This window comes from Phalacrocorax aristotelis, chromosome 1, assembly GCF_949628215.1.
Source record: "Phalacrocorax aristotelis chromosome 1, bGulAri2.1, whole genome shotgun sequence".
Taxonomy (NCBI): domain Eukaryota; kingdom Metazoa; phylum Chordata; class Aves; order Suliformes; family Phalacrocoracidae; genus Phalacrocorax; species Phalacrocorax aristotelis.
Window position 1 is genome coordinate 198406278 of NC_134276.1, and position 72089 is coordinate 198478366.

A 72089-nucleotide genomic window follows, 5' to 3' on the forward strand; every position below is an offset into this window, starting at 1 on the left:
TGGTCCAATCCTCCTGCTGAAGCAGAATGACTTAGATTCATAGATTCAGGACCATGCCCAGACAGCTTCTGAATATCTCCAAGGATGGAGACTCCACAACCTCCCTGGGAAGTCTGTGCCAGTGCTCAGTCACCCTCACAGTGAAAAAGTGTTTCCTGATGTTCAGAAGGTACCTCATGTGTTTCAGTTTGTGCCCACTGCCTCTGGTCCTGTCACCAGGCACCACTGACAAGAGCCTGCCTCTGCCTTCTTTGCACTCTCCCTTCAGTTATTTATATCCATTGATAAGATCCTCTCTGAACCTTCTCTTCTCTATGTGAAACAGAGAAAAGATGCTCCAGTCCCTTCACCATTTTGTGGTCCTTCATTGGACTCTCTCCAATATGTCCATGTCTCTCTCATACTGGGGAGCCCAGAACTGGACGCGCTACTCCAGGTGTGGCCTTGCCAGCACTGAACAAAGGGGCAGGATCACCTCTCTCAGCCTACTGGCAACACTCCTCCTCATGCAGCTCAGGATACTGTTCGCCTTCCTTGCAGCAAGGGCACATTGCTGGCACATGTTTAACCAGGTGTCCACCAGGACACCGGGGTCTTTCTCTGCCAGGATGCTTTCCAGTTTGCTGGCCCCCAACATATATTGGTGCATGGGGTCGTACCTCCCCAAGCGAAGGACTTTGCACTTCTACTTGTTGAACTTCGTGAAGTGTTACTCTCAGCCAATCTCTCCAGCCTGCTCAGGTCCCTCTGTGTAGCAGCATGACTCTCTGGTATATCAGCCATTCCTTACAGTTTGGTGTCATCTGCAGACTTGCTGAGGGTACATTCTGCCCAATCACCCAGATCATAAACGAAGGACTGGGCTCAGTGTTGATCCCTGGGGTACACTTTTAGTCCCTGGTCTCCAAATAGACTTTCTGCCAAAGACTACCCCTCTCTGGGTCTGGTGAAGTGATCAGTGGCCTTTTCAGACAGTTTTCAGTCCACCTCACTGTCTGCTCATTCAGCTCATTCTTCAACAGCTTCTCTCTGAGGATCTTATGGAAGACAGTATCGAAGGCTTTACTGAAGTCAAAGTAGACAGTATCCATTACTCTCCTCTCATCTACCAAGGCAATCATCTACCAAGGCAATCATTTTATCATAAAAGTTTATCAAGTGGGTCAAGCATTACTTCCCATTGGTGAACTACTCCTGATGACTTTTTTGTCCTTCATGTACCTGAAATGTTCTTTGTTTCTTTACAAATTGTAATATTTGGGTTGTTTCTTTGGCTGCTACCAAGCACTGAGATAACATTTTTAAGGAGTCGCTTAGAACACCATCCTTTGGTGAAGGACTGGTGAGAAACTGTTGAAAACCTGAGCAACTTAAATCAACAGAGTATACACAACTGGATATGTTTGTAAGGGAGGACTTCCCCTTACAAAAAACGTGTCGATTCTTCCCCAGGAGACTATATTTATCTAAGTTTTCACTAATTCCATCTCAACATCTATGAAAAGCTCCTTTTAATGAGGTGATCCAGGCTGCCAATCACCTCTCCACTCACCCAAACCTGCCCTGTTCCCTGGCTGGGGGTGGTAGGACAGACCTGGCTGGTGAGGCTCCTGCCCTGATGCCTGGCACCAAGGAGCCACCAGCCGGTGCTGAGCCAGGACACAACTGTTCTTGGTGATTCTACAAGACACTCTAGAGGGCTTTTGCTGCTGTGGTTTTAGAAAAAAGCTTTGTTGTTAGTTTTCATTCTTTTCATTATTTTCTCCTCAAACTCCTTCTTGGCCTGCACAGTTGTACTTTTTTTATCTAAACTGTCAAAATTTATGAGGCTTTTCATTTTCTTTATTTGTGTACAACAACATTTTGAAAAATACTTTCTGGCTTCTAGTACAATCTTTTACTTTGCTGAACTGCCATGCTGGGTTTATTTTTTCCTTTTTTGAATATTGTTTAGTAGGTGACATGCACTGTTGCTGCATCTGCTGTATAGTATCCTTCAGAAATTTTCATGCTGCTGGGAAGGGTCTAATTCTCTTAGCTATCTCTTCTGGTTGCATTTTAAGACACTTCCTTATTTTTACATAGCTTTTTTCTCTGAAGTAGAGCACAATGATAGTACATCTTTTGGTGTTTGTTGATCCTGTCGTGATGTTGAAACTATATTCAGATCAGTTTTACACAGTGGTACTTCTGCTATAAGATTTCATAAGCTTTGCCCTGTAAGATTTTGAACTACTTTCTGGACATTACTCATTAACAAGATTATTACAGCTTTCAGTTCTTTCTGTAATCCTTTGGGGAGAGAGTATGCTAGTTTGAATCCCCTTAGGTTGGAAAATAACCCTGAACTTAACACTCCAGAGTATGGATGAACTTTCTAACAATCAAGTTGTTGTATAAAGACATGTAGCAATTCCCTCTCTGGATGTCTATAAAATGGAAAGAATGATCTTTGTTGCATCCTTTTGAAAAAAAAAAAGTAAGACATCCCTTCCAGGAAAGGACTGTGTGTGGAGTGTACCGGGGAAAAAGATGCTTTTGTGAAGCCCTGACCTAGCACCTAAAGTGTGAAAGGTAACTGTGTTTCGTACACATCTCTGTGCTCATTGTTTCCTCACAGTTTGTTCTAAGTGGCTTCCTGCCAGTTGCACTAGCTATTTCAAATAGCCTTACAGGTAGCTATTTAAATAGCCAACTGCCACTTCAAATAGCCATTCCTACCTTTCTCAGTACACCGAACAGACATTTTAATATGGGCATTGAGCTCTGGGTTCCGTGAAATCACACAGACAGCAAAAAATCAGGCATTTTTGCATGAGTTTTAAACAGCTAAGCCTTATGGGGTTTAGCTTTTAACTTTAAACTCCAGTTTAGTCAAGCAGTAACTGAAGGATGTTCTTGTACCCCAGGCAAACATAACTCATCTCCATTAAGAACATTTTAGATGAGTTTTCACACTCAGATTTTTTCATTTATGGAATGTGACTGCTAGAACATTTGAATCAGAATGATAACAGTAAGTATTTTCTACCTTTACGTACCTGAATGTTGTGATATATTCAGCATTTCTAATGACAACAGTTAGATAAAAAAATATGATTCTAGGATCTCAGAAATTCATACTAGGCTGTATAAACTGGCTTTCATTTCCTGTCAAGCATTTAGTCATAATATTTCAGGGAAATCTAGATCAACAACACAAAAGTGCTGCTGCAATGGTATGATCATACTATGAAACAATTTTACCTAGAAGGATCCACCTGTGGCAATCTAGTGATTTTGATTTGAGTTAGTGACCTCATGGACATAGTCCAAAGTCAAGGCTGGTGAGTTTAAGTTTTAAATGCTGGTGGCCTTATGTAAAAATCTAAATTAATTTTGCATGTACAAAGCTGTTAATGTAACTATGAAACCAACTACAAACTTTCCTTAGTCCTGGACAACCGCATTTTTGAATCAAAGTGTGAAGTATGCATTTACTAGAAAAGAGGTTTGAGGGGTGACCTCATTGCTCTCTGCAGCTTCCTGAGGAGGGAAATGGAGAGGGAGGTGCTGGCTTCTTCTCCCTGGTATCCAGTGGTAGGACACATGGGAATGGCTCAAAGCTGTGTCAGGGGAGGTTTAGACTGGACATTAGGAACCATTTCTTTACTGAGAGGGTGGTCAAACACTGCAACAGGCTTCCTAGAGAGGAGTTTGGTGCCCCAAGCCTGCCAGTGTTTTAGAGGCATTTGGACAATGCCCTTAATAACATGCTTCAACTTGGGCAGCCCCAAAGTTGGATCATTGTAGGTCCCTTCCAGCTAAAATTATCTAGTTCTGTTCTATTCTATTCTATTCTATTCACCCAAAAGCAATAAGACTTTTTCTCCTACACCCAGTATGCCTAACTGTGAAATGCAGAATTAAAATATGAAAGGAATTCCTGACATTAAAGAGCCTGACAGAAAGGTGATGTGATTTAAAAGTTTATGAAATATGTTCTCATTAATAGGTCCCTGAAGTTATTTACTGTAATTTAGTGTACACCAAATTTTGGATAAAGCTATAGTTGAGGGTAGAATCTTCAATAAAATGTTTAACAGCTTTTGGATTTCAGGGAGTACAGGAGAGTAATATTTACTTACTCTCATACTGTTTTTAACTTCAGTGGCTTCTTTCAGTCTGATCACCACCATAAAAATTCATACCTGTCACTATCTATTTAAGCCTTTGTTTATTGATATCTTTCCCTTTTCAAATTCTCTTGGGTATTTTATTTTCATCTAAGCAAAAGTTTTTCTGGAAGCAGTTATGGGATACAGTGCTCTGAACAGTGAAACAATATTTTTATTTCTTCATTTGTTTTATGCTGATGTATTTGGTTACTTTGAATACTAGAGCCCTTTTTGCAACATTCTAAAATCTGTAAAAATACAATGTTCTATTTAATTCAAAATATATTAATGTCTTTCATTTCAAAGATCAGCACAGAAAATTTTGTAATGAACTGAGTCCACTTCTTTGCAACTGAAGTAATCCACACTGTCTAAGCAAGAACAATATCTCCACTATCAAATAACTCAGCCTCAAACACTTTACAAAGAACGAACGACAGATTCCTCTGCTCTCTTTATGTTTCATAGTCTGTAGTATTCTCAACCTGTAAATAAAGTAGTGCTTGAAATGGAGATAAACAGAACATGATGTTTAGTAAATATTATCCCTCTAAGAACAGTGAAAATGAAGTGCAGATGATCTGAAGGAACTGCGCCAAACCATGTGAAGTCAGCTGTACAGTATGCAAAGTAAAAGACTGGGCACACTTTTAGATATCAGATAAGAACTGCAAACTATTCTGATTGAGTAATACTCATTTTATGATTATGCAAGGGTGAAACAGATGTTGCAAACTTGCCAAATGTAGGAAATCGGCAGTAATAAAATTGCAGGTTTATCAGTCAAATCTCTCAAATACACTCTCACTACCACCCTGGTATTTCCTTCATTGTAACAGTGCAAGGGCATTACCAAATTCTGTGATGAATGTGTAATAAGCCTTTATGAACATGGATTAAAATTTAGATGGAAAATACCTGGAATTTAATAATCCAGCAATGGAAACGTTGCACAGCGCAGGCAGGAAAAGTGGCTGACAAGGAAGAGAGGTTATTTTGCCTGCAGAAAGTAATGACACATAGTAGACATGACACACGTAGATGAGCTACTACCATCAAGACAGCTTTGAGCACAGTGAAAGATAAAAGAAAGGTATAATCAGAGAAAAGAACTATAATTTTCCAGAACAAGATGGGGAGATTGAGAAAAGACTATTTAACAAGACAAAGGATCACTCCATTTCAGTGTCTGGCACACACATTCATGTACAGACATTACTTCCTCGGGAGGGGGCTCCTCCTGGCAGGTGGGGAAGGGAAGGAGCCATCCTGTGACAGAGCAGACTTGCAGCTCCCGTGCCACTGCTCAGCTTTGGGCAATGCCCACACTCAGGAGAGCACACCCATTGCTTGTCTCCTCACTCCTTCCCACAGACTCTTCCCTCGGAAGCATGAAGATCCTTCCATTATTTCAGCACAAGGTCTCACTGTCTCCTGGTTTGGCAGACTTATCCCTCCCTATGCTGCTAAGCTATAAGCAGCCCTGCCAAGGCTCCTGGCCCCAGAAATATCATGCCTAACCCATCTTCCTACTGGCCACCCACTCACTCTCTTTCTCCCTCTGGCATCTTCCATGCTGCTTAAAGACGTGGGCTGCTGCACCCTTTGCTTCCATCAGTGTGAAAATAGGTATAGATGGTGATTTTAGGGAAGCCAGTATGATTATGTAGAAGTTTCTTCCAGATTCTCCTTCAGAGCCCTTTAAGTGTACCATTAAATTTACTAAGTGACAGCCTGTGGTGAGATGGCTTGTCAGCTTCATTCTGATGCGTTTCTTTTACCGGGACTAACATGGGGATTAAGATTGTCTTGCATGTTTTAGTAGCCCATAAAGGAACAGGAATGCACACATGATGACAGACCCTTTAGAATAGGCTGGAGCATAGATTAAATAAAATTTCCAGCACTGACCCTGACTACCACAATAGTGATAGAATTATAAGGGAGTTACTATTTATGAAAACTGTTACCAAACCAGAGCTCTTTGCATTTACATAGTGGTTCCTAATGTGAACAAGAATAGCAAAAGATAGGGATTGAAGATGAGACAAAACGTAGTACATCAGAGGTGCTCTGTGAATATTTTTGATGGGAAAAATTCATTTTTTGATACTAAGTTAATCTTAGCTAGCAAAATGGGGTGAATTTTCAGATAAGAAGTAAGCTATAGGACTCTGAAAATGAACATTTGAAAAAGCAGATCCACGTTTAAATGTATAGAGTGGTCCTGTACAAGATCTTTTTCAAAAGTCAAAGGGGAGGAACGCAGTCTGAAGAGGGTGGAAGCCTGAGTAAAGTCAACCAAATTGTAACAGTTTATGAGCTTGTCTTGTATTACCTCATTCTATTATCATACATTTTTCATCCTATTTAAAAAGTAGATCATACCTGTGATTATAAATGGATGATTTCTGTTTTGCTGTTTGGGTAAGTAAAAAATACCAGAGTGGTCTGTTAGTGTGGCTCTTGGATGCGATGAATTTGTTGAAATATCTTTTCAGTTTGTCTGTCTGTAACGAAGGATTTCCATCTTCAAATTGTGGCCTCTCTTTTGCTTTGAAAGGATTACATCATTCTCCTCTCAAGGCTTGTTACTGTCATTCTTTCTTAATCCTAGTTGGAATGATTGTTATATAATATCCCAGTTTCTCAGTCGAGTTGCGTGTCAGCATAGTTAGTACTTCTGTCTTCTTTTTTTTCACATTTGGCAGAAAGAAAAAGGAGTCTTGATTAACTGATACCTGACGCTGGCTTCAAAAGAGCATACGGCCTCCTCTAATTGGAGCAACATAGCTACGTTTTGAAATACTTGGAATACTTTATGAATAAGATAGTCTTAGAACTTGCTATATGTGTTTAAATAGAAGGGAGTCTGGAGACACTGTATGCTTGAATAGAATAAATAAGGAAGGTGTGCTAGAATAAGCTAGTTTAGTATCAGTAAGAATTGTGTAACCAAGCCAAAAAAGAACTGAGCATTCCTAGAGATGGAGTTCAACCAGTGGACATGGTGAGGAAGACTATTGATGACCACCAGAGGACTCTGGAAGACCACCAATGAACATGAAAGTGCATGCATTAAGGACATTTTCATATGTCAATGAGTTCCAAGAACAGTATGAATATAGTAATTATTTCCTAGAAATTCAATGAATATATATATTTTGATTGCATATAACCCCTGTAGTAGAGCAACTCGGTGCACACACTAGGTGGAGTGATCCCGTGTGCCCAGCGCTGCAATAACGAATGTGTGCTTTCTAAAAGTACAAATTGAGTTTTAGAGGGTTCTTATATTTTCTGACTTACGGTATCATAACTACATTCAAAGTTCCTTATAAACACATTTTTCTGCATTTCCCCCTATAGTAACACCAAAATATTTTCCTGTCAAATTACTTGCCAAGGAATATCTAATTAAGTCTAGATTCTAGAGAGAAATTCAGCACTTTTTCTTGGTAGTGTGATTGCATAATGCTGTAATTTTTCATTCCTTACTCTGGGATAAGGTGTAGATTGTTCCCCTTAGATATAGCTAGATCTCAAAAAAATCTGTTGAACAACTTGGCTAATGACGATGCAGTGCAATACTTATTCAATGTTCCCTGTGCTATAGTAAGTTTTACAAATGCAATCTTTGGAAGGCCCAGATGAATCAGACTGACAAAAAGTGCATTGAATTGATCTGTTAAAAAAAATTAAACACCCAGTACTGTGTGTACAGTGCACCTCAAATAGCTGGTTCCCAAAAATAACTGTTAGGTCTTCTATGAGCAGACGGTTTTTATGCCCCTATTTCTATCATTTCATATCTCACTACTTCTGCTTTTTACGTGGACAGCTGGTTGAAAGTGGGAAGCAGGAGGATAAGGGTGATATGAGAAGCTTGAGTGATAACAATTTTGAAGAGAAATTATATTGGTACACTAAACTCTGCCATGATCTTCTTGTACAGAATTGAAAAATGTCCTAGCACTTTAGGATGAGAAGCAGAGGTTAGTTTCTGGTAGATCCAGCTCTCTGCAATACAGTTGCCCCTTTTAGTCCTCCAACTAGCAATCACCTCCAGAATCCTGTTCCACCTGGCTCTTACTCACTGGTTACCTGCAGTATCCTTGAACCATTAGATGTGCCAATAAACCACATTTTCTTTCAATGAAATTTTCCCCTATGTCCGGAACCTAACCCATGCCCATCTCAAGCTTGGACACTTTCATTCTCATATTGAGCATTGAAAGATGCTTTATTCCTTCTCTGAAACCTTTCCTTCTGCACTACAATCACTCTGTGACCTGCCTGTCTCAGACAGCCGTCTATCTGGCTTCCCTGGAGGAGGCTGAAAATCTTTTTTCTCCCTCAGGTTACACTCTCTGCTTAACTCATTGACACTGTATTTATTGCAAGGTCAGAGACAGCAGCAACAACCTGGAAAAGACAGCAGCTTGCAGGGAACTCAATATTCAGCTTCTCTGGGATTAATGTACAGGAGTTCCACAGAAGCCACCTTCTTGCCACAGTCTACATGTCTTGCAGAAATGTGTGGAGGCATTGAAATATTCTGAGACTGGTCTGGTAAAATCACACCAAATCACTTGCTGGCACAGGGGATCCTTCAAGTTGTTGTACATCAGTCACATTGCCTTGTGTTTGCAGTGCACCTGACTTAGCAGAGTTATGAACAACAGTAAGCCTCACTTGCTCTTTGTCCTTAGTCCTTGCCTATAATTGCTGGTGACTGTATCAAATGACCTAATCTTTTTTTTTAAATCTGGTGAACTAAACAAGTGCCTATCTTCTCCTACAGGTGGCTAACAACACATTTATACCTTTTCTTGCCTTGCATTCTCCCAAATGGCACAAAGTCCTCAAGGGGCATGCAAATGCAAAATCTGGGTATGGTGCAAAGCAAATATTCTGTCATTAGATTAAAAAACATGGATAAGCAATCAAAATGTGGGCAAATGTAAACCAAATTCAAATGTAGCCTTTAGATTTCTGTTCCTATGTAGAAATTCAAGGAATTAATTTCATTCTGCAAGGTAGCTGTTTTTTAAAAACTGTCCCAAATGAATCTTTAATGTAATGTGAATTCTACTGAATTTAATACTTTGATTAGAAGGACATAGTCTCATGTTCAGAATTATTTTAGGATGGCTGTTATTCTTCCAGAACTATATGCTGTCTAATGCGTTATTGCACTGTTGAGATACTACTTTTTTTAAGTACTCATTTTCATATAAGTACTCATTTTCATGCTCTGACATCTCTGTTGCACAATACATATTCCAGTGTTAGCTTAAGACCTAACTATATTTACCATAATTCCTTGACTTGCCTTAAAATCTTGTTTCCAAATACAGTCTCTGCTTGTGTCACTGCTTGCTCTGATCAAGTGTGAGGCTTGATTCCTCACTCACCTTGATGAACACTTACGCATGTGAGTAGCTTCACTGGCACGAGTGTAAGGGCACAGAAGTTGCAAAATACTGAATGTTTTCAGGGATTAATGTTCTAATAAAACCTGTCTTTTTCTTCAAAACATTTTCTAGTTGTAAAATTAATGATTAACTTTATGATGAGTTATAAATAAAGCTATGAGTAGCTGAGGATGCAGTTCATACCTGTAAAAAGGTACTGCAGACATCAGCCAAGCCAAATATATTCACAATTACTATATATGGAGGAAAAATGAGAGACATATATGATGTTTGTCACGTACATAGCTAAGAAATCCATTTTATATTTTTATCATTTTCCACCCCCATCCCCTTGTGGCTTTTAATGCTATATAAGAAAGTGACTTTAAAATTTTATCTATTAGAAATTGGAGTTTTGGTGAAATCAAAGTATTTGGAAAATAAATGTCAATTAAAATAATTTTCATTGAAAGATGCTGAAACAAATGCTAAGACTTTTTTTCAGCAGTGTCGGAACCTTTGTGGTCAGATTGATATATCTAAATGTACATATCTGAAGTGTAGATGTCGACATAGATGTATCTCTTGCTGTGGTCAGATTTTCATTGTAAAGTAGCCATCTAATGTAGAGCAGATCCACTGTGTCCTAAACATGCCTGTTTTTCCTCAGCTGATGATAAGTGGTGCTGAGGGACTCAGTTGCTCAAACAAAGGCAGCTAGTGCCATTCCAGATGCTTGAAATGTAGCTGACCTCCAGCTGCTACTCCAAAGGGCATGGACCTCTTACACCATATCTCCTAGCTCTGTGAGGATGTCTTGGTTATCATGCAGTGTCTAAAATGGTGCCATATATCTGTGCTTAGGTAGCTGAATATCTCTCAAAGTTTATTTTTTCACTTTGTTTCATTTTCACTTTGAGGTTTGTTGCATTTTCTCTTGATGCTCTCAGGGTTCAAGTTTTCTTTCCATCATCTTGGTATATGCCAAACGAACTTCTTAATTGTTACTGGCCACTGAAAACTATTTCTCTCTCTGTACTATTTGCTGCAAAAGCAGTCCTTAAGTTACTTTATGCTCCTTCTGTGGAAAAATAGCTTCCTTAATAGAACGAAACAAGAATATGTCTGTTGCTTGCCAAATCAGTTAAAGTCTGCTTTATCACTAGTTTTAGGTATGAAATAATGCATTTATTTAAAGCCAGAATCTGTAAATTTGTAACAGTAGAACACAGCTGAAAAAAATATGCACTGTTAATGTTATACTTAATGTCATACTCTTCTCAGTTACTTCAGTATCTCCTGTGTCTTCTACATCTTTTTTATAGGTGAAACTGAAATCTTATATTGATTTTCTGTGATGGTTGTTTTTCTGTTATTTATGATGACTGTTATGAACTCTTTCCCCATAGTGCTCAACAGAAGGTGAGTGTCATAGATTAAAAGCTATAACCTGCCTATATTGTGTCAAGTTACAATGCCCCATCTTGCATAATTTCCTCTTATGAAAGCTTCCACCTGCATTTACTGTAGTTCTGTAATGAGACATCACAGGGCGACATGAAGGATGAACCTTCTATTCTTTTCTTAAGGTCTTTTCAGTAATATTTTGATTGTATATTATATTAGAATATTCCTCTCTAAGACTCTTTTCATACCTTTTTCTCTGCTAAAGGCATTTTCAGACATATGTTGATAAAATGAGTTACATCTTATGTAACTCTTAGTTATGAAAAATGTGGGATATATAGTCTTCCTACTAGGGGCATGAGGAGTCTTTCCATATGAATGTAATATAATGATTATATGATTCCACACAAAATATAACTGAGAGGAAAGCGCTGAAAGTGAAAAGCATTCTTCACTGATTGTACCCAAACCTGTGGTGTTCTCTCATCATTAAGTTTTACCCTTTATACTATACTGTAGTACTTGGGCGTTACTGAAATCACATTTCCACAGGAAGACAGTCCCCTTTTGAAGTGTCTCTGGGATGTGGGAGATACTTGGAGTTTGGCCTGGAATTAAGCTGAAAAGTTAATACTAGTAAATATTATTGTTACCTGTATTATCAAACTTGAAGTATTCCAGAATGAATGAAGGGTGTAGATGGGAATCCATGCATACATTAAAAACAAACAAACAAAAACAAGCAAGCAAACAGACAAAAACCACAAACCCTGTCTGACCTATTTGTTCTTTCAGAGGAAATTATATGGCGCGTACTTCCTATCACCGGGCTTTTCAGAGTTCATTTATAAAGCTCCACAAGGAAAGTTGGAAATTCTTCCTTGTCTAAATAGGAAATCAGTGGCTGCCACTTTTAGATTTCTTTCAACTTAAGTGCACAGCAGCAAACATCTCTCTTGCTTGGTGTTAATTTTCAGTACCAAGAAATAAGGAAACTGGTTTTCAAACAGCACGTTAATACTTCTCAGTCACAATTCATCCATGAATATAAAAGGTGGGTTTTTTTGTCCGTGTTCCAAAAATAAGGAGGATTCAGTGAAGGTATTCTGATTTTTTTTCCCTCAATTGATTAATCAATTTTAGTTCATGTGTTTTCTCATTGATAGAGGCTTTGCTGTGAAAGTTCTGGTTTTACTTTCCATTAGAGTATATCTTGTCATCTAGTATAAAATGTACTAAAACCTCACTTTGACATTAGTTCAAATGTGGTATTCTTTGAACACACTTAATCTTCTAAATTCTCTGATATTGATCTGCAGAAAGAGGCGCTTATGCCTTTGATGGAGGTTTATTTCTTTAGTCCAAATTGATGATGACCCTCATTCTATCATATTGTTAACCAATTTTCCCCCCTACTTTGAGGGATAGTACAACATCTTGATAATTTTTGCATTATTAAGCTTCAAAATAAACTTTTCCATTTGAAAGCACTGATTCTTGCTAGTATGGCAGCATCTATAGCTTCCAGTTATTAAAAAATAATATATAGATTAAATGTTTCTGTTCACAGACCAAGATTTAGTGCTGTTTTCAAAAGTTGCTAACAAATCTCTTGATAAATATTTACCTACCATGAGTCCCTTCACTTTGCACACTGGAACAAAACGTTTGCTTCAGTTAAAAAACACAAGGGGGCAGTTTAGGATAATAAACGAAAAATAGTAAAAGATACCCAAAAGTTGAGTTTTAGAAAAGTAGCTTTTCTGACTCTTCAAATTAGTGTTGCATAGATGCAGAGATTACCCTTAGCACCCGGAGACTTCTGGTCCAGACTTACAGACAAGACATATAATAACACAATTTATTCTAATATAGAACAGCCCTTTAGTCAATGAAGGGAAAAGAGGGAAGAAACAGCTCATACCAGCTAAGTGTGTTCAAAGGATATTTCTCAAACATGTTTTCCTTTTGTTCAAGAATTTACATGCATCAATTACCAGACCAGATAAGAAAATGTTTCAGTTCTCAGCTTTATTGTGATAAAGGTTAGTGCGTCCAGCTGCACCATACCACTGAGTTCAAATGGATTTGTTTAAAATTTACCTTGTTTCCTGTAGAAAGTCTACACCAAGCTTTTGCAACATAGACTGAACTGCTGTACTGTAGGAGCATCGTGAATAAAGGCTGGGCTAAGAATTACTAGATGTGTCAGTTGAAACTTTTATCTTGCCATGAATACAATGCAAACAACTTCTCCTTTTCTATGGAAAGCTCTTAACATTTTTATTGCTGCCTATTCTAACTGCTTTACTACAATACAGTATCAATTTCCATAACACCACTTAGCCAGGAGCAGCCCAGATGCTTCAATATTCAGTAAAAGCTTGCAGATACCTTAGAGTGTGCCTTTGCTTTGTATTAATTTCAAGGATACAGGAAAGGTAAACCTACAGGAAGGCGAGGGTTTTCTTCATGATAGGATGACTCTTGGGAAATTGAGATAGGAGATGGGACAGTTAACATATCAAAGTATGTCCCAAGGCCTGCCTTATGTCCCTTTCACCCTCCAGTGTGTGGGAAGAATTAAAGGAAGCAAGAATCCCCAGGAGGAGTTTGAGCTGACTTGATCAGTAGTCATTTCAGCATCTCCTGTTGCAGTACTTAAGGAGCAGGCAACTATAACACCACAGGAGAACCTACAGAACTTCTGTGCCCCCAAGCCATGCTAGCTTCAGCTCTGGGGCTTTCACTGAACCGTTCTGTACTGCCAGCCACTGGTCAGAATCTGGGGCATGTGCAAAATCTGGAGCCTGAACTCTTTGGCTGCTTAATGGGTGGCCCTTGCATAGTGGGGCATGGGGGAGGTGAAATCCTTAACTAACTTCAGGCATGACTGTGTGCTATCAAGTTAGGAGACTGGCTAAAGGTGGAAAACTTGAATATTACATTCTTTCCAATCATCTGAAAAATGGTTGCTGCAATTGATTTACCCTTCTGTAGCAGGAATCTTCTCCTTTCTGATGAGGGTGGCTAAATACATTGGGTTTTGCATGAGGCAAGGAAGCTGATGGTACATGCAGGTAGCTCTTTGCTTGAACTCATCACAGTGTGACTGCATCTTTTGGAACATTTTCTGTGGTTCTCTGATGGCTTTTAGAACTATTTAGAAGAGAAAACACTTTTGTATCATAATCATGGGATTTTTTACTGAGATTTTTCTCCTGTGTTGATTACAGAATGTGCAGAGCACTCTGCACATATGCACAGTGGACCAACCCCATTCTTAAACCTTTTATTGAATCAGAGGTGGCACTAGATAGAATCAAACCAGGATTCTTTCCTCACAGTTCTGAAGTCTAGGTTGCTGCCTGATGATTTAGTCAAGGACTCATTTAGTAGGAATCTGTGGAGCAGCGTCACTGTTATGCAGTAAAAGCTCTTAAAGTGAATTTTCAGATTGGCATTAGATTCAGATTAGATTAGAATCTTCAGCAGCAATATATAGGGATATGATTTCCATACACTATGAACTTCTGTCAATTTTAATGGTCATAGGGTCCTCAATCTCTCATATTTATTTCCAGAAAATAATTTAGTCTAATCAGCTTTTCCTTTTGGAAAGCTGAATTGTCTCTTTATGGTATCTTGCAAAACAGGATTAGTATCTGTCAAATGAATGAATACAACAACAACAACAACAACAACAAAAAAGAACACGATATCCAGGAGCAGCTGGTAGTTGTTGTCAATGACAGGGTACTTTCACTGCACTTGGATTATTTTATTTTATTATTCCTAAGAATGGGAGGAATATTAAAAAGGTTCAGTTTGGCAGTTTTTGCATTTCTTCCAAAGCAATAAGTCCTCTTCAGATCTGCTACCGCCTACTCATGGCTTATTCCCTATCTGACACTTGAGGAATGGTTATAAACCATTTCCATCTGTGATTTGCTTTGTGTTTCCCATTGCAGGTGACAGATAATGTATCTTATCTGCTGCTATGAAATAATAATAAAAAAAAGGTCTGAAAATACTAAGTATAAACACTTGCAAAGCTGGGGGCAAGAAAAAAAAGCTTTTATATTTTCAAAATTAATGTGCTTTGATAATCTCTCAGCCCACAATGTAATCAGTGTTAGGATGCCTAAAGTATCTTCTTTCCAGAAAAATGCAATTGAGGATAGGATAAGACTACATAAGAATTTTTATTTCCATGGTAAATTCCTTCAACTACAAAAGTGATATAGTATAGACAGAAATCAAAATTTGGCATTACAGATTTCCACAGACTTTCTAAGCTTACTCTGAATTTTGCTTCAGGTTTCTGAACGGAAATCTACTGACATCAGAAGAATTATATCATAAGTTGTTTCTTCTAAGGTGAACAACAGAACTTTAAACTAATAAAAGTTGATCACCACTGGAAGGACAAAGATATAACAAAAAATGCTAGGGTGGGTAGTGTTAATTCTGAAGACATCTGTTGACTAGAACTTTGCATCTGGAAGTGGTAGAGATCTGGAGGTCATACACCTAGCTCAGAGAGAGGACAAAATATTGAGCAACTATGCTATCTTTGAGAAAATCACATGCTATTGCTGAGTTTTATGCCTCCATAAAATATGCAAGTGTCATCTTCATTTCTAAATGTGCTGTCTTTGAAAGAAGATGAAATATCTATGCAACTGCTTCACTTTCCCAGTGCTGACAGTTTGGTAATATTAAGAATGAATTTTACCTATCCTTCAGCCAGTTAATTAGATGCATTTTTAAGTGCAAAGGACATTTTTAATTTCACCATGACAGCTTCAAATGCACAGAAAAAAGGTACAGCTCACTCATAGCTTGGTACACTAATAATCACTGTAGTCCAAATCAGTGACTGGCAAACTGTGTGCTACAACAGAAGAAAACACAGTGGTTGCAGTTTTGACAGATAATGTCAAAATGAAACTGTGTTGTAAGAACATAGTTTCAGATGGTGATGACACAGGGAGTGCCTAGTGTACCTGCAGGTGATATGAGTGTACATGAGAATTGTCTAAACTGATCCGTAGTACAGTATTTATTATATTGATATCAAGCTTTTAGGTGCACCTAGTTTAATCAAAATCTTATGAAAAGAATTTTTGATGGAAAGTCCTTAGCTCTATACACCTTTAAATGGTTTTTTAATGCACTTGAACACTCCGCAGCTTGCAATAAATTATCTTCCCTTTAAGAACAAATATATCATTTTCAGCCTTGCCAAACTCATGCTGTCTTTCTTAAGTCACTTTCTTAGAATTGTAGAATCATAGAATGCTTTGGGCTGGAAGGGACCTTTTGAGGTCATCTGGTCCAACCCCCCTGCAATGAGCAGGGACATCTTCAACTAGATCAGGTTGCTCAGGGCCCCGTCCAGCCTGACCTTGGATGTTTCTCGGGGTGGGGTCTTTACAACCTCTCTGGGCAACCTGTCCCAGCACTTCACCACCCTCATTGTAAAACATTTTTTCCTTATACCCAGTCTAAATCTACCCTCCTTTAGTTTAAAGCCATTACCCCTTCTCCTATCACAACAGGCCTTGCTAAAGAGGTTGCCCCCATCTTTCCTATAGTCCCCCTTTAAGTACTGAAAGGCCACAATAAGGTCTCCCTGCAGCCTTGTCTTCTCCAGGCTGAACAACCCCAGCTCTCTCAGCCTGTCCTCATAGGAGAGGTGCTCCGGTCCTCGGATCATTTTTGTGGCCCTTCCTCTGGACCCACTCCAACAGGTCCGTGTCCTCCTTGTGTTGAGGGCTCCAGAGCTTGACACAGTACTGGAGGTGGGGTCTCACTAGAGTGGAGTAGAGGGGCAGAATCACCTCCCTCAACCTACTGGCCACGCTTCATTTGATGCAGCCCAGGATACAGTTGGCCTTCTGGGCTGCGAGTGCACATTGTTGGCTCATGCCAGCTTTTTGTTCACCAGCACCTCCAAGCCCTTCTCTGCAAGGCTGCTCTCTATCCCTTCATCCCCCAGCCTGTACTGATATCAGGGGTTGCCCTGACCCAGGTTCAGGACCTTGTACTTGGCCTTGTTGAACCTCATGAGGTTCTGGCAGGCCCACCTCTCCAGGTGTCTAGGTCTCTTTGGATGACATCCTGTCCTTCTGGTGTGTTGACTGCACCGCTCAGCTTGGTGTCATCTGCAAACTTGCTGAGGATACACTCGATGCCACTGTCTATGTCACTGATGAAAATATTAAATAGTACTCGTCCCAGTATAGACCCCTGAGGGACACCACTCATGGCCGGTCTCTGTCTGGACATTGAGCCATTGACCATTACCCTCTGGATGTGACCATCAAACTAATTCCTTATCCACCAAACAGTCCACCCATCAAATCTATATCTCACCAGTTTAGAGAGGATGCTGTGGGAGACCATGTCAAAGGCGTTGCCGAAGTCCAGATAGATGACATCCCTAGCTCTTCCCTTGTTCACTGGTGCAGTCACTCCATCACAGAAGGCCTCTAGGTCGGTCAGGCAGGACTTCCCCTTGGTGAAGCCACACTGGCTGCCTTGGATCACCTCCCTGTCCTCCATGTGCCTTAGCATAACTTCTAGGAGGATCTGTTCCATGATGTTCCCAGGCACAGAGGTGAGGCTGACAGGTCGGTAGTTCTCAGGATCCTCCTTTCTACCCTTTTAAAAAATGGGCACAATGTTTCCCTTCTTCCAGTCCCCAGGGACTTCACCTGCATGACATGACTTCTCAAATATCATGGAGAGCAGCTTGGCAACTACATCAGCCAATTCCCTCAGGACTCTGGGATGTATCTCATCAGGTCCCATAGACTTGTGTATATCCAGGTTCCTCAGGTGTTCATGAACCTGATCTTCCTGTACAGTGGGATGGGCTTTATGCCCCTGGTCTCCATCCATTGACTCAGGAGGGGTGAGGAGAGAGGTTAACAGTGAAGGCTGAGGCAAAAAAGGTTGTTGAGTACCTCAGCCTTCTCCTCATCTGTTGTTATTAGCCACCATTCTTGTTCATCAAGGGGTTACACTTTCTTTAACTTTCCTTTTCTAGTTGACATACCTGTAAAAGCCTTTCTTGTTATTATTTGCATCCCTTGCCATGTTCAGCCCCAGCCACGCCTCGGCCCTCCTGACCCCATCCCTACACAACCGGGCAGCATTCCTATACTCTTCCCAGGATACCTGTCCCTGCTTCCACTGCCTGTGCATTTCCTTTCTGCCCTTTAGTTTGATCAGCATTTCTCAACTCATTCATGCCAGTTTCTTCCCTTCCTTGCCTGATTTCTTACACCTGGGAACTGAGAGCTCTTGTGCTGTATGGAAAGCATCCTTAAAGATCTGCCAGCTCTGTTCTGTTCCCTTGGCCCTAAGGACCATTTCCCAGGGGGTCCTGCTGACTCCTTGAAGAGCTGGAATTTTGCTTTCCTAAAATTTAGAGTCTTGACTATACTCCTCACTTTTCCCATATCCCTCAGGAGTGTGAACTCCACCAATGCATGATCACTGCAGCCCAGGCTGCGTCAAATCTTGACATTGCAGATGAGCTCACTTGAATTGGTGACCATCAGGTCTAGTATTTCATCCCCTTGGGTAGGGCTGTCTGTTACCTGGCTCAAGAATTTATGCTCAACGCATTCTAGGAATCTCCTGGATTGCCTACAGCTCACCATGCTACTTTTCTAGCAGATGTCAGGGTAACTGAAGTCCCCCAGTAGGACGAGAGCCTGTGAGTGCGAAGCCTCCTGGAGTTGGAGGAAGAAGACTTTGTCAGTAGGCTGCCCTTGATCAGGCGGCTTGTAGTAAACACCAACCACAGGGTTCCTTTTGTTGCCTCTGTCTCTGATTCTTACCCATAAGCTTTCGATCTGCTTGTGGTTATTCTTCAGGGACAGCTCTTCACACTGTATTGATTTTTTGATGTAGCAAGCAATGCCTCCGCCCCTCCTTCCTCACCTCTCCCTTCTGAACAGCCTGTAGCCATTGATAGCCACATTCCAGTCATGGTATTCATCCCACCAAGTTTCAATGATGGCAACTAGGTCATAGCTTTCTAGCAGCATGGCATTTTCCAGATTCTCCTGTTTGTTTCCCATGCTGCATGCGTTAATGAAGAGGCTCTTCCTTCCTCCCTTCCATTGCCTTCCATTCCCTTCCCTCCCCTCCCCTCCCCTCCCCACCCCTCCCCTCCCCTCTCCTCCCCTCTCCTTCCCTTCCCTTTCCTTTCCTTCCCTTCCCTTTCCTCCCCTTTCCTCCCCTTTCCTCCCCTTTCTTCCCCTTTCCTTCCCTTTCCTTTCCCCTTTCCTTTCCCCTTTCCTTTCCCCTTTCCTTTCCCCTTTCCTTTCCTTTCCATAGATGTGGTGCTTAGGGGCTTGGTTTAGTGGTGGACTTGGCTAGGTTAACCATTGGACTTGATGATCTTAAAGGTCTTTTCCAACCTAAACAATATATGATTCTATAATTCTATCCGTTTATATATATTATAGATAATTTCAGATTATGTAGCTTATTGCAGATAAGTTTAATGAATGTGAAATTGTGGTTTAGTTCTGTTTTTGTGAGGGAGACTTATTAAATGCTTTGTCAAGTCAAACGTCACTGGAAAGTCTGTAGAAAAGGCTGGTGAAAATAATAAAAAGACTATGCACATAACTCACTAGGCATAGAGTGTCTTTATGTCCTAGGACTTAATCCTACTAGATACTGCTGGGCAGTTCGCATAGACATTGAACGGAATTTAGGGCGTTTAACATGTCACAGTTGGTCCATAGCATCTGTGTAGCTTTTGCCCTAACTTTCATTTTTCAGTGATGTGCTTAGACTTAACATTTGCTCATCATTTCATCCCTTCCATCTCAGATTTTCAGCATTCTTCAGTCATATTGTGGTACTCCCTCAGTTTGATGAATAACTCAATTTCTGCCAACCTGACCATGCGGTAATAAATAAAACTGCCCAAATTCTTTCATAGCAGTTCATGTCTGGAATGCAGAATGTTCTCCTAGTATTGTCCAGATGTCCTCTAACAAGATAAAATTTGCTGTGCAGCCTTCCATGTCTTGGATATACCATTATGTCTTCAGCAGCTGGACTTCTCCATGGCTCTCCTTAATACCTTTTGCCAACATTCATACATGAGAAGAGTGAAAATGAGAAGGTCTTTCCAGTAAGACTGAAAAGTGATGCCCTATTTCTCATTCTATAAGATCTTGTAGGTAAAAGTAATTTTGAAAAGAAAGCATTTTAAAGCTGTATTTATCCCAGTTTCTGTTTCATTTTAGAACAATAACAGAATGGGACACATATACATTCTATAAATATAAATATTTGTCTTTTCCTTCTATTTTTTTTCAGTACATTTATGTTATTTATTTTGTAAGTAGCTTTAAAGAAGTGTGTTGCTTACTTTGGAGGTTTGGCCTCATAAATCATAGCAATTTTTCTTTAATTTTGGAGGTGTTTATGTGAGAGGTGGAGTAAGGCTGCTTTCCTGGAGTATGTTTCAACCATTATTTAAAAGATATAGTAGAGAGTATTACACCTTTGAGATATCCAAAACAAGCAGCTGCTCAGTCACTAGAATGACAAAGTGATGGTGCTCTAGCTGAGATGCTCTCCAGCCTGCAGCTAAAGAGCCATAAAACACTGTAAAGAAAGATCTGGTTTAAGTACCACATTCATACACAGTTCTAACAGAATGAAGGGAGCTTACAGGACTTGTTAAAAAACAGAAGTAAAATTAGGACACAACATCATTTCTGTACTACTTGCCATTAAAAAAGTTCCTTCATTTATTCAGTGTTATGGAAATTAAAGCATATGCTGCACTTTAATAACTTTGTCTCATTTAAGGAAGCCCCCATCACTGTGCTGCAATATGCCTATTTGCAATACATTGTCAGACATTAGCTGTAAAGAGGCAACTTCCAGTTAGGTAGTAACAAATGGTTGAGATTCCTTAGTCCTAGTTAGATCTGCATATCTCTCTACATCACATTCTGTCATTATTTCCATTTTGTAGAAGCTTAATATAAGTTAAAATATTCAGTGATTTGCACATGGTACTTTATTCAAATCACCAGAAAAGTATCTCCTATCTTTATCAATGTCTTAAAACTACAACACTACAAACTATTACCCACATATCTCTTTCTTACCTCATTGTTAATTCATGGACAAAATGAAGTATAGCTGAAACTGAAATATAAAACAAAGATTACCACACTTTAACAGCCCAGGTGTCCTATTTCCAGCACCTACCTGGTGTTTAGAGGAAGTGGTAAGTGTAATCAACTCTGTATGTTGATTACTGTGAAGTAACGGGCCCATAGGATTTTTTCATAAAGTCCATTAAGCCAAGATTTATCCTGAATTTATTTCTCTGACTTTCCCAGTTGTGGAGAGATTGTTATTGTTCCCTAGGTTCTTGTGACATTAGTTTAGTTAGGCCTTTTAAAGTCACAGGAAACAGGTATAAGGAAAGACCAAAAGACCTCTGAAAACATCAATTTATGTGTTTAGCACATCAAACTTTGGTGCATAGTCTTGGAATGCTCTATTTAATTTTTGGAATGTATCTGAAATGACTAGGAGTCCTCAGAGTTAGGAATTTGATCGTTCTAGGTTTCTTACAGTTGAGAGAGAGGAGAGAGAGGTACTTTCAGAAGATGAATTAGTCCACCTGTGCTCTGTATATATTCTTGTAAATGTGAATCTCTTTCCACTGACCCAATGACACTTCATTCCTAACTTAGACCCCTAAATCAAGTATCTAAAAGTTAGGTAGGATAAATCTTCTGCCCCATATGGTATGTGCCACACTTCTTCCCTGGTACATAAACAGATTTCATCTGGTCTTTGCCAAAGCAAATTCTTGCTGATGTTCCATTAAGTACCTAAAATTAGGAGATATGAATCCTTTTTGGAAGTGTAGTTGTTCTGATTATTCTTAAATAATACCCTTGGGGTAGTTTTTCTTCATCCTGTTTAGAGCACGTATCCCTCATTCATATATAGTGGTGAAAAAAAGGTTAGTAACAGAATTTTCTTTCAAGTAAGGCTGAGAATGCACTTCTTATAAACTATTTAAACACTACCCCTTAAAATGAGGGAGTCCTCCAAAAATGCAAAGCTGATGAAGCTGACCCTCCATTCCAGTTCTGACCCTGGCAGGATTTATCCTTTAATAAAGTTAGCAATATATTAATTGATCCTTAGTCAACAAAACAACGCACATAAGCGGTAATGAACAATAGCCTCAGCACCGGGGTTCACCAGACATAATGTATTTCAAACTAAGTAAATATTTTGGCTGTGTCTAGGATATATCGGTACAGCAGTGCCTCAAACCAACATCAGAAAAGAATATGAAAGCAAACATTCTGTAAGCACAGAACACAGGAGGAATATGCTCATTAAAGACTCCAACTTTTTATAGTAGCATGGCATTTACAAAACAAAAGTGAAGCTGAAGAAAAGACAAAAAGTCAAAGGACCAAAGTGAATGGGAAACTATTAATTGAGAAAGATATCTGCGAAGTGTAAGCAGCTCAATTAAAATATTTAGGGGTGATTAGGGCAATATTTCTGTAACAGTAGCAGATTATCAAAAATTAACACTGTATGGCTATGCAATAGAACGACACATTAGAAAATGTCTCATTAGCTGTAAAGATTTTGCTTGAGATGAAAGGATATCTGCTTGCTGATCTTTCATAGGACTTAGAAAAGAAAAATATATATAGAGATTGCGTCTCTGCTTCTCTGTTCTTTTTTTTCTAAAATTCTTGCTGTTCTGAGGGATGGGGAAGGCACTGAAAGGAAACAATCTTGAAACAGACTTAAAGGTAAAAAAGTGTAATTTTTTGATTGCAGTGAAGTTCCACAAATAATACCTAAAGTTTTTCTGATTATTTAATGAAGTTTTGCTAATCCTGTGAAACAAGAAGCTTTGCCTCAGAAAGAGTCCTGTGGCATACTGCACTACAGATCCCTCCGGTTCTAGAGAATCTCTGTGAGAATTTCATTTTACCATGTCTACACTCAAGTGGTTCGTGTTCTTCAGGTCCACTGGTCAAGAAGGACTGTTCTTTTCAGTAAGCATTTAGTAATTGTTGTTAGTACTCTGGGATATTTTTGTTCCCAACTGATTGGCAACTAAAGGAAAAATTTCTTTCCCACAGGTTGTCAAAGAAGACAGTTTCCAGTGTTGGCTTCCCTTAATATGCCATGTTACAAACTGTGGTAGTTCAGTGAGTTTCATGAATCATATTTGCAACAAGGTTCTTCTGAAACAGAAATGGGCTATACTGGGAGCAGGAAACATGGTACCTAACTCAAGTCAGGCTATGTCCACTTAACAGTCTTGCATAATAATGCCTTTAGGGTTTTTTTTCTTTTTGATTAACCTCTAAAATTTATGTGAAAACAAGCAACTATATTTTCATTTCCAACTTAATTTAATTTTATATTACTTTGTGTCAGCAAACTCCTTGGGTCTGCAGCTATTCTGCATCATCACTTGCTGCTGACTCAGTTTACTTATACAGCTGTGTCAGCTGTATGTCTGTAGTCTTTAGCAAGTGGCTCTGGAACCATGTAGCTCTGTAGCGGATGGCTTCCTGCCATGGGTGAAAAACATGCAGCCTCCCTGGGCTGTCATGGCACTGTACTAAGCCTTTTCCAGGCTTACAAAACTGTAATCAAGTACACAGCATCCAGCAGGTTTGGGTCAGCACTCTGTCCCCTGCATGGAGTGTGAAATGGAGCTTGAGAGTAGCCTAAGAGAAATTGGACCACTTTTAAAATGGACTAGGACACAAAAAAAATTGCACTTATATTAGGCCAGAAGAAGCTATATACAATTTTTAAGTCTTCCAATGCAGTCTTGGGATGGTTGTTGTTTACTTTTCTACTTCCTAGTCTTTGTCTGCCTAAAAATTTTTATTAGTTATGTTCTTTTTAGAAGAGTTAAGGAATTATTGTTCCCTGATATTCTCAGTTCCTCCCTCACAATGTTTGTGGAGTAAAACAGAATGAAACTCAATTAAAAAAATATAATTCAAATAATTACTTATTACAGCTAAACTTACAATTTTGGCTCAAATCAGGATCTGGAAAAAGGCCACACACCTCTTGCTCTGACATTTTTGTATGAGGACTTGAGTTATAGCTATGTATTTCAAAGTTTGTTGTGTATACTCAGAGAAATTCTCTTGAACAGACTCAATAGTATATTTTAGGTGTCTTGTCAATGGAGGGAGCTGAAAACAGCAATATATTCAGCTATGATTTTTATCAGCCTCAGTGTTGTACTTTGATTTCCCAAAAGCCACAACATTTAGCTTACTTCATGACTGAAGCATTTAACAGAATGTCAGGCAGATGATACTTTTATGTCTTAGCAGTGTGAAAGGAGTTAATTACAGTTTGGTTTGATGTTTCTTAGATGGATCATACTATCATGAAATGTAACTTTCATTGCTAATAAATATTTGCAGTTCTGGTATCATGATGGCTCACACATTATCTTCTCTCTTGACTGTGTGGCATCAACATTTTATGTCCAGGAGTATTTAAAAGGTTATATGTAATACTACTATTACATATAGTACTGTGTCCAGTTTTGGGCCCCCCAGTTCCAGAAGGACAGGGAACAGCTTGAGCAAGTCCAGCAGATAGCTACCAAGATGATCAGGGGGCTGGAGCATCTCCCTTATGAGGGAAAGGCTGAGAGACCTGGGTTTGTTCAGCCTGGAGGAGACTGTGGGGGAATTTCATCAATACCTATAAATATATAAAGGGTGGGTGTCAGGATGGTGGGACTAGGCTCTTTTCCATAGTGCCCAATGACAGGGTACAAGTAGGAACACAGGAAGTTCCAGCTGAATATGAGGAAAAACTTATTTCCTGTGAGGGTGGCAGAGCAGTGGAACAGGCTGCCCAGGGAGGCTGTGGGGTCCCTTCCCTGGAGACATTCAAAACTGGATGCATTCCTGTGCCCCTGCTCTGGGTGTGCCTGCTCAAGCAGTGGGGTTGGACAAGATGATCTCCAGAGGTCCCTTCCAACCCCTATCATTCTGTGAGTCTGTCAATATATGTATTGGAAATATGGCCTCATCCCACAGAGCAGGATATTGCACTTTTAAATACCTACACATCACAATAATTGTATCTTGCCCCGAATATTTTCCTGTACCCAGGCATTTGATACCTGCTTGAATTCACAAGTGTGATAATGGTCTTGTCCCAGCTCCCCATGACCTACACTTAACAATACTTGATCACTGTATCTACTGCATTGTTACTGAATATCACTGAGATGGCTCTTTTAAAAGTCACAAACTTATCGGTTTCCCTATATGCTCTTGTTAGAAGCTATTAGTGAATGACATTTCTGCTTTTTCAGGTCATAGTTTATTTATGAGAACAATTGATTTAGCAATACACAGCAGCATCAAACTTTAAACAGATTGCACGGTCCATGCTTCATAAATCACATTGGTCACACATTCTTAACTTTTACAGTAAGCTCAACTGTTCTAATATTTTCCATTAACAACAGTGGATGCCCCTCTAATAATTACATTAAAAACCAATTACTTAGTTTTTGTAGATTATCTACAGACAGATTTTAAATGTGAATTTTTCTTTAGAAAATCTTCTTTTCCCTAAACGTTCTTGGAATTAAGTATATCAACAGCATTTCACACTAGGAAACACTACTATTTTTATATCAGTATTGCTTTCATAACAGTACTATGTATTCTGCAAAGTGTTTGTGTTCTTTACATATTATCTGTTGTGCATGATGTACTGAAAATGATATGTTATGTATTTATTCACACTTCATTTGGGGGCTGACAATTGCAGCATATACTTCCCTTCTCATACTTCACCAATTACCTTAACCCTGACCTGCATGACTGTAATTTTCTGCATTAATGAGAAGTAGCTGTCTCTGTGAAGAGCCTGAACTGAGTAAACACTGTCAGCTGTGTCAAATGATAGTGACAAACAGCTTTCACTATTTATTTATGGCTGCTGGTGCTGATAGAAGAATTCACAACTATTTAAATGTCTGTTTATTTGTAAGCAAAGGACTACTGTGAAGTCCTGAACATTGAGAGAACATGTGTTCTAAAAACAATTTCAGATTGGGGTTCTACTGTGATGTAGTTATATTAATTTTGTATTGTAGGAAGCTTGCAGCTGTTATGCTGCAGTTTTTGGTTCTGACTGGGCATTGTAGAACAATAACAACTCTGGAAGAACAAACCTGAGCTTGACAAACATCTGAAGCTGTACTTAATTCAAAAATTAGAACTAGCCAATACTTGAACCTTCTGTACCAATTCTGTTTTCAAAATTTTCGTTGAAAACCTAAAAATGATTAGAACTCCTCACAGAACAGAAAATCTGATACTGTTTCCCATTAATAGGTGTTTAAAATTTGAGAGGAATAGTATCTGAAGAAAAGGAGACGTTGGCTGTGATGAGCCCCAAGGAGTTCTCTGTGCTTCTGCAAACTCCCAGGAACCTGTGCACTTCAATGAGAGCAATCTACAACCGAAAGTGTGCATAACCTGTGTGAGAACCAGACACATCAGTTTAAAATAGATAGAAGAAAGTACTGACTGGCTGGTTAATTTATGGAATGTGGTGTGAAGGCAGACAACATTAGATGCTTTAAAAAGACAGATTCATGGGTGGTATGTGCATAAATGTATAGTGGGAAGAGTCTAATGTCAAGGATGTAATTTCTAACATCCGTAACATGAAGAATATGGGGAATGGAGCACAGAAAGGGGTCAGGCTCATATGCTGTATCTGAATGTGACAGTCCTACTGTCACTTTCAAAGGCAGAATATTAGTCTAGGTGGACCATCAGTATGCAACAGGGCATTACTTGATGCAATTAATAATAAAATTTATTTAATTCTACCAGTTCCTTATTTTGAGGACTGAGAGTTGTGTAAATTACTAAAACAAGAAGCATTATGCCTATTCAAGGATAGAAAGGAAGAAAAAACCAATGCAGTAAGAGACAATAGTCATTGAAAATCATGTTTGAACATTGCTTGAATGACCTGTAAAAGAAGATTCAACATGATGGTGTATGCACCCACAAACCATTGCAGAAAAATAACTGATAACAGAAATACTGATTCATGGCATGGATGCCCAATTGGGCAGGAGTTTTGTTATGTTATCTATTCATATTACTTTATGTTGGGCATACCAGCCCAAGTCTATGTAAACTCCATAGAATGTTATGTAAAAAATTCTTAGTTGTACTTGCATATTAAAGTTGCTAGCCAGTGTAGGATTTGTCCAAAGTCTACTGAAATACTTTGAAATTCTCCTACTGATCAGGCCTCACACAGGACAGCTAAATTCCTTGCTAGCAAAACAGGCCAAGTTGAATTTGGGCAGCAAGTGTACTGAGGTATTGGAACTGCATTCTCACGCACGTTCCTATGCAAAAAATTTTCAGGAAAACATTGACTAAAAAGAAGCTGTTCTGAGAAATCAACAAAAACCTGTCCAATGTTTTGGCTGAAAAGGCAAAAAGAAATGTATCTAGCCTGACAAAACAGCTTGAATATTTATGTCAATTTCTTTTTTTCAAATATCTGGAGAAAATGGATAAAGGAAACAGTATTTGGAGATTCTAAGTTTAGTGTTTTTCCAGTTGGCCTCCTGTTCCCACTACTTGATTAAAAATTCAGCTTCAAAACTGCCCTATTACTTTTCTAATTTGGATGCAGAGACTTAGCTTCAGTGGAAAAGGTAGGAGTTTCTCCCAGCCAGGCTACTTTGGTGATGATGCCACCTCTGCTTGAAAAATAGGAGCTGTGACTTTGAATTTCTCTAGTCCAAAGTGGGAATTGACCTGAGGCATTTTTTATTTCTTTGACATTCTACAGTAAGTTATAGATAGACAAACAGCAGCTCCACCTCAGTATCTACTGACACTGGCATTATTTTGAAAAGTACCTAAATATGAAATTATTAGATTTCTGAAGATGGCAGAAATACTTATGCACCAGGAAGGAGTAGAAGTTCAGACTTGTTTTGGTGCTGAGTGTTTTATTGGCTATCTTTTTGTGCCCTTTGCTTTGTGATGAGAACTCTGACCTGCCTCTGGGAATCCTGCCACTCACCTTTAACTGGATGGACTAGGAGGCTTATGCAGCCTCTCTGGGGCTGTATTAATGGAGGAAGGGTAGCTGGATGATGCTTGGAAAGAGGATTATCTTTAAAAATCAGGCTTTTAAAATCTTCTTTCTGACATCCTCATTAGTTAGTTAATATTTAAGGCATCTGCCTTTACATCCCAGTTAGATATAGAGCTCTCACTTGTAGCCAGTGGTGGTTCTGTAGCTTATGACTCACAATGACTGAAACTTGTGGGTTGCCTGTTTAGCTTGCGTGTCTAAAGAAGGTATATTATACTAACATTCAAAACCCTTGGAAATGTTTTAAACAAATGTATAATTATTGTTAGCTTTGCCTCTAATCTTTTCGCTCTGTTAAGCTTCTGAAATACCTTGACTTAGACTTGGTTACTTAACGAATCTAAAGCAGCAGGCAGATGGCTTTTCATCTATTGTAAAATTTAAAGGGCTTACTAGTGCTAATTATTTTGAAATGGATTCCTACAGTATTATGCATTATTTCAATGAATAATGTAGGACTGGCAATTTATTGGCAGAACATTCACAGGAGTGCCATAAATCTAGAAATAACATAAAAGCAGAATGGATACATATTTTAAAAGCACAGCTTCAGGAATCACATTAGTGCAACCCTATAAACCTTCTTATAAGGGCGCATATTTTTAAATACGATCAAATAAAGAGATTTTTGGTGAGAGGCTGGGGTTTATTCTACATGTTATTATGACAGCTAGGGGACTTAGTTCTTGAAATTGAAACTTGTGTACTAGATTCTGTGCAAACTCAGGAGGAAAAAAAGACAATCTGTACTCTCAGGAACATGCAAACCAAACCTAAGCCGAAATGCACCACATGGATACAGTCACTCACAGGTGAGCAAGTGAGGAGTAAGCAGAAGACATTTGCAGCTAATGTTATAGGCCATATTCTCCAGGCAGCAGCAGGCTGCATTTTTTTTTGTAAGCACGTCTTCAAAGGCGGGTGTAAGAAGAAAAATGGCAACAGCTAATGAAATAGCTTTGCAGTTGTTTGAAGTGAGCCTTTTCCGAGCTTGAAGAGCAGTTAGAGACCTGAACAACAGAGAAATCCCCTAGTAAATACAAAGAAAGAGAGTAAAATGTAAAAAGCTTTTTATTATTTTATTTAGAATAAAATATGGGTTTATAAAAACATTTCAGTCTACAGATGCTGACCCTCATGAAAATACAGCTGCATATTTTTTTTGGGTTTAAACCTCTGCCAAATTAAAGCAGCATCAGCTCTATCGCATATGCACCACATTTGATTGCATTGTAGGGCACAGGGATTTAGACAATTATTTTTACAGATGAAATAACATTTAAAGACTTTAAAATTATCTGATATTAACCACTACTGGGGGCAGGGTACTAATCTGGGTAAACCTTTACTGTGCTGCAGCATGACTGCTTTTGTGTCCTTTCCGTTAGATTTGGCTGTAGTATTGATATAAATCTTTTTAGAACTGATTCTTGACAACTTTTAGTGTTAGACAAATCCCATAATACAACAAGAAATATATACAATGGGAAGTACTTCTTAAAATGATGACGTTACAGAGCAAATAAAAATGGCAACATAACAAAGAAATCCTTGATATGTATAACAAAGGAATCTAGTTAGTTTTAGTTCTAGAAATGTACTGAAAATTTTAGACAATAAATTGAATATCCTATAGCTAATTTAAGGAAGTGAGCCACTACATTCTTTTGCAATTACTGACTCCTATACTATTTTATATACTTAAGAAATTCAATGTAAGGTTCACAGTACCTTTCAGCACTTGAATTTATATGTAGATCCCCTAGAGCTGCAATGTATAGTAGCAGCTCAATCAGATGAACAATTTATAAATCAAAGGGCGTGCAAGTAGGACTTTACATTACAGACATTATTTGAAACCAGTACTAGCTCAAAAGTAAAGAAAGAACATTTAAAATACACTGGCATATACAAGCTCAATATATTAAAGCACATAAGTTTAAGTATGTGCATAGTATATAGCAGGTATAATGTAAATCACAAGTAGTACAAAAGTAAGTATATACAAGTATTTGCTGTTATAGCTTTGTGAACACTTCTATATAACAAAGGCTTATATTCTTAGGTACAAAAACTTTATTTATGTTTTAATTATGTTACAAATGTACTGATAAATCAGCCTGAGAGGCAAGCCCAATCCTCGCTTCCTTGCTGAAATAGATACATTTCTAGAAATGAAGTAAATATAAGAAATCATGTACCCAAGGTCACTCTGTGGAAAGGCTGTTAAGTTAGTATTATGAGACTCCTAAATTAGCATTTGGTAAAAAAGAATCCAATAATATTTTATTTTATTATCATCATACATCTGACAGTGTAAAGAATCTTTTGCACTTATGCCTAGGGGCCTCAGCCAAGAACATGGGTCAGTGTCAGAAGCAGTTTATATGCTTTATGCATATAAGCTTCTACCATAAAGCAACTGAAATATGTAGACACCAGGTTTTAGAAAGTAAGGAGTGTTATCACTTTCACCTTGAGCAGATCAAGGGAACTGTGTTCAAATTTTAGAATACATTAAGGATCCTAAATTCATTTTTAAGCAGTAAAATAAGTAGACTGTTTTTTTAACACACCAAAGACCCATTCAGCCCTGTTTGTTTGTTCTGGAATCGTACGAGTAGTTTTTATGTTAACCATTATGTAGATGATGAACATGACAAGTATGCTGAGGAGATGTGATTCCAGCACTGCCAGATAAGATATGATTTTCCACATTCCTTTTGATAGAAATGTTAGACTGTAAGAAAATAAGTGATAGATTACATCAGGGTAGTAATTAAAGTAATCTAAAATTTTAACCCTGTGAAAATGAAGAGAAAATCATAAAGCTCATAAAATTGAAGCACCAAAGTCATTCATGAAGTATCTATGCTGCTCTCATTGGATCTTTTCTGAGGATTAACTTGGTTTAAATGATTCATAGAAAGCCATATTATGAGCTGATTTTATTTAATTGTCTTAAATTTTTAGGAGAAATAATTGTAGCTCCACCTACAAAGATACTCAAACTAACCTGATAATTTGCCTGATACGTGCAGGGCAAGTAGGTATTTTTTCTGTTGTTGTTGCAATAAATTTAAACTATAAAGTTCCTTAAACAATAGACAAGACTCTCAGTAGTGTAACCAATTGAAATCAGTGTACTGAAAAATATCATTTGAAGAAGAGTGTTCAAAATTTTCCACACAATAGCACAAGGCCTATGGCCTCTCCAAGGAATAAAACAGTAATTAGTGAGGCAGAATTTTATCAAAGTAAGGTAGCAGCGATGACTATATGACATTATAAAGGTATTTTATTTTTATTAAGTATTAAAGTATTCATGCATGGTTGATGCCAATTTACAGAATGCAAATAGCTGAACATTTAGTGCATCTGATTTTAATTAGCTGAACTATACAGTATGCACACCAGTAAATGGAAACTGGTTGAGAAAATATTTGACAGAAAATTCTATTTTTATTTTTCTTAATTTTGTATAGGTTTTGCTTTTCTGTGAATAACTTTGTTCAGTGCCAAATACGCTACACTTCAGGATGGAGTATTTTTAATGGATGTTTATATTCAGGACTATTACTTTACCCTGATCTACTCAGATTTTATGTAGAGATGCATATGCGAGGTGCTATTAGAAAAAGCTAACATGATCAGTTACCCTGAGTTTTCCTGGTGTCTAGTAAGGCCGAGTTTTTTTGGGGGTAATTGTTGCAAGTATTTCAAAAGCAGTTTTGAGACTGACAGGCATAAGACTTTGTCAGTTGTTAGGTTTGGGCAACTCCTTCCAGCTGGTAAAGAAGAGATTTTTGCAGGGTTGCTGCATTTGTCTTCAGGAGGAAGATGAGGGAGAATATGCACTAGAGTATTCCTCCATTCTTAAGGTGTCTTAAAGGCTAGATTGTATAATGATCACTCAGTCGTCCACTTATAAAGAGCTAAATTATTAATCCTGGTGTCAGTTGCACTTCCAAATTAACCACATCCACTCTGAATGAGTTACACTGTGAAACAAACAAGTTTTGAGCTCTGTTGATCAGTTTATAATTTATTATTTAGTTACTCTCCTGAACTTATATATGGATAGACAAGATTTCTTTACTTAAAATATAAAGAAAAAGATCTGATTGAATTCTTAGAATTTATATTTCCATAACTTTCTCTGAAACTCACTTTTACTCTAGTGCTTTTTCTTGATCTGTTTCTTTTTCTTTCAGTTCAGTTTCTTTGTAGGCCTGACTGTTTAAAGCTTCCTGGAAAGCCTGCCGTGCTCTGCACGTCCTTATTCAGCACACAGGATAGGGACTGTCATGACCATGATTCTAATAAGACAGTCATAGTGTCTGTGTCAACATTCTGACACCACTATCTTTTGAGGTGTCTCCAGCCTCTGGAGGCACCACCTAATCTAGGCACATGTGTGTACAAAATTCACATATAAAAGAACTGGCTGGTTAGATTTATATGTATAATCAAAATGGTGAGGTACAGAGTTGGAAGTACAATTTTTCAGCTTGAGGTGAAAAGCCAAGTTCAGTAGCTGGCAACTAACAAGACATCCATGTCTCCGGCAGTCCAGCAGGTTGAGCCCTTTTTTTTTTTCCAGCAGTGGAAAATGGAGAACCACTGGAACTGAAACTGTCTCAAGACTTTCAGTGAAATTCCAGGAGCCAATAAGAGCTTGGGTAGAGTCCCAACAAGGCAAGCTGCCTCCAGCCTGACACAAAGCCTGGGACCTGGGAGAGGACGACAGTCTGTCTCCCAGGTGCTTGGTTTCTCAGCATCCTAGGTTTACAGGGACAGAACATCCCAGTATTTCAGACAGCATGTAGCATCATCTAGCTTCTCAGGTCCCCAGCAACCTGCAGACAGGCTGCTGAGGTGCCAATGCTTTATGTTGTCAGAAGCTCACCGGTTGGTGAGACTAAAGCACTGTAGACTTGCTGCTTTTTTGGAAGCCAACATGATGAGCTATCCAGCACCCTTGGCTTGTGCTTTCATTACCAGTTCATACCTAATTGTCACTCTGCCTTCTCTTAAATGAATTCCTCCATGAACCCTTACTTTGCCAACATTCTGGTGTTAGTCCAGAGGTTTCTTTCCTCTTGAAGTCTGTGAAAAGGGAGATTTAGTAGAAACAGTCTTGTAAACTCTTGAACTGCAGCATTTGCTTTCTTAAGAAATGTTAAGAATTGGGAGTTTGCTTCCAGTCAAGACACGATAAAAATATCAGACACTCGATGTTTCCCAGAGATGGTTCAAGGTAGTTCTGCTACCAGATAGATGTTGTGGATCACCTAAAAAGTAGCACAGTAAAATACACAGTGCTAATCACAAAAATATGAGCGCTACAGCACTTCACATCCCATAAGACCTTCTATGTATATAATGATAATGACAGTTCAATGGCCAAAAAGTATAGAGGCAAAAATGAACTACTCTTCTGAGCTGTTATCTGAACGAGCGTTGTACTAGTAGTAGCAAAGCAAAATAAATAGTAACAGGGGATATTAATGTTTTACAGTCTGGAGAGTTAGCAATTCAAAGGGGAATAGGGTGGAAATGAGTAAGAAAAAAAGTAGTTTTACTGTAAGTGTTGCTGGAATTGTACAGCAATTTCATATTGCTTAAAATTACATTGAAAGAATCACATATGTCTACCGGCAGATAGGGAAATGTGTGTTAAAAACTGACGATTTCTCCTGAGTCACCTTAAGGGATTCTAATTTGCACAGGACAGATGCTCAGTATTTGAAATCCCATAAGGCACTGTACAATGGGAAATAGCTTTTATTCTCTCTTACAGTCCCCAAGTCACTACCTGACCTGTGGGAGTGTCAAAGTCAATGTAGAGAATTCCACTTTTAGACAACAAATAGTTTAATTATCTATTTATATCCTTCCTATTAGCATTCCATAAAGTGCATTTTACTAGGCATTCACTGCTAGGACCAACTGTCCTACAGATTTCATCTAACTTAACGGAGTTGTTCTGTATGAAGTCAGTATAAATTATGGCTGAGACAGAAGGTCATTTGTAACCATAATTGTGAGGGCCTTATTAATAATTTTTTTCCATCAGTTCTTGGAATTTTTCTCCTTTAATTCCTGGAATGTATCTGTATATCTAAAGTTGTTTCCTCAATTTAAATTGAAACTAAGCTGTTAGTTCATAAAAGTAATTAAAAATAGTTAATAGAAAACAAAGTTTTATAAATTTCTCCAGTTTCCACCTCTGTCCCAAGTTTTTCTTTATTAAGAAAAACAAATGAACAAGTCTTACTGTGGAAATGTCCTGAAAGGCATTTGCTACTGTTTTCTTTCTAACAAACAAATAGCTTTGGTGTGTCTTTGTTTCTTAAATTTATTAATATTTTTTTTCTGTATTTATGTAAATTCTAAGAAACTGTAGCAAAAAGTAATTCTGCTGTAGAATTGCCTTACTTTAAGCCTTGAAGATATTGCTAAAAAGTGTTAAAAAATAAAACAAAGTAGCATTGAATTTGAAGACAGGGAATACTCTTCAATTAGAAAGGAACAGAAATATTTTTTCATTGTGTCTAGTCATCTAACCCTGCAAATGCAGATACAACAGGCAGAAGTAATCTTCAAAGCTCATATTTAGCTCATCATGATACATCATATATATATTTCTTCTCAGCAATTGAATATAATTAAAAGTTTAGTGCACATGGAGCATAGTGTGCTAAGGGTTTGATCCTGCAGCAAGAGCAGGATCAGACCCTTTTACCTGCAAAGACTCAAAAATAAACATACAAATCCATATACTTACAACAAGGTTCCTGAATTCCTATTTAAACATAATATGAAGACCATATTTCTAAGATAAGCTTTTACAACATTCCCATTTACAACAGAAATAACTACTAGTATATAAGTATTTACAGAAACAAGTGACATCACTTAGAAAGCACAGTGTTGATAATTTGAGCGGGACTGCTACATGAAACACATGTTTCAATGTATGTTAAGCAACCTATCACTGCCATTAACTAATTGTTGTTAGCAAATATTTTATGCTAGTTAGTAATAATATGATCTTAAGAAAGTTGTATATTTTTGTCATTTAGATCTGTATTGAGCTATGCTCAGTGGAATGACATAATTGTCCTCATTATACAGTTACAGAAGAAAATATCTGTCTGTTTTTGTTCCTGGGATTCGGACTCTGATTTTGCATTCATTGAATCTGATCGTAATACTCCTTGTGATTCAGAGGGGGAAGGATAGGCCCTCAGTGGAGTTGTGTAAGTGGCTCATGGAAGCAGATGGTCCTGCATTTAAATGTTCCTTAAGTATTTTTTCCTTTCTTTCTTTTTTGTACTCTTCTGAATCAGTTATTTGATCATTTCAAGAAGAAGGAGGGAGAAAAAAATGCCACAAATCATATCTGATTTCTCCTCAGCATCTCCTCAGCATTTTTTATTGAAAATCTGAAATATGGCTTGCTCCCCACCCCCCCCCACCCCCCCCGCCTTTTTTTTTTTTCAAGTTCCTGGAAGAGAAAGGGAAAAAAAAAAAAAGATGATGAAATAACATGTAAGTGTAGGACTGAATTTGGGACCTCTCTGGAGCCACAGGATGTACTTATGTTCTTCTTAGATTTGTTTCACTGACAATATTTAATCCTAAATTATGTTAAGGTTTGAGATGATCAAATACAGAGTTGTGTCTGCAACCCAAATAATGACTCTCTGTAGGATATAAAAGCTGTGGTGTTTAAAATAAAGGTACTTGTTCAGACTAAATCCCAAAATAAATATGAAGAGCCAAATTCATGCCTCTGCAAATGATAGTCTGAGTATGTTGGCACAACTGTCTGGCTACAGTGAAACTGAACTGTCTTGCCCTGTATTCTGTGATTACAAATGTGAAAGCACAACAGTGGACTTAAGCCTAAATGTTAATAGGCTGTTCCAGAGAATGCAAACCCTAAACCTCAGCAAGGACATTGGGATGATGGTACTGTATGTTTGCCCAGTTCACATGATAAAATGCTTTTCAGTAGACTTGACCCAATCCATTTTGATATCTTCTTTTCAGATGGTCCATTATCTTACTTGGGGAAGCGAAGAGAAGTTATTACAGTTAGCTTGTAGAATTATTTATTGAAAACCAACATCTACCTCAGCAATCAATATTCATTATTCTCTACCACTGTAGTGAGCACTGTTCTGAAAATTGCATATGAATTTAGCTGCCAGCTCCTGTTGGTGTTTAGAGAAGCTGACAGCTTATGGTCTGTGTAAGACTAAGTCCTTGAGTCCTTCCAAAAGAATGTGTACAAGCTGCCTTTTTTATGTTTTTGGTTTTTTTTTTACCTTTTAGTATGTGCTGTGCGATGTACTTATTTAATGAAATTTCCTAAAACTCTCTTAGTGGTGATATATGTGCAGAAAAGAGTGAATAATCACTTGTGAACATTTAATTAACACTGAGGTACAAAAAATTGGAGAGTTCCTCTACTGCAAACATGCGTGTCCTCCTGAGTGTAATCAGACTGTTTTCATGAGCTATTATATTTGGTTTGAACTGTCTTTTTCCCAAAAGCAAACTTGAATACATATACAAACATATGTGTGCACACATGTGTACACACCAGCTCCACTCCCTGGATGTAATGCCATATATAATGTATATATCAATTTTACTTGGTCTCAAGTAAATTTCTTTGCCTGTTTACTTCACATAAAAAGGTTAAGTGCTGTGCTTCTATGTGAAGTAAGAGTGTGATTAATGGCTTATTTCTCGTACCTCCCACGTAATTCAGCTTCCTCTAGAGGCACGTCTGCTTAGAAATATAGAAAAAACCACCAGTGTTTATGTGCGTGTATTCCTGTGTGTGCTCCCCAAAGGAGGAATGTCAGCAACACAGTATTTTTTAAATTTTATTTTTTAATATTAAGAAGTCTGATTTTAATTTATTTAATAAACATTTTTAATAAACATTTCTATAAGAGTAGCCACAAAAATGAAACAATTGTGCTCACATACTCTTTAAATACAACTAACATGTTACTCTGGTGCTAGTAATTCTGTCAGATCTCCACAAATTCCATATTTTAGATGTGGATTAAGTTCTTCTGAAATATTAATTATCATGAAAGAGAATTTTAAAAGAAATTGTTAATGGAAAACATGTTGAGAAACCGGAATATCAAAGGTAAAAGTTTTCATTCTTCCTTGGTCGGAAGTAGGCTGTATTTTCTTGCTTTGTTGGACTTACATTTGTGACAGGAAGGATAGAAATGAGGAACTATACTTATCTGCAAAGCATTAAATGAATTTGGTGGCAAGTACCTCCAGGTCAACATATGAGCCTCATTACTTTGACAGAAGTGAGGGAGATTTCCTTGCTATTCAGCTATGCTGCAGTAACTTGTATTTTTCAAGGTAATAAGTAAATATATAGAGAATTATGGTGGCTCTGTTGGTTGCTAACTTGTTCAGTGGAGGTGACTTGATTGAAAAAATAATCTGTGTGCAGTTCTTTGCTTTTTACATTCCTTTTTTATTTTTTAATTTCATTTTTTCTATATGCTCTTTTGATTAAGATTTTTTTTTCATGATATTCAAAGACACACAATTTGTAAAGTGAGTTTATTTCCTGCTATCTGCATAGTCCTGGTGGGCTGGGTGAATGAATGCCATTTCTTATTTGTATTTATTTTGCATTCATAACAAACTTAAAATCACACTATTATCAAAGCTTCAGGAAATAAATGTAGTCCGTATCAATATTGTCTACATATACATCTGATAATTCTGTTTTTCAGTTTCAACTTTTTAGCTTCCCCTGAGGTTTATAACAAAATAGTTTTTACCATTACACGCTATTTTAGAGTTCTGCCTTTGAACAGTATATAAAATGTAGGTAACTGTTAGTAAATATTTTAATAGTGTTCATGTGACCATTACAAAGGATAGTTATTGATACTCACGGCTTACAGTCACTTATGAATGCTTAGTCTGTACTCAGGGGAGTAGTGGAAATGTGCTTCGAAATATCTACTGCACATCTGGTAATAATTTTTTCACTATTTATAAATTATATGTGAATTTAAATATGATAAAAACTTTCCTTCTTTTCATACTTAACCTTGGGAAGGGTTGTGCAGAATTGGGACTAGATATTTATGTTTGTCTCTTAAGATACTGAACGACTTAAGGAAGAACATTGCATTTAGTGGGTAGTTACAGGACCAGTGAGCTTGAATTGGTCCAATATCTATCTCTCTACAAGATTGTCTTCACCAAATTAATAAAATTTTCTTCTGATGATCTTTATTTTTTCTTTTTTTTTTGCCTAGATGACCTTTCTACTTCCAATGGTACTCTTGAGTTGTGGAAAGATGAATTAGGCTAGAGGCCACTGTCATAACCACTGCCAACAACAGTCAGCACTGAGAAATTCCAGTGATGTGAAGTTATGATTTCTGTGTTTTGTGTCATAACAAGGCATAAAAGCCTGATGGAATTTTGTTTCATACCTTAAGCTTATTGACAGAGTCCAGTGTTCCATCCCCAAATTATACCCTCAAGTGTTAAAAATCCTCAGTGATTCCTTGTATATGGAACATACATGCATATGTCTTTGCACTGAGACAATGGCAGGAACAGGTAGGAAAAAGTATTTCAAGTTTTCTTCTGTAGAGGTGGAGATGAAAGATTTGCTTATAATTGCATAAAGACTCTGATCATTGTACAATTGCCTCTTACTAGAAGGGGAACTTGTAAGTAAAATATAAAATATTATGATATTCAAGACTAAGTCAGTGAGCTGTAAGGAAGGAAAAACTGGTAACGTACAGATTTGTGGATAGATTGCGAACAAATAGAAGAAAGCTTAAGGTCGATATACAGGTTTAAAAAATGTATCTTATCAAATAAGCTGGATAATCATGGCCAAAATAACCACCAGTAGAAGGAAATATTTATTTGGTCAACATGATAAAAGGCAGTCTTCAAATAAATATTCCATAAATCAACATGGGTGGAAGTCATCTACATAGCTGGGGTCCTTCAGTAATCACCAGCTTATAAAGAAATTAACCCTGCTTATCTTGGGCACCTATCTTACAATGGACTGAACAATGTTGTGGAAGTATCCATCTCCCTCTGTTGAGGACAGTGGTATCCTCCATGACCAGATCACAACACACAAGGAGTTTTAGGTGTGTAAAATAAAGTAAAATCAAAACCACCTAAATACTTTAAAATTATCTTTAAAATTTTAAAAATTATCCACTTTTCCTTGCTGAAGCACAGTAAGTCCGTGCAGCTTTCCTGCGCATTCATAAATTAGGGAGCGCAAGTCCGAAATATGGAATGTCAGACCTGAAGCATCCTTGTTAAACCCACCTGTGGAGGGTATATTTGGAAAAAGACAAGGACTGGCTTCCTATTTATAGGGATGGACAAGGTAATGAATTTCAAATATCCATCAACTTTTATTGCCAAAGAAGATTGTAGAGTTGTTGCTGCTGAAGCTGTGGAGATGTTTAACAGCTGGTCCTGTGTGGTATCTGTAAGCAACGTAAAACTTCTCATAGGAAAAAAAATCATCTTGTAAATAAAATACTGAGCTATGAAACAATGATTTAGAAATTAATTATCATTTCAGGACAATTGAATACAGAGTTCAATTAGTTATAAACTTTAATTCTAGCTCATCAGACTGATCACCTTTAAGTTCTCACTGTACTGTAGCTAGTTCTAAATGTGTTACAGTTTCTGTCAAAACAGGGATTGTACTCTATATACATATGCAGTTTCAAAAAGGATTTTCTTGAATAAGTTTGTTTTGATAACTACAGTTGAGGAAGTATTATGGGTAGGCAGTTGAAAATAATCTTAAAATAAAATAACTTCTCAGTCATCATAGTCTCTCTTACAAAAGGATTATCTCCTGCTCTGCATGGTGCAGATTGATCAAAAAGAGGAGAAAGTAATGTTATTCCAAAGACCTGAAAACCATCAGAGAAATGTCAACAGAGCCAATAGTATTATCATGACTGTTCTGTTCATTCAAATATACTTTTTCGTCCATTTCATAGAGGCTATGCTGGTGAAAGGACAGATGTCTTTGAAGGAAAGGCCATGCTTTAAGATAGTATTTTAAATTGTGTTCTTTTTTCCAGCCACTATGTACAAGTAAAAGCATTTTGTGTTTATAATGAATTCTGGTAACAAGTCTTTAAGTCAGTGGGTTGCCCACTGGCCCGTTCACTTAGGTAACAAGATCTTGTTCTGCAGCCACCAAGAAAAATCCATTCTTTGAAAACTGTTTCCACGGACACTTTGTAAAAGCATAATCCTTCTCCTAATGGCCACATCTGTGCATCTGCAAATGGGCTTTTTGAAATGACATATTGTCTAGTTATCGCATATGCTTTCTATCTGATCTTAGAAAGTCTGGTTTTGTCAAGTCTCAGGGGCAAGGCAAGTTGGACAGAAGCAGTATGTACATGACAGGTTGTCACTGTAAGGCCAGCGTTTCCTTATCTGGCATACTTGCTGATACGTTGGTATGTATATAAGCCCATGTCTGGAGACAGAGGGTAGAGGGTACTGGAACTTGTACTGCACTCTGGTTAAGAAATAAACAGTGTATTGAACCTGTGGAGATGTGTGCTGTGTTCCTGCAACTGTTGGATGACTTCAAGCTAGACATCGTGCTACTGTTTGTTATCTGTAAAATGGAGGAGATATTTTAGTATCTTCTAGGGGAAAGTCCTACATAAAATAGATCTACTGCTCTAAAAAAAATTAAAGATAAAATTCTCAACTCTGGCCATGTACATTTTCATGCCAGTTTTTAAAGAAATGCTGAACACAGCATCCTGGACATTTTTCTAGTCTTTCAATTACTTTCTGCCTTCCAGAATTTCCCCTTCAGTTTTCTTCAAGTTATTTCACATTTCAATGTGCTGTTCAGTGTTGTCGTGTTTAGTACTTCAGGCAGCTGCTGTATTCATCCCTAAAGGTAGTTGCATTTCAGTTGCCACATATATTCCCAACCGTATTCACAAGTGAGCTGAGACTTAAGAGTTTCTTAGAGCCCTTCTCAAGAAAAAAAGATAATGAAAAGGGTCTGTCCAGGATGTTATTGTGTATGTACTCTCTTCTATTTTCTCCTGAATTAAATATCAGTCCTTTTAGATATACCTTTTTCACAAAAGATTTTAACTGATATTCAACAATTTCAACCCAAATAATAACGAAAACCTCTCCCCTCCCTACTGAATGTTAACCCTATTACAGAGATATTAAATAGATAGGTCACATGCTTCCATATAATCTCTTTTCAGATCTTTCCTCTGTTGTATGTGCACATTTAATCTCATTTGCTGTAAGGGGATCCATTAATCTTAGGTTCCTTACATGTTTCTTGTGAGAGAATGTGAAATCCTCTGTAAGGTAGGCACTCAGCTCTACATCTCATCTCTCACGAGCAGCTTTCTTTGTGCAGTTTGAATCAGTGTACCAGCATTCATACCATGACAACTACATTTACTGGACACTGACAGTGAAGGTTGCCCTCCAATATGAATTTAAAATTTCAGTAACACAGTCACATAAACCCAATGACATTATGATATCAAGGCTCCCATTCATGAAAGTCATACTGAAGCACAAGCCTGTGCATAAAATTCTCAATATGGTACCTGTGCTGATAGCTAAGGTCATTAGCTAATATCCTTTCTGTATTATATATCCATTATCATTACTGTGTAGATTACCATAAAACACTGAATAGGCTGGACACATTCCAAATGAGGTAGAGGACAGCATCTTGGTCCCAAAGAAAGTAATCACAAATTTTCTTGGGAATTTCAAAGCAGAATCAAAAATACAAGAGTGTTTCTACATATACGTCTGGCAGCTGTATATGCTTAGCTTCCATCTTTTTGGGTACCTACAGCCTGCTGCCCATTTTCATCTCTGTTTTCGTATGAATGCTTCAGTATAAAATGACCAGCTATTAGGAAGAAAGAACTGTGATTATTTCTAAAATATATTGCAGTGCAGTATATGATTGATAATCTGCAAGCAACAAACTTGATACTTGGTGCTGTACAAACACAGAACATGGTCCATTATACCTGCTGCTAGATGTTGACATGACCAAGTTCATTAAGTAGAGGGAACCCTATTCTGCAACTCTTACTCACTCAGACATTCTTCAGTTAATCAGTAAAGGTTACATCTCTGTTTTATTATCTATAAGAGAACAGTTTGAATTTTAATTTTTTTCTAAAAAAGAATTGCCCAGGATTTCTCCTGAGGTAACATTATATGTAACTAATTTTTGTATTTTACTCAAGTAGACTTAAATCTGTTAGCCTGTAAGCTTGGGGGCCCAAGTAAAGGATACTGATTATTATCTCTGAAGAAGGGCAAAATTTCTCAATTTTGAAAAGTCGCTTCTGTTGACAGTTGATTAACTCATGGAGTAAGAATTCTTCAAATTACTTTCCGTGGGAACAACAGCATATAAGAAAGCTTTTCTTATTCCCTTCCCCAGGCCACAAAATACATATGTTTCTTCCTGTCTCAAATATAGAGACTTTGCAGTTATATAAATTCTGTCTTATTTGAAATACATATTTATGATTATTTTTAGCCAAGTTTAAGTCCATGTGTACCTTATATACTGAATGACTGAGAATAAAATGTAATCTCTTTAGCTTAAAGTCATAATTCCATTATTGGTTTATTGGGAAACACAGGACCAAACTGCAAAGTTCCATTCTGAAAATGAACTAAACTGCTCTAGAACTCAGTATTTCGAGTGGATGATCTAATATAAGCCACTGAAAGTCTTATGAGATCCTTGGATAACAGATGTTGAAATTTCAGAAAAATCAGCAATTTTCTGGATGGTATCTCAAAATAAACTTATACACACTTAGGTTATTAGATTTTAATTACATTCTGAATTTTTCAATATAAGTTAAACTGCTACCTGAAAATTTGAAAGGAAAGGGCGAACACATAGAAAAGAAGCTTCTTGAGTGGGGTCTCCCAGTGTATTTGAATAAAATATTCAAGTTATGCTTATTAGACTTCTGTGTACTGCCTTTTAATTAAAATTTTTAAAAGTCAGTATATGAATTTACTTACACTGTAGAAACACAGCTTTTGTTCCTAAGTTTATGCTATTCATCAATGTAGTATTACACAATGCACAACCAGTACAAAACAAAAATTAAAATTAAAGTTTTATTCTGGTTTTGCATAGTAAAGATTTTCTATCTTTAGAATATTAATACATAACTTGAGATAGTCAAAATTATAATAATTCACTAAACTTATTTTTTCAAAATGATATGTTTTCTATTAATTCTAAACTCTGTGATGAACACTTCTGATAAATGGAGAAAAGCTTCATTTAATAAAACGAAGAAGAGGAGGTGGATGCAACCTTTCACATTAATACAAATAGAGATAGTGAGTTCATTGGTGGCACAAACTTTTAATAGAAAAGGAATGGAGATTAATTATGTTAACATAGAGTATTATTTTCTGATAATGTAAATTCTAGCAGGCTACACCCTCTTGATGAGCCCAAATGAGGGACTAGGTTTCTGTAAAAGTTAATTACTTCACCAATTACACACCTCTATGTTAAAGTAAGAAACACACTAATTTCCTTGCTAGATGGGTACAAATCAAGAAAATGGTTGGATGTATTTTGTGAAGGTCAGGGTAATCCATAGGTAATATAGTCTATCTTACTGAAGACATGAATATGATTATCTCTAATAAACTGAGGTTAATATCAGCTGAGACACCCACAGGTAATAAATCTAGGGTAATTGATTCAGCAAAACAAATCATATCCATCAAAAGTACATTTTTAAAAAAGTATTAAAGATTGCTCCAACAGATGAAACCTATGAGAAAATCTTACGTTCTTTCTGTAACAGTAGTCTTCATAAGAACAAGAGAGGGAAGTTGAGAAATCAGAGAAAACAGAGAGACTTCAAGGCACCAGTTTCTAAGTTATCAGCAAGTTTAGTTGGACCCTATTTTGGAGGACAGTATAAATTCAGAAAAATGTAACAGTTTTTCTGCAGAGGCGATTGGTAAACTGAGACAAAAAGCATTTAATCAAATAGATTCCGATTAGCCCTAATCTATTTGCTTTTCCTAAAGCTATATAAACAGCTGGAAGTTCTTAGCATTCACATCTTTATGGCATTTAATAGATGCCAGAAAAAAAATTCATCATGGTTGTGGTTTTGGTTTTTCTTTTGTTTGGGTTTTTTTTTGTGGGTTTTTTTTTTGTGTGTGTGTGTGTGTGGTTTTTTTTTGTTTTTGTTTTTTTTTTCTACAGATATGCAATATTATACATTAGAGATTTTAGAGATCAGCGTATCATCTAAGAATTGGAGCTTGTAGTTGCATACTTGAACAATCTGTATGCTTATACAAACTAATTATGTCCAACCTAGTCTTTATTCTCTCCACTGAGTTCAAAGGGCTTAGCGATAGAAAAAGCCTATATGTGTATTATATGAAGAGCTGGTGGAACTGGTCGACTTACTGGTTCAGGTATGGCTAATGTGGTCAAGAGCAATGTAAAACTAGAACTAAATTGGAAGAAAAGAAAACAGAAAATACTGGGAAAACCAGAAATAGTTTCCTGAATACTCTGTTCCTTTCCTTTCTTTTGCATCTCCCAATATCAAGGATTCTTTCTCTCCATCCCCACCCTAAAAGTTATGGAGGGTTTGTCGGCTGTTATTTTGGTTGTTTATTTTATTTTTTTCGCTTTCACAGTGCATCTGGTATTTTGACATATGCTTCTCTTCTTCAAAACTCTTTTTCATTTTTTAAACAACAGTTTCTAAAAGAAATATTTTAGAAAATTGAAGTATTTTGCATCTGGACAGAATGAAATCTGTTAAGTCACAGTCAGAGTACTTTGTGGAAATTTTGTTCCATTTTCCTTTTCTCCACTTTCCTTTTTAGGCTTTGTACTCTAGGACTCAATTGATCAAGATGTCTAACACTGTCTTCCTGTTATCAAACTTCTGAGTGCCCCATGGGTGGGAGCATACAACTTACACCAGAGCTGGTTTTTCCATAGAAAGTTCTGATTTTCATGAAACACTGTTTTCAGAGGAGTAACATTTTGAGCATGTAAGAAACCTTAACATCAGGCTTGCAAAACTATACTGAAAATATCTCTAAGACTGCATTATTATAGAATTATATGTACTTTCCCCTTCTAGGACAACTGCCATGGTTCCTCTGGTGGTATTTAAAACTTTGGAGCTCAGAAGAACATAGAAAATAGAAATAACTGGTCTAGATGACAATGGTTTGACTTGAATCATAGAATCATAGAATGCTTTGGGTTGGAAGGGACCTTTTGAGGTCATCTGGTCCAACCCCCCTGCAATGAGCAGGGACATCTTCAACTAGATCAGGTTGCTCAGGGCCCCGTCCAGCCTGACCTTGGATGTTTCTCGGGGTGGGGTCTTTACAACCTCTCTGGGCAACCTGTCCCAGCACTTCACCACCCTCATTGTAAAATACTTTTTCTTTATACCCAGTCTAAATCTACCCTTCTTTAGTTTAAAGCCATTACCCCTTGTCCTGTCACAACAAACCTTGCTAAAGAGGTTGCCCCCATCCTTCCTATAGTCCCCCTTTAAGTACTGAAAGGCCACAATAAGGTCTCCCTGCAGCCTTGTCTTCTCCAGGCTGAACAACCCCAGCTCTCTCAGCCTGTCCTCATAGGAGAGGTGCTCCAGCCCTCGAATCATTTTTGTGGCCCTTCCTCTGGACCCACTCCAACAGGTCCGTGTCCTCCTTGTGTTGAGGGCTCCAGAGCTTGACACAGTACTGGAGGTGGGGTCTCACTAGAGTGGAGTAGAGGGGCAGAATCACCTCCCTCAACTTACTGGCCACGCTTCATTTGATGCAGCCCAGGATACAGTTGGCCTTCTGGGCTGCGAGCACACATTGTTGGCTCATGCCCAGCTTTTTGTTCACTATCCCTTTGCTCTCTATCCCTTCATCCCCCAGCCTGTACTGATATCAGGGGTTGCCCCGACCCAGGTTCAGGACCTTGTACTTGGCCTTGTTGAACCTCATGAGGTTCTGGCAGGCCCACCTCTCCAGGTGTCTAGGTTTCTTTGGATGACATTTGAAATAATGTCTGTTACTATTTGATTTGAATTTTAGATTAATATCTGGGGTTTGGTTCTCTGGGGTATTTGGCGGACCAGTTCTTGTCTTCTTAAGGGTGCATGCTATTGGCTTTTTCTTTGCCACACAGGTATTATTAATACAGGTATTATTAAAACAAATAAAAAAGAAAATTCTGCATTTTGATGTATAGATACAAAATTCCTGCTAATGTCAGCAGGATTTATATTAATGCAATTGAAAATAGAAGTATGTCCGTAATGTCTTGATATACAGAATTGCACAGAACTGTTGGAAAGGACCTCCAGAAGCCACCTGGTCCAACCTCCCTGCACAAGCAGGGTCACCTAAAGCCAGTTGCCCAGTACTATGACAGGATAGCTTTCAACAGGAGATGTTTGAACCCATTGCTTAGACACCACTAGGATGCCTTGAGAATATTGCATGTTGAAAAACTCCAGTGAATTTTTAATTCTAACTAGTACATTTTAATATTTACTTCTTATTTTGCGCAGTATAAGTGCAACTTTTGTTATATATGACATAGAGGAATGTCGGGCGTCTGACACTGCTAGTCAACATTCGTAAAGATACTATTCTACTTGATTAATTTTATTCATATTAAACAGTTACGGGATTCCAGGAGGAAGGCCTGTATCTGGTAGTCTGAAGTGTCATTTCAAGTGGTCACATGGAGATTCACAGATTAAATAATACAGAATTAAGAAAGAAAAAGTTGAAAAAAAGAAACAAAGATAGAAACCAACCTCCATTTATAAAATATGTAAAAGTAATATTCAATATTGTGAGGAAGGATTAAGATGGCAGAAAGAAAAGGCAATATTTTTAATCCATGAAGGAATTGCATATTAAGCAGGGAGAAGGAAAATGAGATGGAAAGTACTAAAATGAATTGTTACAAGTAAGGTCAGAAAGAAGAATTAAAACCAAAAAGGAAAGTGACGTAAAAAAGTATTTAAATATGAGAACAAGAAACTTGCATGGAATATGTAATATAAGGGAAAATTAATGATAGATTCGAGTAGGTGACTCCTATAATAAGAGCAGAGGGTGAGATGCCATTTTTGCTACAGTCTTTTTGGGTGACTGGATGGAGTGAGTTAAATGAGGTGCTAGCGTTCCATTTCAGCCTCTTATAAGTATTTAATTTTCTGTAACTCATCTAAAACTGGTTTTAAGTACCTGTTTCCCATGAAATTTCTGAAATGACCTTAAGTATATCATTGCATCAAATTCTTAAACATAGATCATTAAAAATTGTTTTCTGGCAAAAAGATTTTGAATTAATCATTGTCAAATTGTAACTAATATGACTGCCATGATGGTTTTACTCTCCTTATTCTGTGTGATAATGTGTTTATGTATATTGCAATCACATTTCTAACTGCTAGGTGTTCCCATTTGATTTCAGGAAGACTTAAGATCCCAAGGTGGAAGACAGCCGTAATGGCTTTGTCTTGTTTGTTTTGGTTTGTTTTGGGTTTTTATTTAATTAATGAATTAACTAATTAATTAAGTAAATTTTAAACTGGTTACCTAAACTATTCTCAGTCTAGTTAATCTCTGTTTATAGTGGCTTTTAAAACATCTCTCTGTTGTTTCCAATCTCTGAGCAAAACATGCTGTTGTGGTTTAGCCTCAGTCAGCAACCAAGCACCACACAGCCACTCATTCACTCCCCCCTGGTGGGACAGGGGAGAGAATCGGAAGAGTAAAAGTGAGAAAACTTGTGGGTTTGAGATAAAGACAGTTTAATAGGTAAAGCAAAAGCCACGTGTGCAAGCAAAGCAAATTAAAGAATTAATTCACTCCTTCCCATGGGCAGGCAGGTGTTCAGCCATCTCCAGGAAAGCAGGGCTCCATCACATTTAATGGTTACTTGGGAAGACAAACACCATCACTCCCAGTGTCCCCCCCCTTCCTTCTTCTTCCCCCAGCTTTATATACTGAGCATGACGTCATATGGTATGGAATATCCCATTGGTCAGTTGGGGTCAGCTGTCCTGGCTGTGTCCCCTCCCAGCTCCTTGTGCACCCGGCAGAGCATGGGGAGCTGAAAAAGTCCTTGACCAGTGTAAGCGTTACTTAGCAACAGCCAAAACATCTCCACATTATCACCACTGTTTCCAGCAAAAATCCAAACCAGAGCCCCATACTAGCTACTACGAAGAAATTTAACTCCATCCCAGCTGAAACCAGGACACACATGCCTAGCTATGTCCTTTTAAATTAAACTCTTCACGGTTTCAGAATGTTTCTGTGATAAAATAAGTAAATTGGTAATTATGCTCATTTCGATCTCCAGTTCCTTGGGTTTACCTCACCAAGGATGCCTGTAATAGCAGCTGTCCAGGAGCTATTATAATAAGGCTGCCAATTTATAGGTCCCTAGACAGTCATTGAGCAGCACGCAATTTTATTTGTGCTGACATAGCTCACATAGGAGTCGTGCCTGAGGTGACTGGCCTCTAAGTCTGTCAATTCTCACAACCATCTCCTCACCATGTGTTGCCTCCTTCCTGCTTTCTATTCATTTTCCAAATTGGTAAGACTTCAGAAAGTCCTCTAATTTATTTGTAAATAATTTTCTTCATGCCTTGCAATGATGTGCTTATGCTTATGAATCTCTATGAACTTCTTCACTTCTGATGCACCCACTGTTCAAATGTTGATCCTTTAAAAGTTTCAGGTACTGTAGAGAAGCCTCATTAGGGCAATTGCCAAAAGTAAGCATCTGTTGAATCTGAAGTTTTGCCTTACAGGGCAATCCTGTACATCCTTTATATAGGATTTTCCATTGCTTTTGTGATGCACTCCTGGGGCGAAGCTGCCTATCTGGGCCAAAGAAACCCACTGAGCCAAGATAAGGACATTTTAGGTAGATACTACTGTGAAGGACCTCTGTAGTCACTGAGACATTCAGATGATGAACTTCCATCTTCTAATATCAAATTCCAAGTTCAAATCAATCATCTAGGCTGACTCTAAATCTGTTGGAGAGAAGTGGCCATAAAAGTTGGGGTAGATGAACTACCTATGGAATTTCCTCTCTCTCTTCATTAAAAACACACAGGCCTTTAAAACTAATTTCTGTTTTCCTCAAAAATTCCAAACTTTCAGACAGATTAGGAAATGAAATGAATCTAATCTTCCATGCAAACCCCTTTGACACTGTTAAGTTAGCCTATAGGTTTCTATCCCGGCTTCTTTTTCTTTTTTGTTGCAAAATTAAGACCAGTTCTCTGACTTTGCAGTCTTGTCTTTGTGAACTATTGCATTCTTCTGTATTAATATTAGAGACAGCCACTTAAAGTAGAGAATAATCTCAGGATACTTTCGCTTATGCCAGGAGACAGCACTCATAGAATCACAGAATGGTTGAGGTTGGAAGGGACCTCTGGAGGTCACCTTGTCCAACCTCCCCCTGCTCAATTAGGGCCACTTAGAGTCAGTTGCCCAGGACCATGTCCAGATGGCTTTTGAATATCTGCAAGGATGGAGACCTCACAAGCTCCCTGGGCGACCTGAGCCAGTGCTCAGCCACCCTCACAGTGAAAAAGTGGTTTGTGATGTTCAGGCAGAACCTCCTGTGTTTCAGGTTTTCCCCATTGTCTCTGGTCCTGTCACTAAGCACCACAAAAGACATCCTGCCTTATCCATGGTATTCTAAGGAGCTTGTTTCCTTTCAAATGCTAAATATATACAAAGACTAGAACAAAATCGTAATAGAATTTACATTTCCAAAAATATGTATTATTTTTTCTGTTTTGCTATGAAAAAGGTGTGTATATGCAAAAATTTTGTTCTAATTCATGTATGGCTTCAGCCCAGTATAATCTCAATTATTGTTATAAAATCCATTTTCCAAATATTGCATGGGTTTTACACATGCAGGAACTAGTATTCACCATTATTTTTTTAAATTTGCAGTACATTTCAAGTAAATACTTTTTTTTTTCCTAGTAGTTATTGAAAATTACCTTACCTTAAAAATAGTATTTATTTTATATTTTACATTCCTCTTTCCCCTCTGGATGAAATTCTGATCTTAGCTACATTAAAGCAGCGTCAAAGAAATCAATGAATATTTCCAGTTGTAGAAGTATATAAGTGTATAAAAGTAATTCAGATAAGAATTTTTCTCCTCTCTCTTCCCAGCTATTTATATTTTCTCATATTATTATTCCAACACTGGTTGAAATGAAGAGAAATCAGACATAAACCATACATCAGGTGCCTACTCCTACAGAAATCTCTTCATGAGAACACTTAGCAATGTTTTTTATCGTTTTGTGATTTGAAAACATTAACTAAAATGCAGGTAGACAAATGTAAAACATTTTTTAAAGAAAAAATACTGATTCATTTATGCACAGCAATTTTCAGGGATGCTGTAATAGTTTCTGTGGAGGCAAGTATAAATTTGTTATATACATATATTGCCTGCTCTTTTTACCCTGAAATTGAAATAAAACCACAAATTAACAAAATGATATTACTCCAATATATAAACTTTTATCTAATATTTGAAATAAAACTGATAACACTGTCAATGACTACAATCTCCAAAATAATCCCTGGACACAATTCCTTGTGTATCTCAAGATAAGAAGTGAACTGATACCTTCCACTCACTAATCTGCACTTTCTATTTGCAGTACGCCATTGAACTCTACTCAGTAGCATTTGCAGGGGAAGGCTTCTGTGGCTGTAGATGGTCAACATCATTTCAGTTAAATAAACTCTTTGTGCCTGCCGTCTTTTATTTTCTTCTAGTCTTGAACTAAAGGTGAAAGAAATTACCTAAATTAATTATTTAACCATGGAGTCTAGAGATAGTTTTATACTGCTCTGATCTGCAGCCATCTCTAAATTGTTTCAATAATGAATGTCAAAGTCAAAGAAGAACTGAGAAATACAGGATATATTTCTTCTGTCCATGTCACTTCAATGTCCATGTTAAGTTCTGCTTTCAGAGGTATGAATGCAACCTTGGTTGGAATTTATAGAACTATTTGCAGTGGTAAAACCATTACTTGTGCTGTGAAAAAAGAAGAAAATTAGCCATTATAGAGGTTAAGTCCTGGTAAATTTTACCTTGCTGTCTATGTTCCATCATCCCATTTATGTCTATGGCATTGCTGTCTTTTAGACTATTTTACTACACATTTTCAACATAAGGTTTCAAGTGAGGTTGACACTATGAGCATAGTCAAAAGTAAGAAAAGTAAGGAAAACAATCCAGAATCCAGAATCTGAAAACAGAGGATCTCAGAGGATCCCCACTGAGGATTTTACAGAATCCTCAGAATTCTGTAAAGAAAGAATGTTTTACAATATGAAAAAGTTACTTGGCTAAAGCGGTTTGTAGAGCCTTTCTTTAAAAATGCTTTTTCTGAATGTTAATACTATTTATAAATCAGATTTTACTAGAGCATTTTTCTACTATTATTTTAAATTTCTGGTTTAATATTTAGTCATTAAATATGAAGAATACTTTTTAATGCATAAATTGCAGGGAATTATTTTTTCTACTGCCATTACAGTTGCTTATCATTTAATGCAATATCAAATTTGTTTTAATTCGCACACAACAGATGCTTCAATTTCTTGATTTGAGAACTAAATCACTTCTGCACTATTGTAAGATTAGAATATTTTCTGTATATAAGAAATTAATATTAATCCGTATAATTTTCAGCCTTGTGAAATTCCATTATAGAATAAAAAATATTATTTTGAGACTCAAGTTCCTGGTTTTATTTTTAAATGAGATGGAGGGAGTATGCAGAATAAATTAAAAAAATATTACAAATTCAGAAAGTACAGAGATAATAGAGTTCTTTCCAGTTCAATTTTTAGGAGGGAGGTAACAAAATGGTTTTTCATTCTGAAAGGCAAATGTTCAGCTAATGGTGTGAATGTCCTTCACATCTGATTTCTTTTCTGTGCTTTTGCTTAGCAGCTGAATTGCATTGCAGTCTGCCAAACGACCATGTTGACTCTACAAATTATTTGCATGGCCTCCCACAGCAAGGGGTAAAAACCCCCAATCCTGTATTAATTCCTGTAGGCTCATTATGCAGTCATTTCTCATCTCATGACAGGGTAAGGGTAACGTTGTAAGGGTAACATTACCACTTGCAAGTCCAGAAAAAAAATTAATGGTTGGATCTTTGGCTTGCCTTTCTCCATCTCCAAGAACAGTGATTGATTCCCAGCTGAGATTTTTTAGCGAATAGCAGACTTTGGTACTAAAAATTACCGTTTCTTAGTGATTTTTAGTGGAAACTCCTCATAAATAATGACAACACACAAGAACATTCACTTAATTTCTTTATGGGTGCATTTTTAAGTGAGAACTTCTGAGCAAAGCAATGCCAAATACGTATTGTATTATTATATTTGAGTTTATAAAAGGAAACTTCTTCACACTCTGGTAAGAAAGAAATTTATTGTAGTGTTCTCACCTGACTGAAGACATCTATAGTGCAGGTGTCTCCATTTCAACTAGTCGCTTCAGCATCCATTATAGTGACAGAGAACTGTAGGGCACAGTCCATTCATCGTATTTTAGAAACTCAATGAGATGACCCATGCCATAGAAGTACCTTTTTCTTTCATTCTCAGAAAAAGGCTGTAGTTGATTGACTTCAGTTAAATCCATTAGATAAATCTTTCCTATAACCTGTGGAGATTTAAAGTATGAAATTAAAGGCAGGAACTAATTAGTGTAGAACACCTCCCAATATATTATTTGTGTCTTGGAAATAGCATTACATGTTATTACAACAAGTTTTGTCTGACGGTCTCGACCTCAAGAAAAATCATTTTACACTCTGCGGCCAAAAACCCCTTATATAGTGTCAGGTTTAGGCAATAAATACCATAATTATGTCAAAAAAAAACCCCTTGTTGATCAAAAGTCTATCTTTGGAGAAACTGGTCCATTCCTTATAGGCTGCTTCTAATCACAGTTCAAGCATATGCAAAGTTCTTAATTTATATTCCTTTAATTGTAACTTTTACTATATTGCTGGATGCATATATTTGCTTCTTCTTCAGCTAAGTGAGTATTTTGTTTCACTAATTTGTTAAATGCATGACAGCTTATGACAGAAGTTATCTTTATGCTGTAACCTTTTGGATTGCTTTAACCTTATATAAAGTGTTTTTGTTCTCGGAAAATTTTCTTGAAATTCAGTGACACAAATAAAAACTAATGGCTTATAAAAAATTAATTAGGCAAAATGTTGACATAATAAATATTATTCTTTCTAGAGACACACATGGAGAGACCAGCAAGCACATGCTCGGTATAATACATCATAATTGTCCTGAAAGAGTTACGACTATGTATTAGGTCAATCCATAATATGAAGCTATTAAAAAGTTAATATAGATAAACCCTCTAATCCAGGATATGTAGAGAAAACCTGCATAGGCAAGGCAGCTAAATTTTAAATGTTAACTTGAATATTATGCTGGGAAAATTTCATTAAAGAAATAAATAAGGCTAGACTGTGCAAGCATGTCAATGAACACCGTTGTTCCCTCATGTAAATAATCTATTTTTTTTATCACAATGTTATAACCAGAGCAACAGCAAACAATTCTGGAGCAGAAGTGTTGTGTTGTGTAAAATAAATATTAAAATAAATAGGTTTCGACTTGATATTGAAATCAAGTTTCCACTATAGCAATATGCTCAGCAAAATGCTAATAGTGGGAGGGTTGCATTAATTCTTTGGAGCCTTCCACTTTATTTTTTCTGTAAAAAAAGACCTAATTCAGCATTTGTAAATCCACACAACATGTTGGCACAGCAGGTAAATATCTAAGGGTTAGATAAATCACATTTTGGACAAAGTCCTTTTTTGTGCAGTATTGACAATGGCATGGGTAAAAAGTTAATTTTCTTTTGTATCAGCATACTCATAAGGCATTTAAGGAAGGCTAGTTATCTAGAACAATGCATTTTCAGTTCAGCAGTAAGATGTTCCTAGATTTTAATTCCTTAGGGTGTATAAGTTTTATCAAGGATTTCTGTTAAAGAGAGCAAGACTATTAAATAAAAATAAGTATGTAATTCTTTCAAAGGAAAAAGGTCCCACAAAAACATATTTAGTATAAGACAATTGTAAGGAGTGAGCTGAGGGTTTAAGCACTTTTGTTTTCTCTGAACTGAGTAACTCATCAGAGCCTTTCCTCCCTAAGGTAGTCACTGTGTCAAGATAGGAAATAATACTTAGTGATATAGATAATCGACTTTCCCTGAAACATAGACTGTTATTTCCAAGGTCAGAAACAAGGACCTTCTGAAAAGTTAAAAATATTCCGACATAGGAATACTATTTTTTTAATTGTTTATTTAGGATACCGTGGTTGAATGAACAGTATTGTAACAAAAAAGCGATCCAGCTCTCTGTTATTACTGTATTCCTGAATAATGTTCTAGTCATAAGTAAGTGTGAGAAATATTCCAGAAATACATGAGAAGAAATAATGCATCATGTCTAGTTCCTCTATTCATGGGTAGTTTATATACTTTAATGGGGTATTTTGTCAAAGATTTACATAACTAAATGTTTTACACTTAAAATCCCTTCCAGACATTTTTTACAGGATCTATGTTACTGAGGAAGGATGCTGAGAAAAATTAATCTCAGTGCATGACCCTGTGAAAATGCTTCCAGATCTGAATATTCATTGTTCTCATTGAAGTCAGGGCGAATACTGCTGTAGCACAGAATACTGAACTGTAAGTGCAGCAAGACTCAGACTCAGAAAGGAATTAGAGAAATCTGTATCCAGTACTCTGATATTCAAAACCTCACACAGCATGCAATGGTTAGTATGATGGGGCAGAGATGTGATAACTTGTTGTCATTTGATACTTGCTAGTTTATAGCATCCCATATGAGAGTAAGAAAAGAAGAAAACCATTCACTTCCTTGGATGATGAAGACAGACAGCAGGTACCAGGTGACAAAGCACGGCTATGGACTATGAATAGGATGAAGATGGCCCCAGGAAGATTCCTAAATCCTAAAGAGGATAGTGAAAATTTAAACCACAACTTCCCTGATATACCCTGTAAATTAATTTCAGGTCCTGCTCAAAACTTGTTGATATAAACCCATTTTCAGGTGACTATGGTATTACATACTTCCTCTAGAAAACTGCACACCTAAGTCAGACTTGCTGGGTGCAATAGGCAAACTGGTGCCTGGAACTTAGACCTTAACTGTGGGAGTCCTAAAGCTTTTGAGCTGATGAGAGTCCTCCCCTCTAAACAAGGGCCCTTGTGCAGGGGCAGAATATTGTGGTTCTGGTTTACACTTAATTTGCCAATACACTATTGTGTTGGGTTTGTTGCTGACATGTGCACCACCCCCACTCACACTTATTGAGAAGAAAATAATTTGGAAAATCTTTACTTAGATGACACTTGGTAAACCTCTGATGGTGAAAGACTGCATTGTCCCCCATGGAAGTTACCCCTGGCCACTAGAGTACTGTGCATGGTAGAACCTAGAGACTTCCACGGGTCTAGGTGTTAACAGTCCTGGAGTTGTGCCACTTTGGAATACCTGAAGTGGTGATCATGTCAAACCAGATATGTTTGCAGAGTATTGTGTCTAGTAAGTTGCTATCTATATCTCCTAGTGGTAGAAAATTCACCTTACAAAAGTATGTTTCCTTTCACATGAGGATGCAGAACTGAAGTAATTTTCAGTTTTATCTACTGTGATGTTGGCTTCATACCTAAAGCAACTGTACTTTGAAAGAACAAAAGATTTTAGGTTTCCTGCCTTGTAATAGTAAACCATACCTTAATTAAAACAATTATGTACTTTAGCTAATACAATCAATATTGTTGTAATATAGGCATTCTTTACTCCACCTTCCTTTTCTCTTTTTCCATTGTAGAAAATAAATTACAAAGTCTGCCTGGAAATGCATGACAATGCTCTTAACTCAGCCATATTAAGTTCTAAAACTACTGCTTGTGATGTCAGGCACCTATAATAGCTACCTTATTTGCAGTGTTTTAGTCCTATTTTGGACAATTTTTTGCTTTTACTGACTTAGAGACATGATCAAACCTGGAATGTGGTCAGAAAAGAAGAGAATTCAGCTGTTTTTCAGACAGGCATCATAATTCAGCCTGGGGTTTAGCTTCAGATCTTGTTGCTATTAGAAGTAGGTTCCACACTATGATTTTGGAGAAACTAAATATGAGGTACAGCCTTATGAAACGGTCAAGATTCTTCAGGATTGGAAATAACAAGTTTCCCACTGGTTTAACAGGTCTGTATATTCTGAAAGTTCTTGTGTTCAGATTAAATCTTTAGAAAAAAGATTTCGTGGAAAAAAAATTATCAGTAGAACTCCTTCAAAGGTGAGACTTCATCAGAACTCCATCAGAGAAAGGTGAGACTTCATCAGCAAGACACACAGAGAACATCTTGAACAGAATGAACCTATGGTGTGACAGATGCAGAATAAATACAGTGAATTTTTATCCACATAATATGAAGACAAAAGTCCCAAATCTACTTTTAAGACCAACAAATATATAGCATCTAGCACACTCATGACAAATATTTATTCTCTGCCATTTGATTAGCATCAGACGCATTGTAAATTGGCAATGTCTTCAAGTTTTGTAAACTGAGGTGAAATGAAGGAGACATTCAAACACACTCAGTTTCTTTTACTTAAGAAGAATTACCATGGGAAGCCAGATTTATGTCTGCTTCACTCACTTGAACCTGGTGGCTCATAGAACAAGGGCAGAGGAATTTGATTCGTTCTTCATCTCAATTACATCTCCTGTAAAACAAAATCCCCATTGACTTTCCTGACTGAATAATCTGCACAGTGACTTCAGAAACACTGCATTCTTCAGTCTACACTTGCATTATTTCGGTCTAAAAACACATTATGGGTTCCAAACTCCCTGGAAAGTGCTTACTGCTGAAAATATCTCTGTTCTGTTGAGACATTTGAGAATTTAGTTGTGCAATCTTAGATCATTTTGTGTGATTACTTGCCATTTTCAAATCAATTTTAGACAGTAAGAGAAAACAGTGTTATTTCACCTAATTTCAGTAATAGAAGAAATAGTTCCCTAGTGGATGATACAAGTTTAATAGCTTAAAAGGTTCATTTTTTGATTGTTGTGTGTGTGATTGTGTCAGATCAACAGTTATCTCAATGAGCAACAGCCACAGTTATAAAAGCCTATGAGCAGGATCAATAGAAAAAATACATTAGCTTCTCTCTGAGTACAGTACTACTTTGCATGAAGTTTTCTGTAGAAAGCATTTTTGTGAGAGACAAAAGAGCACTTAGAAGGGAAAAAATCAATGTGTTTTATAATATTCCTCCATTCAATGTATGACAAATAAGATGTAGAGTATGCAATAACAGAAGGAACTTTATCAACCTTAAAGTCATGGACCACACATACTAGTTGTGTAAAATGGTCATAAATCCATGTTCATGATGAGTTATACTGGTCTCATGGCAGTTTAATGCCAATGGTGCATACTGGTGAATCAATATGATCACATATTCTACTGTAATGACTTCACATAGTTTTTTTTTGTTAACAGCTCACTTTCTTAATTTTGTCTTTCATTTTAGTTGTGGTTGAAGCCGTGAAAATTACCATTTTCATTCTTGTTTGATTGTGTGAGTCTGGCATCAGTTTACTGATGCAATGCTTGAAAGCCTATGTGTCCTTATAGGACTTCAAGGAGCAGAAGCTGATATTGAGGAGTGCTGCCACTTCTTCATAGATACAGTGGGCATTATTAAAATTCACTGTTTGCAAATCAAGTAGCAAACTAGGGAACTGAACCCTCTGCTCTGAGTGAACCATGTACAAAAACCATGCTGTCTCTCCACTAAAGAAGAACATTTAAGTGGACATGAAAGATCTGCTTGTGTTCGGAAATCTACAACCAGGCACTAATTATTGGCAAGTGTGGGAGGGAAGGAATAGTAGTACCTGGTACGGTTCGCCTGACAAACACATTTTGAGGGCTGCAGGTGTTATCCCTCAGTGTAAGAGAAGACTAAATCCCTGATAGAAACCCTGTATCATGTGTTATTCTGCATTTCAGCCAGGGTCCCTGTGGTGGGTTGACCCTGGCTGGATGTTGGGTGCCCACGAAAGCCGCTCTATCACTCCCCATCCTAGGCTGGACGAGGAAGAGAAAATATAATGAAAGGCTCGTTGGTCGAGATAAGGACAGGGAGATCACTCACCAATTACTGTCGTGGGCAAACCAGACTCAACTTGGGGAAAAAGATGAATTTAATTTATTACCAATCAAGTCAGAGTAGGATAATGAGAAATAAAACCAAATCTTAAAAACACCTCCCCCCCGCCCTTTCTTCCCGGGCTTAACTTTACTCTTGAGTTCTCTACCTCCTCCACCTGAGTGGTGCTTGGGGACAGGGAATGAGGGTTGTGGTCAGTTCATCACATGTTGTTTCTGCTGTGTCTTCCTCCATAGAGGGAGGACTCCTCACACTCTTCCCCTGCTCCAGTGTGGGGTCCCTCCCATGGGAGACGGTCCTCCACAAGCTTCTCCAATGTGAGTCCTTCCCATGGGCTAGAGTTCATCATGAACTGATCCAGCACGGGTCCCTTACATGGGGTGCAGTCCTTCAGGAATGGACTGCTCCAGTGTGGGTCCCCCACAGGTTCACAGGTCCTGCCAGGAACTTGCTCCAACACAGGTTTCCCACGGGGTCTCAGCCTCCTTTGGGCACATCCACCTGCTCCGGCGTGGGGTCCTCCATGGGCTGCAGGTGGATATCTGCTCCACTGAACCTCCACAGGCTGCAGGGGGACAGCCTGCCTCACCATGGTCTTGACCAGGGGCTGCAGGGGAATCTCTGCTCTGGCACCTGGAGCACTTTCTCCCCCTCCTTCTTCATTGACCTTGGTGTCTGCACAGTTGTTTCTCTCACATATTCTCACTCCTCTCCTCTGGCTGCTCTTCCCCAGCTGTTTTTGTTTCCCCTTCTTAAGTATGTTATCCCCCAGATGCTATCACCATCACTGATGGGCTCTGCCTTGACCAGCAGTGGGTCTGTCCTGGAGCCAACATTGAATCATAGAATCATAGAATCGTTAAGGTTGGAAAAGACCCTTAGGATCATCGAGTCCAACCACTAACCTATCACTGTCAAGTCCACCACTAAACCATATCCTCAAGCACCACGTCTACCCTTCTTTTAAATACCTCCACGGACGGACACTCCACCACCTCCCTGGGCAGCCTGTTCCAATGCCTGACAGCCCTTTCGGTGAAGAAGTTTTTCCTGATATCCAACCTAAACTTGCCCTGGCGCAGCTTGATGCCATTTCCTCTCGTCCTATTGCTTGTTACTAGGGAGAACAGACCAACCCCCGCCTCGCTACAACCTCCTTTCAGGTAGTTGTAGAGAGCAATAAGTTCTCCCCTCAGCCTCCTCTTCTCCAGGCTAAGCAACACCAATTGCCTCAGCCGCTCTTCATAAAACACGTTCTCTAGCCCCTTCACCAACTTTGTTGCCCTTCTCTGGACACACTCCAGCACCTCGATGTCCTTCTTGTAGTGAGGGCCCAAAACTGAACACAGTACTCGAGGTGCGGCCTCACCAGTGCTGAGTACAGGGGCACGATCACCTCCCTGCTCCTGCTGGCCACACTATTCCTGATACAAGCCAGGATGTCATTGGGCCTCTTGGCTGCCTGAGCACACTGCTGGCTCATGTTCAGCTGGCTGTCAACCAACACCCCCAAATCCTTCTCTGCCTGGCAGCTCTCCAGCCACTTCTCCCCAAGCCTTTAGCGTTGCATTGGGTTGTTGTGAGTGAAGTGCAGGACCCAGCACTTAGCCTTGTTGAATCTCATACCGTTGGCTCTGGCCCAACGATCCAGCCTGTCCAGGTTCCTCTGTAGGGCCTTTCTACCCTCCAGCAGACCGACGCTTCCACCCAGCTTGGTGTCACCTGCAAACTTGCTGAGGGTGCACTCAATCCCCTCATCCAGATCATCAATGATGATATTGGACAGGACCGGCCCCAACACTGAGCCCTGGGGAACACCACTCATGACTGGCCACCAAATGGATTTGTCTCCATTCACTACCACTTTCTGGGCTCGGCCGTCTGGCCAGTTTTTAACCCAGCACAGAGTGCACTTGTCCAAGCCGTGAGCAGCCAGCTTCTCCAGGAGAATGCTGTGGGAGACAGTGTCAAAGGCCTTACTAAAGTTCAAGTAGACAACGTCCACAGCCTTCCCCTCATCCACGAAGCAGGTCACCTTATCATAGAAGGAGATCACGTTAGTGAGACAGGACCTCCCTTTCATAAACCCACTCTGGCTGAGCCCCATCCCCTGGGTGTCCCACATGTGCTGCGTAATGGTATTCAAGACGATCTGCTCCATGACCTTTCCCGGCACCGAGGTGAGGCTGACAGACCTGTAGTTTCCCAGATCCTCCTTCCAACCCTTCTTGTAGAGGGGCATCACATTCGCTAGTTTTCAGTCATCTGGGACCTCCCCGGTTGACCAGGACTGTTGATAAATGATGGACAGTGGCTTGGCAAGCTCCTCTGCCAGCTCCCTCAGTACCCTTGGTAGATCCCATCCGGCCCCATGGACTTGTGAACATCCAGGTGAAGGAGCAGGTCAGTGACTGCCACCTCTTCAACAAGTGGGACTTCATTCTGCATAGTAACTCCATCTCCCAGCACAGGGGCCTGAGAACCCCGAGGATGACCAGTCTGACTATTAAAGACTGAGGAAAAGAAAGCATTAAGTATCTCAGCCTTCTCCTCATCTTTCCTGGCAAGGTTACCTTCTGCATCCAGCAAAGGAGAGAGATCCTCCCTGGCCCTCCTTTTGTCACTGATGTATTTATAAAAACATCTTTTGTTATCTTTAATGGTGGCAGCCAGTTTAAGTTCCAGCTGGGTCTTCGCCTTCCTAATCTTTTCCCTACATAACCTCACAACATCCATGTAGTCCTCCTGAGTCACCTGCCCCTTCTTCTAAAGGCAGTAAGCTCTCCTTTTTTTCTTGAGTTCCAGCCAAAACTCCCTATTCAGCCAAGACGGTCTTCTCCCCCACCTGCTCGACTTACGGCACATGGGGACAGCCTGCTCCTGCGCCTTTGAGACTTCCTTCTTTAATAACATCCAGCCTTCCTGGACTCCTTTGCCCTTCAGGACTGCCTCCCAAGGGACTCTGTTAACCAGACTCCTTAACAATCCAAAGTCTGCCCTTCTGAAGTTCAGGGTAGTGGTTTTGCTGACCCTCTTCCTTACTTCTCCAAGAACTGAAAACTCTATCATGTCATGGTCGCTGAGCCCAAGACAGTCTCTGACCACCACATCACCCACCAGGCCTTCTCTGTTTATAAACAGCAGGTCCAGTGGGACACCTCCCCTGGTTGGCTCACTTACCAGCTGCATCAGGAAGTTATCTCCCACATACTCCAGGAACCTCCAAGAATGCTTTCTCTCTGCTGTGTTGTATTTCCAGAAGATATCTGGTAAGATGAAGTTTCCCACGAGAACTAGGGTTAGAGATTGTGAGACTTCAGCCAACTGCTTGTAGAGTACTTCATCTGTCTCCTCATCCTGGTTGGGTGGTCTATAACAGACTCCCACCAGGATGCCTCCCTTATTGGCCTTCCCCCTGATCCTTACCCATAAGTGCTCAACCTTATCATTACTGTCATTGAGTTCTAGACAGTCAAAACACTCTCTAACATACATGGCTACCCCTCCACCTCTCCTTCCTTGCCTGACCCTTCTTGAGAGCTTGTAGCCATCCATTGCAGTGCTCCAGTTGTGTGAGTCATCCCACCATGTTTCCGTGATGGCGACCACATCATAGTTTCCCTGACGCACGATGGCTTCCAGCTCCCTCTGTTTATTGCCCATGCTGCGTGCATTAGTATAAATGCACTTCAGTTGATCTATTGATCTCTTTTGCAACACAGGTATGCCACCCCTAGGTTCATTCCTACCAAGCCTGGTTTCATCCCCTTCCCCCTTTGTATCTAGTTTAAAGCCCTCTCAACGAGGCCTGCTAACTCCTGAGCCAGAATCCTTTTCCCCCTTTGCAACAGGTGAACCCTATCTGTCTCCAGCAGGCCTGGTGCCATGTAAATGGCCCCATGATAAAAAAAAAAACAAAATTCCACCGCTGGCACCAGCCTCTGAGCCTCTGAGGCTCCATTGGCTCCATTAGACATGGGGGAAGCTTCTAGCAGGTTCTCACGGAAGCCACCCCTCCACTACCAAAACCTTGCCATGCAAACCCAGTAAGTCCCATGACCTGAAGTGCCAAAAAATGAATTACATACCTAAATGCTGCATATCCGCACAATCACCAAATCACAGAACGTCTGAAGTTGGAAGGCACATCTAGAGATCACAGAATCACAGAATCACAGAATCACAGGTTGGAAGGGACCTTAGGAATCATCTAGTCCAACCTTTCTAGATCATCTAGTCCAGCCCCCCAACCCGTAGCAGGGTCACCTAAAGCATGTTACCTGGGACCATGTCCAGCAGGGTCCTGAATACCTCCAAGGGTGGAGATTCCACAACTTTGGGCAGCCTGTTCCAGTGTTTACTCTCACAGTAAAAAGCCCTTTTTCTTATGTTTAATTTTACATATTTCAGCTTATGCCCATCTTTGTCTCCTTTCACTGGTTAGCACTGAGAAAAGTCTACCTTTATCTCCATCTTTCCTCTCTTTTGTCAGGTATATATACACAGACTTTATTCAAGAAGATATTGTAACAAAAGTACAAGAACTGAAGTGGATTTGCTTATACCCTTTAATTATATCACTTGAAAGAGCTACTCTATTAGTACCACTGATGGGTAGAAAACAAGATTGAATAATAATGTCCAAAGCTTTTGTTTTCTGTGCTGCGTTTGTTAATACAGGTACCTCTCAGTTCTTCCCAGCAATATCTAACGAAAACATTGCAAGAAGCAGTATTGTATTTGAATAATAGTCAGTTCTTTCACTTGAAGGCAGACAATAAGACTTCCCCTCCTTTTGTAGGCAAACTCCACATAATGTCAGTGTAAGTTTGGTTGAGAAATGATCAAGTGACAGCTTTAAGAATTAGACTCCTGACTGAATGTCCATTTAGTGTTTTAAACAATGTAATTTTTAAATTTCATTTTTAGTGTTTGAATTGACTTCTTAAATCCAGCTCAAAGACGATTCAAACAGGACATTGTAGCAATCCCTTCAGAAGATAAGGCTAGAGTGAAGTCTTGTGAACTAGGCTGAAAGCAATAAAATGGGGTGTAACAAAGTAAGTGGTCCATACAAAGGTATATTAATTCAGCCTGAAGGTGAACTGGATAGGCAATATGGAATTGCAGTATTAATGTAAATAAATATAACTCTGATACAGTACTAAACAATGATAGTAAAAGAAAAATGCTTTATTGCCTTGTAATGAAAGAGATATATATTTTAAACAAAGTTGAGGTAACTGTTGTGCAACTTATTCTGGTAAATTCTTATTTTAGGGAAAGGAAATTTACCTAAGCATCACTTGGCTCGGTGTTTCCCCATGTTTATGGACTGTATTCCATTTAACAGCAGTTTAGTTTCAGAATAGGGCATCTGAAGCCAGGCCCTTATTTGCCTTTAAAAATAACAAGCACAAACTAGAAAAAGTCCAGAAGTAAAAAATAAATTCTATTGAAAGACATGCAAATAGATAACTGGAGAAAAAAAAAACTAAGAAAAATTAAGCATACACAGACTACTGAAAATGTACTAAGTGTGCTGGTTTTAGCTGAGAAAGAGTTAATTCTCTTCACTGTAGCACCTATAGTATTCAGGGACCTTTCCAGCTTCCCCTGCTCTGCCACGTGGGCAGGAGGCCGGGAGGGGCAGGGCCACAGCCCAGGCAGCTGACCCCGACTGGCCAATGGGATGTTCATTCCATACCATGTGATGCCATGACCAGTATATTAACGGGGGCAGTTGGTGCATGGGTGGTAGTTGTGGCTTGGGGATGGGTGGTGTTGGATTAGTGAGTGGCTGTGTCATATGTTGTTTGTTTTGGTTGTTCATTCCCCCTCCCCCCCATGCTGGGTTGTGCGCCTCTCTCGTTTTCCTTTCCATTGTATTATTGTTGCTGCTCTTGTTACTATGGTTTTATTTTAATTATTAAACTGTTCTTATCTCAACCCATGAGCGTTACCCTTCTGATTCTCTCCCCCATCCCACCGGTGGGGGAATGAGTAAGCGACTGTGTGGGGCTGAGTTGCCAGCTAAACCACAACAATAAGGTATGAGGATTGTTCTTCCTTGCTTACGAGACTTTATAAAGTAGTCAAGAACAAGTGGAAATGGAGATGTGTGAGAGTTTAAGATGCAGCATAATTGACCAAAATTATGAAATTGTATACTTATTCTACATGAAGACAAATACCAAAAAGATTTATTCAGATACTGAAAAGTCACAATTGCTTTGTCAAACATGATACTCCAAGAATCATTGCACTCCTAGGGGTATATAAGTACATTTCCATAAGAAATCCTAAAAAAACCACAAAAAAGTCTATTTCTTTGTGTCTAAAATTTGGCTGCAGTGCACTTTGGCTTTTAGAGTTTTCTGGAAATTGAAAGCATCTCTGGGCTCTGCCCTGAGGGTGACTTTTAAGGATGCAATATTTTGACCATTTCCATGACATCTGGATTTGTGACAGTTGAAAGTGATAGAAGTGTTTACAAAATTGGTATTTTGAGTTTATTAAGTCACTTTTACTTTGAATCCTTAGATTCTAACCAGATTATCTAGTACCGTATGGTTCACTGCATCATTTATGGGCTTCAAATGTCCCAACACTGCATCTAGATTTAGAAATTTTTTTGTTGTTTCTCATCTACATTTCTCATGTAGTAGACTATGGTATAATGATTGGAGTTAAAACTGGTCATGTGTTCTGTCTCTTAGCCTGAAACAACCTCTTTTGAATCCTCGATAAGGACTATGAATTAATTGTTCAAGGATTCCTGTGAATTCAGTCTACAAAACTGAAAAGCTCTTCGCTGATTTTCTTGACTAGATCTTCTTTGAGTATGATGGGAGCTTAGTTATCTAGCACACTTAGAGACACCTAAGGAAAAAGCGTGTTAAGATGTGAGCCCAACACCTCTCATGTAGCGTAAAAGCTTTTATGTGAAATTAGAGCAAGGAATGAAAGAAAGTAATATCAGTGAAGGTGAGTGGTGTACAAGTCCAACTAGCTATGAACCTCAGTTTTTCAAGAAAAGGGGGTATAGTGCTGATAGCTATGCAGAGGGATCAGATGACCAGAAAACATTTGAGCACAAGGTGATGAGGGGAGAACAGGAAAGAAGAGAGGTGATGGGTAGAAATGTGTGATCTTTCTTTGAGTCCTGAGTCTTTTTCTAGAATTGTTTGGATAATGATATTAAAACAAAATGATATCATTAACACTATCACATCATTAATGACCTTTCAGCTTATGGTAGTCAGCATTTTTGTAAAAAAATATTTTTTCTCACGTGTTTTCCGCCTCCGCATCAAACTGACACTTCCTTCCTTCCATTCTTGCAAATCTGATTTCCCTTTACTTGGGAGTCTGAGCTTTTCTCAGTGTTTTGGGACAGCAAGGATCCACCAATGTGTCTGCAGCCCAGTTCTTCATGATGGTTGTGTCAGATGATCATGCTCTCTTGTTACAGAAGGAAGCTGCTGAAATATGGTCTGAGTAGCCATATTTCCATTAGTCATAATGTAAGGACTCTCTGTGTAAGGAATTGTCTGGGCAGGCACATGACAGATGATCAGAGTTGATGACCACAACTGCTCTGTGAAGTGATCAGCCTTCAGGGAGGTGACAAACACCTATCCTCGGTAAGGGTAGTCTTTTGCAATACATCAAGATAGATTTAGATTGGGTTACTTAAAAACCTCTGAGGCACAAACGGAAGCAAACAGTTGTGGTATGTAAGACATGGCAGCCTCCAGCTGCTCATTCTACCCCTTTGCTGAAGGTTACTGCCATCATATAAAAACCTGACAGAAGTGAATCTGCACTCATATTTCAACAGTTGCTGTTCGCAGGTTGATTTATGAGGGCAAACTCTATAACTGAGATATGGATTGACAATGTGAATGGCTGAGGTATTGACTGTTGGGATCAGCAACACCTTAGACCATTGCAGCTAAATCCAGGAGTGACTTAACTTCATAAAGCTTAAAGCTATTATTCTGAAATTTATTACACACTATGCCCCTGAAATTGTCTTATGAAACTAGAATAATGTGAAACTAGGCATTCACACAATGTCAGGTTTCCAAATTAAAAGGATTTCAACTTTTTAAATTCATCATCTTAACATTGTATTACTATAAAACAGGGCTTGTAAGAGAAATTGCAGAAAAGAACAAGAAGAATGAGCAGAGTTCTTGAAAACACGACCTCTGAAGAAAGGATAGGATTTGAAGAAAAAAAATGACTGGAAGTGATATAAAATAGCACTCTTTGATATGCAAAAGGTAGTTACAAAAAGGAAAGGAATAATCTGTTCTCTGTGTCAGCCTTGGATAGAACAAGAAGTAATGGTCTTAAATTAGAGCAAAGGAAATTTAGATTATGTATTAGGAAAAGATTTTCAACCATAAATCATGGAAAAGGACTGTCTAGGGAGACTGTGGAATTATCATTACTGGAAGTTTCTGAGAACAGACTGGGCAGACAACTTTCAAGGCTGAATAAGGTAGAGGTGATCCTGTCCTGGGAAGGAATGATAAGCTCTTGAAGTGCTTTTTGAGATCTATTTTCTTTGATGCTTGAATGTCTAATACGTCACTCGATCTTAAGTGCAATTTATATGCAAAAAGCCAAACCACTGGCCAAAGAGTGTCAAGAATGAAGGACATACTGGTTTACTGACCAACAGATTATACTGGGACTGGCTTATTACTATCTTGTGAAATGAATGACATATTAATAACTTTAGTTTATCTGGCAGGGGAACATACTGAATGATTCAGAAATTACCAAAATGCCTCCCCTTCTTCTCTTCTTTTCCTTTTAAAGCTATTTTTAACTCTTTTGTGCATTGATTTGAATGTGATAGATAATGAAAGAAAATGCTGTCTCCACTCCCTTTTTGTTCTCAGGCCTGTTCTCAGCAGTTTGTATAACTTATATACAAGGACTTCCACCACTTTGGTGTGTAGCTTTTGAATGATATGCAACTACTACCTGAACTGCCCAACATGTCCTTTTTGTATATGAGCAGTCTAGCATGGAGCTAGGATGTGACCTACCAATGTTGATGCTACTTAAGCAAATTAAGATTGGGAATTTCTGGTGTTAGTCACAAACCAGACCTAAGAATGTTTAAAAAAAGTCTATTTACATATTTCAGACAAGCTTTTTTGGAAGGGGGTGGTCATAAGCCTCATGGCAGTTTACTCTGAAAGAGTTCCTTCTCTGTGGGATTTTGTCAGTTTATAACATTGTGTTGTATACTAAATCTGTCTGGTGAAGTCTAAGATATATCTGTGGTCAGCAGTAAAGGCTGCCCTTCGCAAAGTATTCTAGGAGAGGGTGTCACTGTGGTTATACTTGACACTGCACATTTTACTATGAGGTTATAAAGATAACTGAAATACCTTTACTGTAATTTAGCTCAAATATTTTAAAGGTTAATGGTTTATTAGGATAATGAGCTCCACAAAAGGTCTTATCAGGTAAACTCATAAAGCAAATGTCTTGAAATAGAACTACAGAATCACAGAAGCACTGAGGTTAGAAGGAGCCTCTGAAGATCACCTGGTCCAACCCCCTTGCTCAAAGCAAGATCAGCTAGAACAGGTCATTCAGGACTGTGCCTGTTTGGCTTCTGAGCATCTCTAAGGGTGGAGGGTCCACAACCAGTCTGTGCAACTCTTCCCATACTGTGTGCTCAGCCACACTCTAAAGAAGTTTTCACTTATGACATCTAAGTGGAGTTTCTGTATTTCAGTTTGTGCCTGTTGCCTCTTGTCTTTTCACTGATTAACACTGAGAAGATTCTGGATCTATCTTCCTTATTCCTCCCATCAGGTACTCATACGTATTGATAAGATTGTCCCTGAACTTTCTCTTTTCCAGGCTGAACAGTCCCAGCTCTCTCAGCCTCTCCTTGCATGTCAGATGCTACAAACCCTTTATCACTTTCATTGTCCTTTGGTGGAGCAATATGTCGTACTGCTCTTGTACCTGGGGAGCCCAGCACTAGAAACAGCACTCCATGTGTCTCTCCAGTGTTGAGAAGAGAAAGATCACCTCCCTTGACCTCCTGGCAATGCTTTGTATAACACAGACCAGCAAGCTGTTGGCTGCCTTTGATCCAAGGGTGCACTGCTGATCTATCCTGAACTTGTCCACCAGGGCCACCAGGTCCTTTCCAGCAAAGCTGCTTCTGGTCAGTCCCCAGCCTGTACTAGTGCATGGGGTTATTCTTCCCCAAGTGCAGGACTTGTTATTTCCCTTTGTAGGTCTTCATTAGGTTCCTCTATGCCCATTTCTCCAGGCCAGCAGGATCCCCCTGAATGACAGCGCAACCATCTGGTGAACAGGACTGGACAAACCTTGGCAGTCCCTTCACAGAGTCTCAGGTCTGGGTCCCTGGCAAGCTGAAAACCTCCCTAAGCAGCAGGTCTGGTCAGATGGAAGCCTTTGTATCTTCTCTGGTAGCAGGGAGTCTCTCACTGCTATTGCTCACTGCCTCCTTGGGGTGCTGCTGCAGGGCTCAAGCTCAGCCAGGTTGGTTGCTCCAATAAAAGGGAAAGCTATCAGTTCTCAAGCATGAGAGTGCCATATTCCACCTGGAGTACCTCTTCTGTATTGTCTTTCCTGCTTACTTTCAGTGTGTTTTCTCTGGTTCAAGAGAGTTTTTTTCCCCACCTTGCTATTTAAACTGAGTTCATTTAAAAAGATAGCACTGGAGAAGAGATGTGAGTGGCTAATGATGTTGCGCACTGTCGTAATTTATCCCCAGCTCCTTGCTCACTCACCCACTGTGGGATGGGGGAGAAAGTCAGAAGGATAAAAGTGAGAAAACTCATGGGTTGAGATAAAGACGGTTTAATAGGTAAAGCAAAAGCCACACATGTAAGCAAAACAACCAAAGGAATCCATTCACTCCTTCCCATCAGCAGGCAGCCGCTCAGCCATTTCCAGGAAAGCAGGCCTCCGTCACAAGTACAGGTGACTTGGGAAGACAAAAAACTCTGAATGTCCCCTGCTTCCTTCTTCCTCCCCCAGATTTATATACTGTACATGATGTCATATGGTATGGAATATTCCATTGGTCAGCTGGGGTCAGCTGTCCCAGTTGTGTCCCTTCCTAGCTTTTCATGCAGTCCCAGCCCACTCACTGGTGGGGTGGGGTGAGAAGCAGCAAAGACCTTGACTCTGTGTAAGCCCTGCTCAGCAATACCGAAAACATCCCTATATTGTCAACACTGTTTTCAACACAAATCCAAAACAGAGCCCCATACTAGCTACTGTGAAAAATATTAACTCTATTCCAGCCAAAAGAGCACACACACTAATATTTTTTAATAAAGAAAAACATTATAATGATTTAAGATTCTTTTATACCAACTAAAAGATAGCATTTTATATGAAGTAAATCTACTTTCTCAGTTATTTTACTATTATGGCTGATATTCTTGGAATCCTGCATGATCCTGCTTGGACAAAAGAGAACAGAAGGTAGGAAGTATATGAAGGCCAAGCAGGGGAAATGGTTATCCATCCATATCAAGGGTATGGATACTGTGGCTGTTTGGCAGAAAAACAAATGTCAAGTATTATTTAAAGTAGAATACAGGGAAATGAAATTGAAAATACATTGTCAGATACTCAAAGAAAAAAAATCATTGTGTTGTCACATTGAAGTTTTTGTGAGTCTAGTTCCAACTCTTTGAAAAATGTCAGTTGGAGTTACATGTCTTCAAAACCCTCCCTTGACTTGTCACAGCTAATCCACGCAGAAATTTGAAGTGTCACTATGATACTCAAAACTCCCACACAGATGCTACAAATCAACCAAATAGATCTATCAAAAATATGTCTATAATGGGAGAGGTGGATTGAAAACTGGCTGAACAGCCGGGCCCAGAGGGTGTTGATGAATGGCACAGTCTAGTTAGAGGCCAATAACTAGCAGTGTACTCCAGGTGTCAATACTGGATCTTCATTAATTATCTGGGTGATGGGGCAGAGCATAGCCTCAGCAAATTTACTAATGACGCAAAAGTGTAAGAAGCATCTTATACATCAGAGGATCATTCTGCCATCCACAGGGACCTTAACAGGATGGAAAAACATGATGATAAGAACCTCAGGAAGTTCAGCAAGAAGGAGGAACAACACCAGGCACCAGTATGCACTGGGACAGACCCAGCAGCTTTGCAGAAATCCTTGGGGAAAGCAGCTTTGCAGAAAATGACTTGGAAGTCCTAGTGGACACCTGGTGGAATATCAGCCAGAAATGTACCCTTGTCACAAAGAAGTTTAATGGTATCCTGGGCTGCATGAGGAGGAGTGTTGCCAGCAGGACAAGCAAGGTGATCCTGCCCATTTACTCAGTGCTGGTGAGGCCACACATTCAGTACTGTGTACAATTCTGTGCTCCCCAGTACAGGAGAGATGTGGAGCTACTGGGGAGAGTACGGTGAATGTCCACAAATAAGATGAAGAGACTGGAGCCTCTCTCCTATGAGGAAAAGCTGAGAGAGCTGGGACAGTTTAGCCAGGAGAAAGGAAGGTTCATGGGGGATCTTATTAATGTATATAAATATCTGAAGGAGGGTGCAAAGAGGACTGAACCAGTCTCTTGTCAGAGGTGCTCGGTGACAGGACCAGAGGCAACAGGCACAAACTGGAGCACGTTGGGGTTCCACCAAACATCAGGAAACACTTTTTGACTGTGAGGGTGGCTGAGCACTGGCACAGGCTGCCCAGAGAGGTTGTGGAGTCTCCATCCTTGGAGATATTAAAAAACTGTTGGGACATGGTTCTGTGCAACTGCCTCTGGGTGGCCCTTGCTTGAGCAGGGAGGCCCTTCCAACATCCACCTTTCTGTGATATTGTGATTCTGCAATTCTGTGGTAACAAAAAGTTTCCCTGGTATGAGCTGCAAGCATATGCTTTGTCCTAATGCTGTATTAAGCTATACCCCACTCCCATCATGTTTTATTGTAGTTTCCAGTGTGAAGTCTGTAAAGGAATCTCAGTCATCAACAGTGTGCTCAGGTGAACTAAATGACTGGATGCCATGGTCCATTTGGATCTCTCAAATTTATAGGACAACGTGCTCTGTAAGTTAAACTTTATTTCATGAGCTCATTTGGTAAAGAAACAAATCAAACAAAGTTTCAACCCCCTTTTTAAAGTCTCATCTTACACATGAGTTGTGTAATTAATGACTTCATTAGTTCAAAAATTCACTACACGTTCTTGAATAACTCACAAGTTTTGCAGTAACTCACAAATTCTCTAACTCCTGTGCTTATGAGCAAAACACTTACATAGCCAATCGTGGGAGTGCTCATCCTTCCTCCTCTGT